The 70643-nt window shown below is 33.1% G+C and overlaps 7 protein-coding genes across 7 annotated transcripts; 2 read left to right on the top strand and 5 right to left on the bottom strand.

Moving 5' to 3' along the window:
• Positions 1-1447: 1447 nt before the first annotated feature.
• On the bottom strand, positions 1448-7870 carry LOC132038290 (cytochrome c-type biogenesis ccda-like chloroplastic protein). The gene is made up of 13 exons (XM_059428977.1): positions 7728-7870; positions 7540-7567; positions 7066-7276; positions 5884-5939; positions 4844-4974; positions 4663-4748; positions 4539-4570; positions 3620-3781; positions 3065-3137; positions 2841-2941; positions 2422-2514; positions 2027-2073; positions 1448-1880 (listed from the first exon to the last, which is right to left on the bottom strand). The coding sequence occupies exons 1-13, from the start codon at positions 7868-7870 to the stop codon at positions 1808-1810; spliced, it is 1236 nt and encodes a 411-aa protein (XP_059284960.1). The 3' UTR covers positions 1448-1807.
• A 2771-nt stretch (positions 7871-10641) lies between these two features.
• On the bottom strand, positions 10642-13473 carry LOC132036749 (uncharacterized). Its single transcript, XM_059427131.1, has 3 exons — positions 13362-13473; positions 13212-13266; positions 10642-10801 (listed from the first exon to the last, which is right to left on the bottom strand). The coding sequence occupies exons 1-3, from the start codon at positions 13444-13446 to the stop codon at positions 10645-10647; spliced, it is 297 nt and encodes a 98-aa protein (XP_059283114.1). The 5' UTR covers positions 13447-13473; the 3' UTR covers positions 10642-10644.
• Positions 13474-21394: 7921 nt separating this feature from the next.
• LOC132037230 (myosin-2) lies at positions 21395-33660 on the top strand. The gene is made up of 24 exons (XM_059427722.1): positions 21395-22427; positions 23216-23317; positions 23404-23547; positions 23639-23789; positions 23906-23933; positions 24068-24236; positions 24376-24439; positions 24566-24579; positions 24680-24764; positions 25521-25624; positions 25739-25877; positions 26473-26591; positions 26769-26921; positions 27013-27102; positions 27542-27619; positions 28061-28216; positions 28836-29012; positions 29144-29349; positions 29428-29563; positions 30024-30153; positions 30445-30558; positions 30632-30732; positions 31448-31651; positions 32012-33660. Exons 1-24 carry the CDS (start codon positions 22059-22061, stop codon positions 32477-32479), a joined length of 3501 nt encoding a protein of 1166 aa, XP_059283705.1. The 5' UTR covers positions 21395-22058; the 3' UTR covers positions 32480-33660.
• LOC132037229 (chlorophyll a-b binding protein 13, chloroplastic-like) lies at positions 33247-34718 on the bottom strand. Its single transcript, XM_059427721.1, has 3 exons — positions 34556-34718; positions 34243-34404; positions 33247-33837 (listed from the first exon to the last, which is right to left on the bottom strand). The coding sequence occupies exons 1-3, from the start codon at positions 34670-34672 to the stop codon at positions 33328-33330; spliced, it is 789 nt and encodes a 262-aa protein (XP_059283704.1). The 5' UTR covers positions 34673-34718; the 3' UTR covers positions 33247-33327.
• A 2131-nt stretch (positions 34719-36849) lies between these two features.
• Positions 36850-38583, bottom strand: LOC132037061 (uncharacterized). Its single transcript, XM_059427492.1, has 2 exons — positions 38233-38583; positions 36850-37262 (listed from the first exon to the last, which is right to left on the bottom strand). The coding sequence occupies exons 1-2, from the start codon at positions 38368-38370 to the stop codon at positions 37059-37061; spliced, it is 342 nt and encodes a 113-aa protein (XP_059283475.1). The 5' UTR covers positions 38371-38583; the 3' UTR covers positions 36850-37058.
• A 7360-nt stretch (positions 38584-45943) lies between these two features.
• Positions 45944-48298, top strand: LOC132037919 (uncharacterized). Its single transcript, XM_059428569.1, has 2 exons — positions 45944-46761; positions 47626-48298. The coding sequence occupies exons 1-2, from the start codon at positions 46306-46308 to the stop codon at positions 47983-47985; spliced, it is 816 nt and encodes a 271-aa protein (XP_059284552.1). The 5' UTR covers positions 45944-46305; the 3' UTR covers positions 47986-48298.
• Positions 48299-48982: 684 nt separating this feature from the next.
• Positions 48983-53020, bottom strand: LOC132037920 (vesicle-associated protein 4-1-like). Its single transcript, XM_059428570.1, has 7 exons — positions 52622-53020; positions 52034-52104; positions 51217-51298; positions 51009-51127; positions 49696-49773; positions 49492-49611; positions 48983-49406 (listed from the first exon to the last, which is right to left on the bottom strand). The coding sequence occupies exons 1-7, from the start codon at positions 52884-52886 to the stop codon at positions 49347-49349; spliced, it is 795 nt and encodes a 264-aa protein (XP_059284553.1). The 5' UTR covers positions 52887-53020; the 3' UTR covers positions 48983-49346.
• Between the last annotated feature and the right edge of the window lie 17623 nt (positions 53021-70643).

The raw sequence follows: 70643 nt of genomic DNA, 5'->3' as shown, positions 1-70643 counted from the left end.
TCTTAAAATGTATTGTAACATGTTGGTATCTTAAAGACAACAAACTGATATCTTGGAGAAAAAGGCATCATTTTGTTTGGCTGATGGAGTCGACAACTTGCCAAAATGACTCACTATATGTTTAATGGGAGAAAAAAAGAAGTTGAAACAGAGAGTTGACTCCAGAAAAACCTCCATTAGTTTTGTCTCTCTTATAGTATACGCTATTTTGTCCTCACTTGATCTAAAAATAAATTGTTTATGAAATTAGCTCAGATTTCCATACCACCCACCCCCTTCAAGTCCATCTTCCAATAATAATATGATTCTTTTTCTCCAAAAATATAACTCATGACCAATTTGATTAAACTTATAAAATCGGCTTATTTTAAAAAATACTTTTTGAAACGATATTTTTGAGTAGTAGTTATCTATGCTTAATTAATTTAAAAAACACGTTTACTAATATAGGACCAGTAATATGGACTTAATCAAGATTCTAAAAGTGCTTCTGAAGAAAGTTACTGTATTTGTTTTTCAAGTTTTGCTATTACTCAAAACCACTTACTTGTTTTTCTAAAAGATTAGCCAAACAGCTCAACTATCTAACATAACATAAGTATTTTTTTACTTCTCAAAACCTTGGCCAAACCGTCTGTGATTGACAAAATTGGACTACCCAAATTTGGGTGTCATTTGAAATATGAAGATTTTTATTAAGAATTTTACAACATTGAATCTATGAATGTCGAATAAATCTGTAGAACTGCTAGTCCAAGAAGTTGTTTGCAGATCCCCCATTCTTCATTTAAAGCATTGCATTCAAAGCCAATCTCCATATGTCTCCATCTCCACCATACGCTGTCAAACCCATACTTGTGATGCAGTCATGAAGCTCCATCCCATCTCTTTCTTAATTATTACTATTTCCTTTCTTCAATCAAATTATTCTTGATGTACTTGTTTTTTTTTTTTTTTTTTTGGCTGCCAAAACTTAGTATTTGCTCATATGTCATCCTAATAAAAATAAGTACCACTGTTTTCCTAATTAAGTATAAAGAATTTTGGCAAAATGTCACCCTTAAATTGGTTTGCTTTACAATAACAAAAAAAAAAAAAAAACTTATGATACTTAAACTAGGACGAAAGAATATTGATTTCTTTATATCTTTAAAGTAGAACAAATTCCCCAAAAATAAGGAAATAAATGTTTTTTGCTGTTGTCATACTCATGCAGAATTCTTAAAGTTGATTATGAAATTGAAGAGATAGCTCTTCAGACCATGGTGTAAGATGAGTTATAGCTTTACTAGGAGTTTTCACTCTTTAAATTAGAAGAATGAAGTAATATTTCTAACTTCAAGAGTCTCAGATACATTGATGTCTAAACGGCAAGAATATTATGAGTGGGCATGGAATCCATCTTATATTAGAAGACAAAACAACATACCCAGTATAATCCCACAAGTGGATTAACACAACGAATTATATTTCATTAAAAGGTTCTACTGGTCATACAGTTTTATCTATTTACACAAATGGTATCATGGATATTACATTCTCACACATACATAATTTCTATTTTTTCTTATTTTCAATTGAAAGATGTATCCAGTATGGCATCAATCAACATGTTCTACCTTTCTACAACCTGTTGCAGGAGTGGAAATTCTGTGAACACGCCGTACCTTTGCTTGCTAACTGGTTTGGAACTTGTGATCTATGTATCTCAATGGAGTTTTGCCTGAGCATAAGCAGCTCAAAAATTGAGAAAAAGCAGGTAAGCTCATCCCCGATCCACTTGTTGCTATGTGAATAGCTGATTAGCCTACATAGCCATTGTCACCGGGAAAAGCTTGTCGAGAAAGGTATAGACACCCCCACCAAGTAGTAGCGCACCACTGCAAAATAAATGATTAAGCAGGCAAATATCTAGCTGAGTACTCAAAGAATGTAGATGAAATGACTGAAGCAGAAGAGATTTAAGCTCTCTCTTACTAATAGTTCTTACTAATAGTGCCATTAATTTTCACAGACAATTAATTACCTGATTGGATTGATCCATGCTGAGAACTTGCGGAATGAAAGTATACTCTGCAAATGACATATGTACAGTTGTTCAGTGCTTGAAAGAATTATAATAACATTTGCAAGCAACAATTCTAGGCAGACAACAGCAAACTTAAGCTATAATATACCCCGACTATCAAACATATTTCTTTTTTCTTGTACATGAGCAGAGCGGGTATCTTTAGGGAACATGATAGAAGACCAGAAAGCAGGATGAGTGGCGTTGAATTGGAGAAAGTACCCTTAAAACAATGTCTTTCTATTAGCCTAAAATGTAAAGCTCCATAATGCGGATGCTGCAACATGAGGTCCATTGACCATCTAAAAGCTGCTGGTCATAATAACAATCATTTGGAACATAGTATGAAATACCTGCAATGCTCCAGCAAAAGAAGCAGCAAGAAGTAAGGGGGTAACATATCCCGTTGTGTATGTCAACAGCAAGCTGCCCCCAATAAATGGATCCTGTTATAGAAGATCATTAACAAGCTATTTATATTCAACCTGTTAAAGCCAAAATAAATAACATGTAAAGATACTGCACAATTCTAATGGTCAAAGCCGGGTGCTGAACTATTTGATTTAAGGCATGCATTATAAGATACTTCTGTTTGAAAGAAATCCTAATGACATAATAACTCCCTAAAAGATTAAGCAAATGACCAGATGATGGTTATATGCTGGTGCTTCTTGTAGGTTCACTTTTTACTTGGAAGACCCCCTTTCCAAAGAATGGAAAGAGAAGAATCATTTCATCATCCTGAGAACCGAAAAGTCAAAATTTGTAGTACCCGAGAAGTAGCAACGTAGCCAAGCAAGGTTGCGAGGACTGGTGTACTGCATGGTGATGCAGCTAATGCAAATGTAAGACCAGCCAAATAAGCTTGAACACCTAGGCAATCAAATGTATAAAATGTCAAATCATTATATCTGGCTCATTGAGACCATTCCCATACCCAAACAAACAGAGATTATGTCCTAACAAGAGTGTAGGGCAATAGTAATAGCCACTTACTTGAAGGAAAGCTAGCAGCAGCTGAGCGAGGATCAAAGTTGTCAAAAAATGAGGGAAGTTGTAACTCTATTACCTGCAGCATTGTCATAGCACGAAGACCACAAGTAATTATGTATTAGCATGGAACCAAAGTAATCCTATCCAGAAGATAAAGCTTAATTGTATTCGACTTTTGTATTTTTGGTGTAAAGAAAAGTACATCGATGACACGGAGACACTAGTTTGATATTTTGTGTAGCTTTTATTAGCCTCCTTGTAACTATGGCCTTCTGGCCCCCTTTGATTATAATACAGCTTGTTACCATCTCAAAAAAAGAGTCCAGGGGAAAAAAGCAAATAGTGCTTCTTGTGTACAATTACATAATTGTAAGTGTTTTCACAAAGGATGATGACAATATCATTCAGTTATCTCTATTAGTTAAAAGTTGAAACATAAGACATGCTAATATATAAAGCTACCCAACTTCTGGTGAATTGACTTTCCCTTTTGAATTATGGACGGAATAATCAAAAGGGTATTACCAGACTGTTGAAGCATTCAACATATCTAGTTACCTCTAACAGGTTTAGCCCCATAGCAATAGCTAAAAAGGAAGCTGCCACTGGCAGTCCTTGTCCTACTTGCCCATATGCCTTTCCAGCAAATGCAGCTGCAACACCCAATAATGCTAGTGTGGTTGCCAATCCCAGTGCAAATGCAATTGAATCTCCAACAACCTGTCCACAAGGATAGCCTAAGTGAGAACAATGAAAATTGAACTAGCACTATCCCTAGTAGGTTTTCAAGTGGAAAATGCAGAATTCCATAGAAACAACAATTTTTGTACTTTCTAGTACTCCTTTCATATTCTCTATGACTCCTTTTAGCTGGACATGGAGTACAAGGTATTAGTTTGACTTCTGTATAAACAGTAGTAGAAATATAGAAGTACCGATTGACAAGTTAGTTTGATGGAGAAAACATCAAATTCAAAGTTCAAATCTAACTATCTTTTTTTATAAGTAAACTGTAACTTTTATTGATGCATGCCAGCAAAAAGCAGACGCTGGGAGAGAGCTACAACCAAAAGTAAAGGGCCATTACAAGTTGTGTAATGAGATGAGGAAGTCAAACATGGCATCAAAGTGGAATTTATACTAGCCATGTTAAACCAAAAACTAAGCAAATAAACATTTTTTAAATACTTAAATTTGATTAGTTAGACGAATTTAAATCTGGAACGGTGCCAAACATTTTTATGTGTCCCAAAATGGAAATTGAGATAGAAGCTTATCATAAAGAAATCATACACATACTCTCCATCAAGATTTATGAAACAAATACCATTCACCCCTTAAAGGATTCACATGTGAACCTGGTAAAATATTTTGGATGATCTGTAATTTAAGTTTCTTCATTGCAAACTATTCACATCAAAAGTGAAAGGACGAAGAACAAACAACAAAAAGTTAAATTTAAGATTAAGGTTTTTACCGCTACACGGCTTTTCCCAGAGCCAAATGCCCCTGATCATTTCCAAAGAACGTAAAATAAGGTCAGAGAAGAGAGACCATATGCTGCATATCTAGAGAGCAAAGATTTAACTTCAAGTCCCTACCAATATAACCAAGGGTCAGAGGCAATACGCTGAGTGTACAAGGTGAAAGACTAGTTACAAGCCCAGCACCAAAAATTGTGGCTAAACTGCAAGGAGGAAAGTCTTAGAATCAGAAGCACAAAAACTTTACGAATGCATTCTATCAGTACCAGATGAAACTTTCATGATATAAGATTCAGACCTAGTAAAACTAAGAACAGTCAACTCGCCCTGAACAGCTTCATTGGCTTGTTGACCCGCAGAGTACAGAAGGCCACCAAAAAGATCTCCGATGCTTCCATCAGCTAAAGTATAGACAGCACTAGAAATATCCTGACACCAATGAAGACAGGTACAGTTCCCTCAGCATATAACCAATTGACACTTTTACCACTGCTTTATGTGACATTCATTCCACTAACAAATGAATACCTGGGTCAAAGAGCAAAAAATCACAAAAATGGGTCCAGCAAAATGCAATTAAACATCAGAAAGATCCAAATCTATTGGGCCCATAGTGCAGAGTATTAGTGGCTTCATCAACATGTTGCTAGCCAGAATAAGACATTTAGCTCGATACCCGGCCGAATTGCCATCCAAAGTGTACATAGTTTCATCAGCTCCCCTCAAATTGTTAAGGTTTGAACAAGGGTCTCATGTCTTATGTAATCAAGCACCAAACTAACGTGTCATCTTTAACACTGGTATATAAAAGACTAAAATTTCCACATATCATTCCAATAAAGCTGTTAAGTACAAATCTCCCTCTAAGCCAGCAATAGACGTACAAACCGCTGCAGAAAGTAGTACTAGAAATGTAGCTTCTCAAGAGAACATCTAGGAGGAAGTTCACTATGAACTCCTCTACTCTAAACTGTTGTTGCTATTTCAGTAAATGTTATCTCATAAAGCAAGTAACCAGAACAGAGTAGTAAGAAAAGAACCATTTCTTCAATTCAGGGGCAACAGGGCAGACAAAAATACACATCCACATAATTAGTAAATGAAACATAAATTTGAGAGTCGTGAGAACAGAAAGAACAGAAGAAAGAAAGGGACGCATAGATCAAACAGATGCTGCATAGTTCATCTCATGTTATCATCTGCCTGATGGTTTTAGAAAAGCCTAATAGCCCATGGATATATGGAACAAATCGACAAAGCACCCTCTTCCCCTGGCTAGAGAGACAACAGGCACCAAACAACAAGTAAGACACTTAAGGTTGACGAAGGAATTCTCACCATCATGTTATCCATAGTCAAAGCATTTGCAGTATGTGTTGCAACCAAATTTGCTGCTAAATGTGAAGACAGATAATTAGTGTTATCTTATGGTAAAGCATAAGGTAATGATTAAAACATGCACAAGCATTTACTAAACAGAAAAGAAGACATACTAATCAAAGCCAAAACAAAATGCTACTAAATGACTCTAACAGATGTCACAACTCAAGTCTACAAGCACTTTCTGAAAAGAAAAATTATGAAACAGCTCATATTATACGTAATCAAGTTAAGAAACAGAAATAGTGATTCCTGCTACAAGTCCACTTAAGCAAGGTACGATAAAAAAGCATCAGTAGTTCTGAGTAGTGTTGTTGTTGTTAGTTCTGAGTGTGGTCGGTACACTCAAGTGAGTCTACCTTCCTTTAATGGCATTCAAGATGGCCAATGTAAGTGAGGAGATTTGATTTTATGAAGACAATCATGCGAACCAAACTACAGTACACAAGTAATTTCATGCTACAATCTTTGACTTGGTCAGTCATTTATTACTCCAGTGCCAAAGCAGTTTCGAACATGTTTGGGATTGAAGGGCTCATGATTAAACTGCAAGGGATTTGCCTTTGTTATGGCTTAGTGAGAGGAGATGTGCGACGAGGGCATTGAGGAATATGGAAAGATTTGCTCCATTGGCACTCGGTCGATTGTCGGGAAGGAAAGGAACTGCAGGGCTTCAAGAGCAGAAGCAGAGCCATGAATGAAGTTTATGAATTCTGAACTTGCCACCGAACTCATAGCTCATTTTAGTTACTGTGTTCGCAATCAAATATTTATACAGATTTAATGGATTCGTCCGAAGCCATAGCTAATATGTAGCTCCGCCCCTATCTGAGAGGATGAAGAAGTCTTGTCAAGACATTATCTAAGCTTCTGCTTTTTACATTTCAGGGGCATATACAGCAGTCCTCTAGCAATAATTTAGTGTAGGATTTTCTATTTGATATGACTTCTATATTCTGTTGCTCTTTATAGTAGTTAAGTCTCAAGTTATGGACGCGTTACTACAACAGAGACAGAGCAAAGAGCAAGACATAAACAGCATACATGATTATCCCTGGCAATTGAACTAGAATGCTCAGTCAATATACCTCTCCCTAGTGGAAAGTTTTCATGATTAACAAGATCATGTGAGGAGAATACCTAAGACAGCACTTGAGAACATGGTGCATCTAATTGGAGCACTAGTGCAAGCCTTTGACAAAGAAAAAACATCTTCACGGAGATCCTTCGATTTTTCTTTGCTGGATGAAATTCTTCTGGTAAGCATTTTACTTGGCTCCACATTGCAATGCACACCTAGAAGAATGAACAGCGAAATGTCGAATTCAGATATAACCAAATGAAGAACACACTTGGTTTATTATGGATCAAAATAGAAAAGGCAGACATTATTGTGTCGAATTGGAGCAAACTACATTCTCCCTCCGTCCCATATCACTTGCCCACTTTCCTTTTCCAAAAGTCAAACTATACAAACTTTGACCAACATTTTGAGATATATATTTTTTCACCATATTAATATGAAAAGAACTGCAACTTGTAGTACTTTTCATATAGTTTCAATATCTAAATTGAATTGATCTAATTCAGTTTAGATCCGAAGATTACTCTAACTTGACTCTCGAAAGGCGAAACAGGACAACTAATATGGGACAGAGGGAAGTATATCAAAACTTCTAACGAAGCATTTGAATTCACCTGAATAATTAAATAACTGAAACTTCCGAGCTATTGACCTCACGAATAATTAAATTAAATAAATTTCTACTTAGGCAAAATTGCTAGTAAAGTTGTGGATTTACTTGCCCTGAATTCTTCGTGGAAGATGCTTGAAGCTTGAAATAGTGTTAGGACGAAGGTGCTCGTAGCAACCAGAACTACCAACAGCTAATTTCATTTGAGGAGAAGTAGTTAGTGTGCTAAAAGGCCTGTGCTGGAACGCCATTAGAGAGAGAGGAGAAGAAGAAGCAGTGAGCTTGGTCTGACGATTGAACGTTGATATTTTCTTTTTTTCATTTTTCTGGGTAGTTTATTTCAGGGAAAATTTCAGAAAAATTATTGCATTGTAAAAATATAGCCCTAAATTTACATTATAAAAAAAGCTCAAATATATATAGACACTCATACCAATATATACAAAGGCATAGAGAGAGAAAAAAGTTTGGGTCATTTTTCGTAACAATTAAAAGAATGTGTCAATTTTGATTGTATTATTGATCCAATTAGCATACAGTGTAATTTTCTCTCTAAAGGGAATTTACATATAGGTTCCTTACAGTTTCAACTTATAGCATACACTTCCCTTATTGTTTCATATACTATACAGATCACCTATCTTTTCACAGTTTGTTAAATCTACGGGACAACACATAGAACCGGCGACTTTTGTAGCACAAAAAAAAAAAATTGAACCAAACTAATACCAAAAAAAAAAAAAAAAAGAACATTAGACGTTTCACGCACTAAATTTGTGCGTGAAAGGACCAAATACAAATTGAAATGTGCAAATTAGTGCCTTTCGCGCCGCACGAATTTAAATGCGTGAAGGTACACGTCCCCAATTCCTTCATTTCTCATTCAATGGTTAGGAATAGCTGCTTATGTACCACATGTTTCATGGATTTTTAATGCAACAGTAAGTAACCTGTTTAAACGGTCAAATAAAAATGACTCAATAAAAAATTAAGTGAACTAAAATACCTAATAAAAAAAGTTACAAAACTATCTTTTAGTGATAAAATACTGCGCTAAAGCGTTCCACGGAGATGGAGCCATTAATCGCTTTAGCGCGATATTTTCTTGCGTCAAAGAATTTTTCTTTTTTTGCATAGCCGATATTTTCTTGCGCTTATATAGCTAGCACTAAAAAAAAAAAAAATTGGTAAACTTTTTTTTTTTTCGCGACACTTAGTGTTTTTAAAATACTTTGACAAAAATTAGTCGTGTGTCAAGATTCCGAAACGTCAATATTTTATATAGAACCTGATATTTTTTTCTGCGTACAATAATGTAGGCTTAATACATCAAGGATACGTAGACGTTCGGATCGTTATTTTAGGGGTTGAAAAGGTGCTCAAAGTAAGTTTTGTTTGAAAAAACTTAGTGTTTTTTTCATATAATAACCTACTATCTGTTTTGACACACGACTAATCGTTGGTCAAAGTATGAAAAAAACACTAAGTGTCGCAAAAAAAAAAAGTTTACCAATTTTTTTTTTTTTAGTGCTAGCTATAGCGCTATGCAAAAAAAGAAAAAAATGCTTTGGCGCAATAAAATACTGCGCTAAAGCAGTTAATGGCTTCGTCTCCGTGAACTGCTTTAGCGCAGTATTTTACTGCGCTAAAGATAATTTTGTAACTTTTTTTTTTATTGGGGTATTTTAGTCCACTTAATTTTTTATTGAGTCATTTTGGTTTGACTCGTTTAAACAGGCTAGGTTACTAACATTGCATTAAAAATCCATGAAACATGTGGTACATAAGCAACTTTTCCTAACCATTGAGAAATGAAGGAATTGGGGACTTTACCTTCACGCACGAAATTCGTGCGTGAAAGGCCCAATTTGCCCTTTTGCAATTTGGTCCTTTCACGCACAAATTTAGTGCGTGAAACGTACCGACGGTCTTTTTTTTTTTTTGTATTAGTTTGGTTCAACTTTTTTTTTTGTGCTACAAAAGTCGCGGGTTCCAACACATAAGTACACCGAACTTGTTTCCTTTTGTCAGTCACACACTTGGGTGCTGTTTTGGACACTCAAATGATGTATTTTTTTTAATTACATAAGGTAGGAGCAAGGAAATGGGGGAAGGAATTGCAACGTTTGACTGCTTTTTTGGTTAATTTATAAACATGAATTTTTTAAGTTTGAAAAATATTTTTCACTCATAAAAATTTAAACTTTTTTCAAGTGAAATACATGTCCAAATGACATTTTTCAATTGAATATGTTAAAAAAAAAAAAAAAAAAAAAGACTTCATTGTTAGTACTTAGTCACATACCTAAATTATTGGACATTTACAAAACCCCTTGAACTATCATGAACTTGTAATAAAATAACCTTTGAAGGAATATAACATGCAACCCCTTAAACTAACATGAATTTATTGTGTCAAGTGAACTCATTTTAAGACTTGTTTTCATTTTCCACGCGCCTCTCAACAAGTTATGCAAACATTTTGCCACATATTCAACCGGAGGCAGAAAATGTTGATATTTTAAGAGAGTTTAACCTATTACCAGTGACGGATCTAACTTGCTAGGTGGGGGTTCAATTTCAACGCGGAACATAAATTTATGTGTAAAAATTTATAAAAATTGTAATAAATAGTAGACATGAACCCATAACTTTTAAAATACGACGGGTTTGCACTAAGAATCTTAAGGTTGAACCCATAGAGTTTAAATCCTGAATCCGCCTCTGCCTATTACTTGATTCAAATTCAACTTCACAAACTCCTTATAAGATATTTCCCGTAATAAGTTAATATACCACTGGATCAAGCACACACCGCATATGTTTGTTTCTCGTGGTGGGGCATTTCATTCAATTCTAGTAGTATTTGCACGCTTTCGTTATTTTTCTGGAAAATGCAAGAACATTGACACGCCCTGGGTAAAGAAGTAGACAATAGTATAATGAAATAAGAGATAACCCTTATATAGACACGCCTTGGTGAGAACAAAATCATCACTCATTCATAGTTAATCACAAAAACAAATCACTCATATAACTTTTTGGCATCTTTAGTTCTCTCTATCTTGGTTCCGGTCTTCGTGATTCTTTCCTCCAATTTCTCATTTTTTGAAATAGCCTTTGCAATGGCCTTCATTTTCCTGACATTTTTCGTCCTTTTCATCTGGACTCCCTTCATCTTTCTGCAATCACAAGCATATGACATGAGCGGAAAGAGAAACTACAACACAAATAAATTGTAACCAACCAGTAACTTCTAATTCATCATGTCCAGACAAACTACGACATGACAGTTAAGTAGAAAACTGATATAGACACTAGAACTTTTTAAGGCCAGTCTTCCACCCTCCCCATTCTTTGTACCTAAGTTACTCGGACTCTTCACTTTCGGTGCCGCACCCGTGTCGACACGACATGGGTATGGGTGTGGGTATGGGATCCATACCCGATCTGGTCAACCACTTTTGGGTACTTTGACCAAAATCAATGGAGAAATTCCGGACAGATCCAATGATTTTTATAATCAAAACAAAAGCTGAGATGGACTTAAAGAAAATGGAATACCTTGTATATTGAAAATTCTATGTCACTCCTTTTCCTTTTATCTCCTTCCGGGACTCTCCTCTTGATCAATATTTTCTCCTCATGTTTTCCGTTTTATAGTTCTATTTTTAGATATTTCAATTATTTTTAGCCGAATCCCCGCACCCGTATCCATATCTGGATCGTATCCCCGAATCTTAGAATTTAAATCATGAAGGATCCGACCTCTAGATCCACACCCGTATAGGACACCCGCACCCGAGTTCGAGTAACTTAGCTGTGTACAGAGTTATCTCAGCTGCCTCTTTGTACCATCTATATCCGCCTCCCATTGAACTGCTCCCTAAATTGGGCCAATCTTAGTCACGACCTAATAACAAAGTGAATCCATTACCAATCGCACATATACACAGCTTCAATAGGGGTATCACTGCTGTAACAACAAATCCCATCACCAAAAGTTGATTACCGCTTTACCCAAAATAAAAAAGAACACCAAAAGGAATGTTTCTCAGTGAGATCACAATCCTTATCCTGATGACAAAGACCAGCATTTATGATCTCCGCAACTTATCTTCCTAGCAAAGTGAGCCCTTCCTGTGCTACCGAAGCTATGTGAAATTGTATCACTTCGACTTGACCTCAACAGACCATTGCCAACAATGACCAAAATGAGGAATGAAATTCAATAAATGTAAATAGCCATACTATAGAAATTTCTTTTTCTTTTTATCCTATTCCATGCTCAAGAGTAAGATAATGTTGTCTCATAGAAAGTCAATAGAGCGCAAGAACAATGGAAGTCCCAATGGATAACAATCACAGAATGACCGATAGTATTGGCATTTGGTACAGCTAGAAAGAGAAACAACCTAAAACTAAAAGTAAAGGAGTGGCAATGACATACATGACTGCATATATTGCTCTCCAAAAAAGATGGTACAACCATATGCATAGCGATGAAGTTAAAAACAATAAATGTATTCAAAGTAAACTAACTTATGTAATGCAATCTTATCATATTAGTAATTCCTATGAAGCACGTCAAACCGCTTGTTATTAAAATAAAAATGATAGTCTTCAAAATTTACTATGATACGGGATACTGCAGTCTGCATATACACTATACTAGGTATTTCAGACTCATGTCTTGTGATCATACAGCATAAGGAACAATGAGTAGCACATACTCTTAAGTAAAATTGCCAGTGAACAAATCTTGTTCCCCAAACATGCTAGTGAACTAACATACTATTGAAATATGTTCGACATATCTACAGTATGCTTCTACATGCATGCTCAATGTTCATAAGGTAGGAATTAGCTCATTGATGCCTTTTTTCCTGTTTGACAGTCAATCTTTATCCACTCTTGACAAATATACTAGTTTACGGCTAATTGATGTGTTACATCACAGGAGGAATACAATCCCTAGGTAAGGAATATAAAGCAGCCAAACTTAGCTAGATAAAAAGTTTTTCCTAAACCGTCTCAAGGATGGTTTAGTATTTCATGAACTTTATTATATGAGTGTGCTACTGGAGCAAGTGCCAGCAAATGAATATTACAAATCAAATAATCCTTAATCATTTGGTAAATAAGATTATCTAGACAGGTACATATAGAGCGAGTATCTATCAAGTTTTCTGATCCTAATTGGCCTCACTGAGAACATAGATTATTTAAATATATCCAAGGAAACAGATGGAAAGAAACTCCTCAAACTAGAGCCCCAAGTTACAACATTCAGTTTCTTGTTCAACATGGAACCATAATATGTTAAACAAAGAGTAATGCTCAAACAATAGCAACCACAAAATAAAATATTTATTGTACTTGCAAAACTAAATATAACACCAATTTGAATACTAACCATCAAAAAAGAAAAGAATTTGGTCACATTACTAGCATTCTAAGTTTCTAACAATCATGCCATTCCAAACACATCCCAAAACTCTGTTTCATAACAATTTTTTCCCTAAACAGCTACAAAGTTCACTAATCATTTTAAGTATTTAAACAACACAATATGAACATTAGAAAACTAACCTATGTGATCCACCTATATGTGGTTTCGGAGCTGCTGATTCTGAAGTATCCATTGCTGAAATTAAGTAATAAACATACAGAAATTAATGAAATTTTTTTTAACAGAATTTTAACGAAGACAGTAAAAAATTAGAGTACTTAATTAATTACCCTGGGGACTTGTAACGGCCTGGTCAGAGGAGACATCCATAGCAGCTTTACCATTTTTCGTTTTCTTGTTTCTGTTCTTCGCCATAGCTACGCGAAGACGGAGATGGAAGGAATTGTTTCTACAGTTGTAAATGGTAACAAGGGGGTTTTGGGGTTCACCAAATCCCTAATTATAGATTGTATTGTCCGAGTGCATGATGGGCCTGGAGCTACTTCACAAGATAATTTAGGGAGCCCAATAAGATCATCACGAGAGCCCAAAATTAACATCAACTTTTTTTGGGCTTTTCCCCCCATCTTTTTTATTCCAGCCTAGAATTAAAGCATATCATTCATAAGATTTACTTGCTTAGGGTTGTTCAAAATCAAACCGTAACCGATAACTCAATCGTAAAATAGGTTTATTGGCTTATTGGTATCGTACTATCGGATTAGGAGTTGGTGAACGGATTGAAATTTGTAATTAACGGCTTAACGGTGCGGGGTATGGATTACTCGATTTACTTATGGGATAAACCTTTAATCCGTTAAGAATGGTTAAATTTACATTTACCCTTTATATATATAAGTACTTTAGAAAGTTAAAAACCCTAAAATGTTTTTTTTTTTCTTGCTTAAGAAAAAAAAAAACCCTAAAATGTTAAAACTCTAAAGAGTGGAAGAGGCTGCAGCCGTAGTTTTCTCCAGGAATCAGGATTTTTTTTTGTTCATTGAGAGGCTATCTCCAGTCTCCACAATCCAGGAAACTGGAGAGTTTGAGTGGTATTTTTTGGGGTTTGGTTCATCATATATTACCACTGCAAATTTTTTCTTTCTTCCAATGAAAGATTCAATGCTTTGATTCATGTTGAATCCCATGCAGGTGCTAAGCATGATGAGTGTGAATTCCTTTATACTACCTCGCTAAGTATCATAATAATTATTGTCGTTATATTATCTGTAGAAATTTCTTCCTGAAGTATGAAATATGAGCGAGAACGATAACATAAGCAGATTCAACGATAAGTCTTTTAGGTTTTGCCTTTTCTTAGTTGACTTTGTTGGTTAAGAGATAAGCCGATCGATAATTGACCGATAACCTTTACAAACCGACCAAAAGCCGAACCGTTAAGCGCAAATATTCAACCGAATCGCCCGATAAGCACCCCTAGCTGATAACATAGGGGTTGTTTGGTAGCTGGTTTGGAGGTGAGTTATGCATGTATTAAATCTCATTAATACCACCATGTTTGGTAGTTGGTTAGGAGGTGAGTTATTCTTGTATAAAATTAATACGGTGATTAGTTTGCAATTCAGAAAATCGCATAACCAATACATGTGTAAATTATGAGGGAATCTATGTATTATTTTAGTTATGTATGATAGAAGGTGGGATAACTATACAAGGATAACTAAACCCTTCATAACTAATCTCTGCATTAAATAATATATAGATTCCCTCATAACTAATCCTTGTATTATTGATACCTTCATAACTCTAACGTGTACCAAATGACCCTTTAGGGTCTTTGTGGAAGGTTGTCTTGTAATTAGATTCGGTGTAATTATATAGTTCGGCATGTTTATCTAAAATTCAATGCGATTGAGGGGAGCAATTTCAGAATTGATTAAATGATCATGTTCAAAATATAACAGATGGCCTCTGTGTTATTTCATAATCGTTCATGTATGCATTGGGTGATATGAGGGTCATATACCTCTATTCATTTTGTAAAGACCCCTTTTAACTAATTTCCTGGCAATTACACTTTTAAATTTTCGTAAAAGCAAAGAATTAATTGTAATTATATATATGGTATAATTAGTACGTGTTAAAATTCTTCTTTTCGAATCCAAGGTGGAGAGATTCTTTATAAGATATGTAGGTAAATTTAAACTAATCGGATCTGTGAATTTCGAAAGGTAATAGTTGGGGGAAAAAATGAATGAGATGATAATTGACACCAAAAGACAAGGAAAGAAGAAGCAAGGAATAAGAGGAAGTTTCACCAGAAAGGAAAAATAAATGGGAAGTTGGAACGCTTTTGTGAAACTTTCTGGACAAGTAGGAGCATTCACATGCAGTCAAAATGAGAAGGTCCACGTTCTTCAGTAATGATGTTCCATGATTAAAGCTAACCGAAGCACATGCCAAGAAAAAAGTGACACGTTAAATATCAAACAAAAAGGACTGATAAAAGGAGATTCCTTACATCCATTTGGTCTGAAATAATGGTTACACTTTTATGTATTCTTCTCCATGCACCACATAATATTCTGGATATGTTAACAGTTTTTCAGTAGCTGCATTATATTTAAACCCAAATCTACGACAAATATAAAGAACAATTAACAAGAAATTAATAGATTAATTATTAATACTCATATGACAGTATAGCATGGTACTAATAATAAAGGAACACGTGGACCTTTTTATTAAGGTACTCTAAAATATAGTTTGAAGAATATGGGAATTGTTTAGGCAATGGCACCATAGTATTCTCTAACACTCAGAACCTCCGGCAGTTAGGTCTTTATCCGCCAAGCTCAGATTAATCACCCTCAGATGTCAAATCATCCAATATAAGAATTCGAACAAGGATTAATTACATCACCAAGTTGAATTCTCATTTCCGCTTGAACTTCATCAACACACACATCCGCCTTATAATGCTAAAACAGAGCTTTAAATTTAAATGATGATATTTGCTGAAATCTTTTATGTTTTTTATGGGGAGTGAAATATCTTATATGTTGGATAGCTTAGCTCACGTGAGGCTCACACATTCTTCCCATTAAATATAATTGACAACGTTAATTGAAAGATGGACAGAAATCAAAAGTGTTAAAATTTGACGAATTTAAGGACTAAAATTACTGAGGGGCATGTTTGATGTGGGGAGATTGGGCCACAGTGTGATGGATATGATAGGCCATGATAACAATCACGTAAAAATGGCATCTGATAATCGGATTAATCTCCAACATAGATGGAGGATTAGGTATGGCCTGTCCCAGTTTTAGATTTGTTAAATCTTCGCACTTTCTTCTAACTCGTCTATTTGTGCATGTCTTTTTTTCCCACAATTAACGTATTAGCTGTCTAAAGTTAACTAATAATGGAAGAAACAGTGTCAAATTTGCTTTGACCAACACTCAATCTTGCAGATGAATTGATACGTGCAAGCTGATTTGAATACAATTATTAATAAAAAGTTGTAAACAAAATTGAAATTCTAATAGTAGCTTGTTTCGATTGTTGTTATACATTATCGTTTTATAACGTATTGTATTGTGTTTTACTGTATTGTTTTGATGAATACAACGTTTAGATAGATTGTATCATTTTTTGTCGTTATATGTCACACACAAACAATCTAAACAATAAACTTATAATATTATAAAGAAAAGTAGGGAATGGTAGAGTTATTGTATGAAAAGGTAGGATAGAAGATAAAATAGGATTATTAAATAATAAACAAAGGAAAAAATGAGAACAAAATAAGATAACGATGCGATCATACCAAATTCGTTACATAAAATGAGACTTTTCGTCATTACATAATGATTAATTTAACGATATCTTTAAGTAATAATCAAGACAAACATTATATTTAAAGTAATAATACGACTCAATATAATAGGTAACAACCATCCAAACAAGGTGTAAGCCAAATGTTGTCAATTTTTTTCATTTAAAGAAGTAATAATAACACGTACATATGTTCATTATCACTTACTGTAAAAAATTTAAATAAAAAATATTACCGTGAATACAAAGAAATAATTACAAACTAATAATTCCAGTTTAATTGTGTCTTCTTTTTTAAAATTTGTCCAAGGAGAGGGATTGGGAAAAGGTTTTTTACCAATAAAAAAACCTGGTACTATTTTTTGTCAACAAAGTCAAATTAAAGGGACGCTCTCTCGGACGACAAACATTTGGACCATCGATCTTTGACTTTGTGACATATAAATAATTAATAAATTTTAATATTTTGCGTTCCATTTTTTAAAACGTATACTATACGTGCTTTAAAAGTTCAAATTTTAAATTTCCTTATTTGGCTCCAATGAACAACAATACAACATAACGTTGCTAAGGATTGTTACGTTTTCGTCTTCTTCTCCTATTCGCCCATTTCAAAAGTAGGAGGAGTAGTAATTTTTTATAGTAATATATTAATGACTGTATGAACATTATTAGTGACCTGTTAATAGCTTAATATTTTTAACGTGTTATTTTTTATCTTGTTAAAGGTTATTCTTTTGTCGAACGGAACTCCATAGGATAGATGATCAAATATACACTTGTAATGATACATCTAAATGTCTTAAGACGTTAGTGGTGGAGTTTGAATTTGAAATTTATGAGTTTAAGATTTAACTTTTAAAACTAGTAAGTTCTTAATTAATAATAATTTGTATATTACAAATAAACTTCTCAACAATTATAGAATTTGGTTCAATCGAACTCGTTACTTAAACACTGGCGTTGCCCTTGCTTATGAGTTCTTATAGCTAGGAGGACTCGTTGCCTTAAGGTTATTTATTTAATTCCCAAGGTTATTATAACTTTCGTTTTATCATTTTTTTGGTAACTAGATTTATAAAAATTAAGCATTGTCTTCCTCTGAAAAAGCAAAATGAACAGAAGAATTGAAGAAGAGGAGGAGTTGAAGCACTGGAAAACACAGCTCAATATACGCTACAAAAGGAGCAAAAAGAAAAGAACTAGCCTCAAAAGCGGAAATTTCCTTTCCAACTTTACAAATTTGAGCAACCCCACTTCAATAAGGTAAAATTATTGAACGTCACACTAATTAAAGAACTTGTTAATTTGACCTGTATAGTATTAAAATAATACTAGATGATACATTAATGTATTTAACAAAAATGTAATGTTAATGTTTAAATCGACCTGTTACATGAAATTTAAATTGTTAAAGCTTGTGAAAATGTGGAGAATGATATCATTATACATAAGTTTCAAAATAACAACAACAATAACATATCCAATGTTATCCCACAAGTCTGAGGAGGGTAGTGCATACGCAGATCTTATTCCTACCTTGTGAAGGTAGATAAATTATTTACGATAAACCATCAGCTCAAGAAAAGCAATTCAAAACAGTTTTAGATAAAGAAAATACAAAAGTTAAGAAGCTTGTCATTAGTATGAAAGCATTATATATCATCTTCAAAGAAAGAAACAGGAGAAACGATTATTTGGCACTTTACAAAAAAAAATTAGTCTCATGACCCTTTTGCAAAAAAAAAAAAAAAAAAAAAAGGTTTTATGACCCATTTGCAAGAGATCTTCATTTTTTTTACACATAAGAAATCTAAAAAACACACATAAGAGACCTGAAAAAGTCATTTTCTTCTATTCAAATTGTAAGAGGCCAAAAGATCTTGTGTAACACCTCGTACCTTTAATGAAAGTTTTGACCACGATCCTAGACTTAGAAAATCAGATAAAGAAGCTTGAGATTTTTCGGTTTAGATATATGAAAGCGTATTATACGCCCATGAACGGTGCCGTCAAAGAAAGAAACCAAGGAGAATTTGACATTTGAGTCATATGGTTAAATACGGACCGTATTTCACTTTACTGAGTATTTCAAAACGTGTTTGGAATGAGAAAACTTCCTTGATTATTTCCAACGGTATCTTACGGTCAAACATCTGTGCAAAGAGTTATGGCCATTTTACCGAAGAGACGCGATGCGGTGTGCCATATCGCAAAATACGACCCGTATAGCAGTTTACGAAAAAATAAGAACAGTGTTGGACGTAAATTGCATTTTCCGGGACAAGATATATATTCGTCCATACTAGTTCAAATCATTAAAATTTAGCCCTGGGGAACACTTCCTACCCTCTTCCTTATGAGTTCCCTAATTATTCCAACTCAAAACACTTAAAACAAAACAAGATATTATCATTCAAAAACTAGGGTTTTCAAGAAAACCCATCCCAAGGTTTAGCATTCAAGATTTTGGAAATCTTTCAAAGCTTCTTTAATTCAAAGTTTTGGAGCACTAAGGTATGTAGAACTTCCATTCACGTGTGGGTCTACGTTCTTTCCGTTTCTTGATATCCATGAAGCTCAAACCCTAGGGCATTAAAACCAACATATTGGTAAGCCCGTATTTATGTATTTATACACATGAACTTTGTATCTATATTTGTCATTGTATTCCTAATCTTCCATTATGGTTATTAAAACTTAATCCTAACATCTAAATTAAATGATTATGTTTATATGAAAACTTATGATTTTATGTAGCAAGGCATGTTTTCAAGTCAATTATTTTATATAATTATGAACTGTTGTTATTATCATGAATCAAGAACATGTTTGCAAGACTATGACAAGATATTTCATGAAACCATGTTACAAGTTATTTCGTGAAAATAATATTTCACGAAAATCATCTTAGCCAACTATATATGTTCATGTTTTCAAACTACCACAAAGCTGATCCTACTATTATTACTTAAATCTCATACATCTCTCCAATACTTCTTAAGATTCCCCACGTTTACAGAAGTTTTATATCTCTCCATTTTTAGAAACTCGTGCTCACAATTCGGCTAATCTCTCACACCACCATTTCGAGGAGTTTTACATACTAGTACTATTCACCATGTACTAACGTGCCCACTCGCGGTGCTTCGATTTGCAAGGGGAAATACGCCCGATCATCTATCCCAACTCCCTCGGGGTTCACATGGAGTCTATATTAGTCGGGTTTATGGTAGTCCGTGGCCATGTCCACCGGACTTTGTTTTAGAGGTTTCATAGACCGAGTTTTATGCTTTCCCTATTACGTTTTCATGAATATTTCATGCTATGAGATAATTTCAAGATTTTATTCCGCAAATTATATTTTCATTATTTATTTAAATTATCATATAGATATATTGTTTTGATCTCCAAGCAATGACCGTGTTACGCATTCGTGATATCTCGAAAGAAACAGTAACAACATCTAAATTAAATGATAACCGAAGTACAAGGAAAACAGATAGTAACGTAAAATCAAAGAACAATGAACTATGCTAATAATACTAATACTTCGCTTCAAACTACCACAAAGCTACCTACTAACCACATCTCTCCAATACTTCTTAAGCCTACCTCTATCTCTCCTGAAACCCACAATTGCACAACACTCACATCCTACTTTTTTTTTTATTTTTTTATTTTTGTTTTTATGACCATGCATTCATATCTCAACATCCTCATTTTTGCAACTTTCATTTTCTGAACATGAGCGGTTTTTCCTGGCCAACACTCACATCCTACTTTTTTTTTTATTTTTTTTTATTTTTTACACAGGGGGTAGGGGATGGGAAGACTCACATCCTACTTCGTACAATTATGGAGGGTGTTTAACTTATCTACTCGTTTAATAAACATTAAAAATATTTATTAAGTCAAGTACTTATAAAATTAAAATCAATTGTAAGTTATAAGTTGGTCATCTAACTTACGATTATGCATCAAATGCACCGTTAGTTTGACCAAATCTATTGCGATTTTATCCCCAATATCTTTTGTAATCTCCAATACACTCTTTAGGATATACCTTTTGATTATCTCTATTCTATTTTTCATTCATCCTTTTAAAAAAATGTAAAAACACTTTAAATTTATATTTTTTGTAAATAGTTTAAAGATGTTTCAATCATTTGAACATAAGAAGTATTAATCATCACCTCTTTTACCATTTTAACAGGAAAAAAAGTTGGATGTAAACGGAAGCATTATCAATTTGAAGTCTACAAGTGTAATTAGAGAGAGTTACAGGACCCAATTAGATTCCCCCATGTCCCATTTTATCCGTTTCCCTTTCAGGTGTCTCTGTCTGCCACTTCAAAATTTCAAGCCTACGCTATTTTAGCATGTAAGTACTTTACCACTAGTATACATCTACTATATATTTTATATAGATAAATCCCAGGCCCCCACATAAAATTCAAATTTATTTATTTATATTAATATTAATCTCCTTTATAAAATCCAACGGTTCCTTCAAATCAAAATCATCCTCTACTACTCCCACTCAGACCAAACATCATAAATTTCAACTTTTCCATATCCATTACTGTATTTTCTATTTTTGGTTCTACCTGAACGGCAGTTTTTGTTTTTCTAAAAATAAAAAACCAACCAACACCCAACACAAAAGTAAACACCCTTTTCCCTTTCCTTTCAATAAACAAGATTTAAAAAAAGAAGAAGCTTTCTTTCTTCGTTAGATATTTTCATTTTCCTCTCTGTTCTTCTTCTCTCTTCCTTAAAAGAGTTTAATTTGTTTGCATTTCATGCAAAAAAATTACATTAGCCTAAAAAGAAGTTATTTTTTTTTTTTGTTTTTCCCTAAGAACTTCGTTTTCCACAATCTTGTTCTGTGTGAAATAAAGAAAAAAAGTTCAACAGCTCAGAGTTTTATTGTCTTTCCCAAATCTGTTTTTTTTTTTTTTTTCTTTTTCTTCAGACATCTTTTAAAAATCTCGAGGTTTATGCATTTTTATGAATCTTCTGTACAAGTTTGATTTTTTTTTTTGTTTGTTTGTTGAAAAATCTGAATTAGGGTTTTAGAATTGTTTCTTTGAGCAATGTTGCTTAAGACATTGTTCAAATTCATATGAAACAATTTTTATACATATAATTCCACTTCAAATAACAAAAACTTTGTTTCAAAAATGTTGTCAGTTTCAACATCTAGTATAGTTCGTAGTTCATTAGAGGAAATGTTAGAATCTCTTAAACAAAGAGATGAAAATGAGAAACCAAAAGATTTACCACCCGCTTTACCGACCCGACCCAAATTAAAATCCAAGACTAGGCCTCCATCACCAAAGAGAATTTTAACGAAAAGTATCGAAAAAGAGGGTGTTGTTAAATTGGAGAATTGTAAGAAGGAAGAAGAGTGTAATGTGTTGAAAAGAAATGGTTTTGGTGGTATGAAGGTTAAAGAAAGGGAAGTTAGTGAATCGCCGTATGTAAAGAAGGAAAGTAGAAAGAGATTGTGGGATGAATGGGATGATCGAATGGATTATTTCGTTAAGAAGGTAAAAAAGAAAGTTATTTTAGTAAGGGTTATTATCTTTAGTTCCATAAGTTATAGTATTCCATTATTACAAATTGTGATGGCTAAATGAGTGTTGGAGCGATCACATCGATTATTTTGTTAAGAAGGTAAAACAAAAAAGTTAATGTAGTAAGTGTATTTTCTTAAGTTCCACAAGTTATAAGTATTCCATTGTTTCAAATGTTCATTTGGCCATCATCAATTTCAAATGATGTAGGCATTTGGATAATATTTAGTTGAAGTTGAAACAAAAGAGTATTTGAAGTTGAAGTAGAAAAAGTGTATTTGGAGTTGAGCTCATATAACCGACGTCAACTATTTTTGATTTATGTGTAATTTCCTTCATATTGCCTTGGTTCAACTGTAGATCAGTGGGAAATCTGTAGTAGTTTTAGAATCCTATGAGTTTGAACAAATTATGACTATCTTTTTTCACGAGGAGTTGCTCGCATCTGGGATTAGGGAAACTTGTAAGGTTCAGATAGAGTAGTTCTCCTGTTTTGTTGTATACCTAAGATAATGAACCGCTGCAATATTTCCAGTTCATAGGTTTCAAGAACTTAGTTTTCCATTGAATCTAGAAAGTTAACATTTTTAACTAAATGATAAGCAAAATTTGTACATGTGCTGGTTTGAGCTCCACTTGTGTTGTCACTGTGTCTGGTTTGTTTACTGTTGGATGATTCTGGGTTGTACTCGGATGATTTTGTTATGTAACCAAAAGCTATGTTTAGTTGACCACACTGAACTTCTAAGCTCTGTTTTCAGAAGCTTTGCATCTGGTGTCGCTTGAGGAATGGACAATGGGTAACAGGACAGATTCAATCAACTTCAGGAGAGAAAGCTATGGTATTACTTTCTGATGGCAGTGTGAGTTCACCTATTCCTGCTATTTCCTGATGATGAATATTTAAAGTTAACAAGAAGCATCAGACTTAGACTTTGTCATACTTTAGGTTGTGACAGTGTCTGTAGGAGAGGTATTACCGGCTAATCCGGATGTTCTTGAGGGTGTGGATGATCTCATGCAGCTTAGTTATCTGAACGAGCCATCAGTTCTTCACAACCTTCAACATAGATATGCGCGGGAAATTATATATGTACGTAAAATACTGAACTGCATTTATGCCTCATATGTAATTCCATGTCTCTCCTCTTTTAATATTTTTTTTTTGTCCCCTATGCCTGCAGAGTAAGGCAGGGCCTGTTTTAATAGCCATCAATCCCTTCAAAGAAGTCCAATTGTATGGGGACGAATTTATTACAGCTTACAGACAGAAGCTCTTGAATGATCCTCATGTTTATTCTACTGCTGACTCTGCCTACGATCGAATGATGGAAGGTTTTCCTTGGAACCATATTTATTTTATTATATGAAAAAGGATCATTGTTAGCTCCTTAAAAACTTTAGATGCAAGGTGATCCTTATTTCTTTTCTTTACCTTTTGAATCTTGCAGATGAAATAAGTCAATCTATCATCATAAGGTTGGTGAAATTGTCTCTTTGTTACCTTTAGTGTATTTCTACTCTGGTTCAGTGGTTGATGTCGTAGATTGTGATTATGAAATCAGGGTGTTTTAAATGATTAGGAGGAACTAATTACTCTTCATATCATACAGTGGGGAAAGTGGATCTGGGAAGACGGAAACAGCAAAGATTGCAATGGAATACTTGGCTAAGCTTGGTGGAGGCAGTAACGGGATAGAGAAGGAGGTGCTGCAAACAAGCTACATATTGGAGGCCTTTGGGAATGCCAAAACTTCCAGGAACAGCAACTCCAGTCGATTTGTCAGTCTCTATGCCTGATTCTCTTTTCCTTTTACTTTCCTTTATTCAAGAAGGGAGTGGTGAACTGGAAGTGAGAAGCTTATTTATGTTATTTCCCCATTTATTATACTTTTCTGACTGTTGTCCCTGATGGATGCAGGGAAAGTTGATTGAAATTCATTTTAGTGCAACAGGAAGGATATGTGGTGCTAAAATACAAACCTGTAAGTGTAATTGTCCTTTGGTTTTCTCAGAGAATGCAATTTATTGTTATTGTCCTTTGATAACTGTTACTGACTTTTATACATTTTTGTGCATGCCCAATGCCTTAATGCTAAAATAATGAGTAGTACTTCTTGAAAAGGTGTGATTTTCTTCTCCTCTCTACTGTGAATTTCTTGTTGAAGTTATATAGTTACTATCACAATCTAAATCTTTTGAAACATAATGTCTTCTTTGGGCAGTCGAGAGTGGTTCAACTGGTCGATGGAGAGAGGTCCTACCATATCTTTTACCAACTATGTGCCGGGGCTCCACCTACTTTGAGAGGTTTGTAATTGATATTGGACCTTTTATTGTATTTTCTTGTTGCTTATTTCATTCGTAGGACTTTACATGGCTTTTGCCTTGCAATATATCTTCACTGTCAAAAAAATTCTGTTTTTAATGCTATATGGTTAACTGGTTACAACACCTAAGATGTTTTTCACATATCTTCAGAACTAGCAATTCTGTGATTGTAAAGGTGAAATCAGGGTTGTGATTTTGAAGTTATAAAAAATCAATATAATAGGATACAAGTGTAAAGTAGCAGTCACAAAACTGTAGTGTTTCCAACAAGATGTTAAACATGGAAGTGGAACTTTCGAGCAGAAAAATATAGAAGTTATGCATACAGTTTATGAATCATTTATAAGTGGAACTTTCGAGCAGAAAAATATAGAAGTGATGCATACATTTTTATGAATCATTTATAAAGTGAGAAATTTTGTTGGCGTTAGAAAACCTGGTTGAAATGAAAATCTTTCAATATTATGTGTATATAACTTTTTGTTTTCTAGCAAGGAGAATATTTAAGAGATTGAACTTCCTTTTTCCTTTCTAGCTAGTGCTCTATAAATTTTCTGTTTTGGTTTTGCGGTATCTAGAAGTGAACGGCTTCTGTACAGCTTTTGATAATTCTTTGTTTCTGTTTATCTTCTTTATGGGAGCTGGGGTGTTAGTTAAAGATTCATTTTTTTATAAGTTAGTTAAAGAAGTTGCAGAATATTTCGTTTTCAGAACTGTTATTTGATTTATTCCCAGATAAACTTAAGTTAAAAGGTGCATCAGAATACAAATATCTCATCCAGAGTGACTGCTTGGAGATCCATGATGTTGATGATGCCGAGGAATTTCGTAAGCTTATGGTGAGCCTTGAGGGATAAGATATGGTCAACTTATGTTTGATTTCTATTCTTTCAGTTCAATGCCGTGCTGGATCTTGTTTATAATTATTTCCTTTGTTTCTCTCACTTTCCCAGGAAGCCCTAAATACTGTTAGGATTTCTGGAAGGGATCAAGAGCATGCTTTTCAGATGATTGCTTCAGTTCTATGGTTGGGAAATATAACATTCCAAGTAATTGACAATGAAAGCCATGTTGAAGTTGTGCAAAGTGAAGGTGCGCTATCTTGTCAATGTAGCAGTTTAGCTAATGTTGATCCTCTAAAATTTTGTTCTTTCTGAAAGTATTAGCAGATATTATTTTCATAATCCTATACGTATATAAGTAATTACTCTTGGTCAATTGTAAGTTAGCTTTCCAACTGTGAATATCTGGACTTGACTTTTGTTCAGCATCTTGTCGGTTTCAGCTTTAACACTTTCTTCCCTTTTGAGTTAAGGGCGGTCTGTCATATTTCGCCTTGTCAGTTGGTTATTTTTCTTTGGAGTAGTTATTTTAACTCCAGAATTACTCTTCTTAACTCCATTTCTCTGCAGTATTGAGGGTCTATCATACGCTTGTCAACTTTTTTAGGCCAAAGCGTTTTACATGTCAAAAGCCTCTGTTGTTCGGGTTCATGCAAATATCTTCTGCATTCTCATGATAATTCTTTCCTGCACCTCTTGTATGGTCTTACTTCGTAACAATAATTGTGAAGTTTCTTGCTTAACTTTGTATGCGAGGTCTTCAACTTTTTTATATTCATTTATATCTGTACTTGTATGGAGGTCTTCTTTATCTGTTTGGTTTGTCACCATCTTTGATATTGCAGCTGTTACAAATGCTGCTAGCTTGATTGGCTGTAGTGTAAATGAGCTCATACTAGCTTTATCCACAAGCCAAATACAAGTCCGCAAAGATAAAGTTGCCAAGAGTTTAACTATGGAGCAGGTTAGTTGAAGTACTTTTAGTTTTATATTCCATCTCTTCCTGATTTTCTCTTTCTGTCAATTCTCATCCTTCTATTTATCAGAATCTGCATTATTCACAATTAATTTTTCTACTATATTGAATTTAGCATTCTCATTTCTTCTCTTGAGAACATGACTCGTTTTGACTCTGGTTCAGGCAACTTATAGAAGAGATGCATTGGCAAAGTTCATTTATGCAAACTTGTTTGACTGGATAGTAGATCAAATGAACAGAAACCTTGCAATGGGTAAAGAACAGACGGGTAGATCCATAAATATTCTAGACATTTATGGTTTTGAATCATTTAAGGTAAATTGATCTGCGGGTGATTTTTTTCACTAGTATACTGCATAGGGAGATTCCTTTTGTCCACCTTGACAGTCCCCATTCCACTTTTCAGAGAAACACCTTCGAACAATTTTTCATAAACTATGCAAATGAGAGGCTCCAGCAGCATGTCAACAGACATCTATTGAAACTCGAGCAAGAGGTAAGCATATCACGATCGTTCCTAGTCATTCTTATTGCTTCATTAGCCTTGTACTTTATGTATTCAAAGGAAGCATTTTACGATTGTGTATTCGGACTTTTGAATAACACAATGCACTCTCTCTTCCTCCTCTATTTACCTTTTGCCTATTTACATTTTGTCATTTCAATTGTATCAATTTATTTCTCGTTTGTACTGCTAGTTCCCTAATTCCTGATCTACCGTAGAGTAATATACTCTCTACGGAAAATTAAGGGCATTTAAGATCAGTGGCTGCTGCAAATTTTTTGATGTTATGCATAAAAAACCAGGATTGTTAGGCTCAGGCTTTTCTCTCTGTAGTTATCCTGTGCATGTTTGGGCTTTATACTCTCCTGAAGATATTCCTTGCAGCATAGTTTTTAGATGTCGATACAAGAACTGATGTTTTACATATCAGGAATATGAATTGGATGGAATTGATTGGGCAAAAGTAGATTTTGAAGACAACCAAGAGTGCCTGGACCTTTTTGAAAAGGTATTCTTTCCTTTTGGTTCCTTTTCCTATTTATTTGGCCTCAGGAGTTTATATAATCTGACAACTTTCTTCTGTCCCGGGTTACACGTTTACATTCGTTCTTAATTGCAGTCACATTGTCTTTGCTCTTTTTGCAAACAAAGGTTTTTACATCTTTTTCTCGTTTAGTCTGATTACTCTTTCCATGTTTAATTGTTAAGTTGGAAGAGAAGGATAAAAATGCCTCTGTTCGTGTTGTCACAAGTTCTATTTGATATAGCTGCCACCACAACTTTTTTTATCGTTGTATTGCTTCTTACGGTTGAAGTCTTAAAATGCAAATCTCGAGTATAAAGTACCAGTGTCAATCATAGAGATCTCGGTATTTTAGCTACACAATCTACAATATGTATTTGAATGGACATAACATTTGATCGATGAACTGTCATTTTCATTTTGCAGAAACATATTGGGCTTATATCTTTGTTGAATGAAGAATCAAATTCACTAAAAGCCACTGATTTGACCTTTGCGAGTAAACTTGAGCAGGAAATCAGAACTAACCCTTGCTTTAAAAGCGAAAGAGAAGGATTTTCTATTCGCCATTATGCTGGAGAGGTCAGTTTCTCTTATAAAACGCATCTTTTCTTGTCTTTTGCAATAGTCCCACGGACATTAAGTAGTATTTTCATGGCTTAAGTGATACTCGTCTAACAATGTTTAGTGAAAAGTTTCTGATTTATTCTAGAGCAATTGTGGTTTTGGGTCTTGACATGTCTGCAGACTGTCACTCTTGACTAACCATCAAGTCATTTGATGGTATAATCCCTTTATTGATGATCTGAGATAATACTTATCTTGCACTTTAATTTAATTTGGTTTTTGGTGTTGTCAAAACCTTTAACCACGCTATATGCTTATATGGAGACCTAACTCTTACTTAATGAGCCTCTTAATAAGAGTTCTCTTTTTTTAATAATTGCAGTGTCTTTGTTTGCCTTTTTGGCAGATCTTCCTTCATTGAAAAAGTGGTTGAGTTAAATAGGGCAAGGTTACGTTGTCTTTTATCCTTAAACTAGATGCTTTATAGAAAAACATTATGTAGACTTTGTTTTGGGAAAAATCAGCAAATTCTCTTTATAGGATATGTTTCTCTGTGGGATTTCTGAGTTAATCACATTGTAGTTGTCTAACTCTGAACTCTGTAATTATATATATATATGTGTGTGTTTTTCAGGTAACTTATGATGCAACTGGCTTCTTAGAAAAGAATAGAGATGCGCTGCATCCTGACATAATTCAGCTACTCTCATCAAGTGAAAGCCACCTACCTGAAGATAAAAAATTCTCAATTCCATCAACCTATACAAGGGTGCCAGATGTTCAGTATCAAAGTGTTGCAACTAAGTTTAAGGTGGTTGTTTACTTAAATTTTCTATAGAACTTGATCATGCTGACAAACTAAACACCTAGAAAATAAAAGTTTGTATCTTGGGGTACTATGATAGTTTCTCAATGTTGTCCTTTATCAAAATCTTCTGGCAGGATAATTTGTTCAAATTGATGCAGCAGTTGGAAAATACCATACCACACTTTATATGTTGCATAAAACCAAATAATAAGCAGCTTCCTGGCATGTCTGACAAAGATCTTGTCATAGAACAGCTCAGATGCTGTGGTGTTCTTGAAGTGGTTAGAATATCAAGATCTGGCTATCCTACTAGGTTTACACATCAAGAATTCACAAGCAGGTGACATACACGATCCTTAGTTTGTTGCTGATTTGTTCTTTTGGTTGTTTGTTGACTTATATGAATGCGGTACTTTAGGTACGGCTTCCTTCTGCCAAAGGATAATGCATGCCTAGATCCTTTAAGTATGTCAGTTGGCATTCTTCAGCAGTTTGGTATTCTTCCGGAACTGTACCAAGTTGGGTATACAAAGTTATATTTCCGAGCAGGACAGGTGAGTTCATCGTTCCTTGTTCTCTTGCGTGGATATGTTTTCTTTTTAAATAATTTATGTCATTTGCCTAATCATTCAAAAGAAGCATCAGAAAGTTTAAACCTTTTCTAATCGTTACTGCTATATAGTTGAAGCAAATAATGATTTAAAAAACATGTGGTGCGGCGATGAGCACACAAGCTGGCCCAGACACCATAGTTATCTTAAGAAAAAGTGTGGAGTCTTACAAACTGGTGGCATCACTTTGAGGACATATCATATTTTTGAAGGCATGTGTCCGTTTAGAGAAGGTTTTTGAGTAGTCCCATGCATATCAGAAAGAACAATAAAAATGACAAAAGTTATGGCTTATGGATATAGCTAAAAATGACAAAAGTTATGGCTTATGGATATAGCATATTTCCTCTAATATGTTATGTTTGCTATTGAAGATTGGATTTCCTTTTTGTGTGACATGTAGATTGCTGCATTGGAGGATGTAAGGAACCAAGTTCTGCAAGGTACTCTAGAGGTGCAGAAGTGCTTTCGTGGCCATCGTGCTCGTCGGCACTTCCATGAGCTGAAAGGAGGAGTAATCATACTTCAATCATGTAAAGCAGATCCCTTTGCAGCTCCTCTTTTTTCTTTCCTTTTTTTTTTTTTTTTTTGAGAATACAATAGAAGATGATATTCATGAAGAATGTTGTGTCTATCAGTTTGTAGGAGTATTTGTCCATTTCAAGACTATATTAGATATCTTCAATATTTTTGGGCACTGGGGATGCCATTGCGGTGATTTTGGAAAAAGAAAAAATATATTACTATGCATCAATATAAATTAATGTTAAGCCTCCAATGTTGAATTGTATCTGATGTTTTGATGTCAACATTCGTTCTTGTAGTTATTCGTGGTGAAATAGCAAGAATGCAGTATAATACTAAAGTGGGGTCTAAAGGGAAGGTTGCCTGCGAAGAAAGCGATGACCAGCTGGTGGCTGTTGTGCAGATACAATCAGGTAAAGTTATTTGCATGGTATCTCTTTTGTTATGAAGCCAAATATATCTAATCACACATCTTCTTTATTGCAGCTATTCGTGGCTGGTTGGCTCGAAGGGATCTTAGTAAACTGCAGAATTCAAAAATGTTAAATGTAGACACACGAAAAACTGGCAGGAAAACGCAGGTCAAGGTACTCTGTGATAAAGATTCACACATATCCTTACTAGGAGTCCTCGTGCCTCAGTTTTTGTTCTCTTAATAGAGCTTATTACAGAATAATTAGTTTTTCTAGAAAAGTTTTTCCATAAATTTTATTTTAACTTTTCTTCTTTCTTCGTTCAGAATTGTAAAATCTGCTTCAGGACTAATATCTTTAAGAATTTGGTGGCCTGTTTCATGAAGCCAATTTTAGGTATTTCTTTTTTTTTCTTTTTTCTTTTTTTTTTGGGGGGGGGGGGGGGGGATAATTCAAACCAATTTTGGGTATGCAACTGCTTGTCTGATTTCAGGATTCAGGGGAATCTTTCTTCATTTTTTTAATCTTTCTTTGGAAGATGAAATGCTCTGGCATCTCGAAAATGCCGAGTGTTGATTATTTAGATTGAAAGAAAAAAATAGTAAGAGAACTGGGTAGTAAGGCTCTTTTTTGGTTTATACGTCCGTCCCCCTCCTAGAAGCTAAAAGGGGAAAGGGAAAGGACAGCTGGTGAAGAGTCACCAATGGATCAATCAGGATAATATTGGCTTCATCTTTCATGCTTTCCTTATTTCTTATTGCACTATGGCTATTCATTCAAAGTGAATTCTGATATTAACTTAAATTGGAAGAGTGGAGGCAGCAATGCAGTCTGTGATACTTAGAACCTGGTTGATGTTGTAGTAAGTTTGAATCTTTTTTCCAAGCAGGAGTTGCCTCGAGAAATTTTACCTTCTGTTGTAGAAGACCTCGAAAGACGGGTTTTAAAGGCTGAGGCAACCCTTGAACAGAAGGAAAAGGAAAATGCTGCCCTGAAGAAACAAGTAAACCAATTCGAGGCCCAATGCTTAGAATATGAGGCCAAGATGAGGTCAATGGAGGAGATGTGGCAAAACAAAATTACATCATTGCAGGTATCCATATTTCTAGAATGCTCTATGAATGCTGCAATATGATCCTAGATGGACATTACAATGATGTGATAGACATTATTCCATATTTTAACTTAACGAACAGAAAAACAAAATAACGAATGCATGTTGTCATTATGTTGCTCTGTTGAATGTACTCATACTTCCTGGCCTGTTGAAAAAGCTTCCGCAAGATAAAGAAAACAAAAACCTTTTTTCATTGGCTGATCACTATGTCCCTTACATCAGTCACATCAGCAAATCTTCTTTTGTTAGTTTTCTACTGGAAGTTGAGTTTATACTCGCGAACTCTATTTCTGGATTTACAAGGTTATTGTAACATCAATTGCTTTGTTAAAGCAGGCTAGTCTAGCTGCAGCCAAGAACAGTCTTGGTGCTGGTGATACTACTGGTCGACCTGGAAAACTCGAAGGTTCCCCATCTCCTCACTATTATGATTCTGATGATGCAACATCTATGGACACTCCTGCGGGGCACACTCCAGTTAGATTTTCTAACAACAGCTTTGGTGTTGGAGCTAATAATAGAGAGGTTAACGGTGGTTTATCCTTAGTCAGCCACCTTAATATGGAATTTGAGCAGCGGAAGCAGAATTTTGATGATGAAGCCATGGCAATTGTTCAATTGAAGCCAGGGCAGTTACATTCTACTAATCCTGCAGATGAGTATCGAAGATTGAAACGCAGGTTTGAGGAATGGAAAAAAGATTACAAGGTCCGGTTAAAGGAGACAAAGACAAAAGTACACAAGCTTGGTTATTCTAAAGCAGGGAAGACTCGTAGGAAATGGTGGGGTAAGAAGAGCAAGTGATTTTAGCTTCTCATTTTCTTCTTTAGGGTGTTAAAATGTATAGGTGAATCGAATTTCCCCAACTATCATTGGTAATGTAGCAGAGTTGGTGGTGATTGGGAAATAGTATGTGTGCTTAGTTGCGGATCCTCTGTGATCCCTCGGCTAGATAGTTAAGAGCTTGTTTGTGAATAGGCTGTTGTAAACAATGCTAGGTTTTGGAAGTACATCAGATAGCTTGCGAAAAAATGGGACTCTTGAGTTTTCCTAGTCCACATGCTTTTGCATTAGCAAATGTTGTAATTAGTTGTTGTTATGAAAGATGGTGATCAATTGCAGAAAAGTTATTACTTGATTGTTCACAACTCCACAATGAGTAGCCAAATGTGATGGTGTTTTGCATATGAGCATTCTTCTTGTTTCTCCCTTCAACTCTTTCACCAATGTTGACCTACTTTTGTTATGTGTAGGCTATTCGTACGACTCTCCTTCACTTTAAAAAGTGTTAAATCTTTGTCATGTCAGTACGTTTACTTCAAGTCCAAGGTTTTTTAGGAGTCTTTTAGTCATGTATGAGACTTTTATGCTAGTAAAATATATAGAATATTTTGCGCTTTTATTTTAATTTTATGTAATATTCAATTGAGATGAGCTTGAATGGAGTGATAGATAGTGAAGGTTCATATGATTGCTTGCGATTGAAGCATATCTGTTGTTGTCGTAATAGTCAAATGAAATGCTAGTGGTTCTGAAACTAGTGGTTCAAGTGTATGTATCGCGCGGTAAAATAGTTTTCATCTGCCAAATATTTGCATTATGAATGATTTAAGTGGTACAAGCCTCTTATGGAGGAAGTCAAAATGTTAAATCTAAGATCCAGGAGCAAACTTAGTAGCAAAAACCCATGCATTGTTAGCAACGGGGTTGTCAAGGTGATCCAAGAGGTTCTCGAGTGGGCCTTTTCCAGTTACAATAGCTTGAACGAAGAATCCGAACATGGAGAACATAGCCAATCTTCCATTCTTGATCTCCTTAACCTTGAGCTCGGCGAAAGTAGTTGGGTCATCTGCTAAGCCCAATGGGTCAAAGTATTGGCCACCTGGGTAGAGATTGTTGCCTTCACCAACTCCAGGTAGCCCATTAATTCTAAAACCTTCTACAAGGCCCATTAGAACTACTTGGAAGCCCAATACTGCTAGAATGCTTTGAGCATGGACAAGGTTTGGGTTGCCCAAATAGTCCAGTCCTCCATCACTGAAGATTTGGGCTCCAGCTTTGAACCATACCGGTTCTTTAAAGTCCACTTTAACCCATTTCTCAAGAACTTCCGGTGTAATGCAGCCAAGTGCCCCAAGCATGGCCCATCTCCCATGGATGACCTAGAATTGTACAATTTTAATGAGCATTAATTGAGTAACTACGCCTTAATCCTAGATTAGTCAGAGACAATTGCATATGAGTTTATGCAACATTTAGAAAATCTAGTATTCCTTCTGTCGCATTTGACGTGATACTTCACTTTTAGTCCGTCTCGAAGGAATGATAACTTTCTTTATCTAGAAACAATTTAATTTTAAACTTTTATTTGATCCTTAATGTGATAATTCATAGACATTTGTAAGTCTATGGATTATTTTATCCCACAAGTTTCAAAAATATTTATTTCGTTTTAAACTTAGATCATAAAATGAAACTGAGGAAATACATTTCTACATGATTGCTCCATAGCCTTGTTCTTTCATCCAGACTTCGAATTTACTTCATGTAAAAGAAATAGAAAGTACCTCAAGAGCTCTGTTCTTGGCAAAGGCCTCAGGATCAGCAGATAAACCAGCAGTATCCCATCCGTAATCACCGGGGAATTCTCCAGTCAAGTATGAAGGAGTTTGAGCAGAAAACGGTCCCAAGTACTTGACACGGTCGGGCCCATACCATAGGTCATTACTCTTAACAACATTAAAAAAGAAAAACAAACAAGACAACACAACTTAGCAAAGACGAATACAATATAGTTCCAACAGGTTCAACTGAATTCAGTATTTTATAATATATTTATGTAACATAAACATATAGGTAAAATATCACTAAAACATTTACCATGGTGAATTTGGCAGAGCCCATGGAAACAACATCTCTAAGAGCGTTGGCATATTTGGTCTGGCCCAAGAATGGAGTTGCTCTAACAACTGTAGCGGAGCTGCCGGTTGCTGCCATTTTCTCTCTTTCTTAATTTCTTTCTTGGACCTGATGACATTTGACTATGTTTCTTGAAAAATATATATATATATATATATATAGCTGCTTGAGATATCTTGGGGGGCCCATCCAACAATACTGGTTCTTGTGTTTAGAAAGTGACCATTATTACGTGGGTGGCTAAGTTTGCAAGGATATGAAATTGTGGTGTGAGATACATTTGAAGTTGTGCATCAACCAATGAGAAGTGTTTAGCAGATTTTTGGGTATCTCCATGTCATATCCGCCTATCCAGAGTTTTATCTTGCTAGAGCAAACTGTTAATAACATAGTACAAAACAGAATTATAGTTGTTGTCTAAGCTATTCGGATTTTTTTTTCTATAATCGTGGTGTTCGGATCAGTGTGCCTGCATCTCAGTGAAGTTAATTTCACTGAGTACGTGTGAGCTCCCATGCACCAGCATAGATACCAGACAACTTTATTTAAAAAAGCTTGGACGGATGGAAATCACCAATTGTTTTTACCGCTATTGAATTTGAACTTGAAACTTCATGATTCTCAACTTACTTTATTATCTATTTGTGACTAGGTCACATCCTTATGTACAACTTTTCACTGATTTTAATAAGTTAAGATTATTGACCAAATTTCTGGAAAAGGATACTTTTGAGTATGAGCAGAAGCTACTTTTTTGACGTGTAAAAATAAACTGAAAATAATAGCTTCTCATGGCTTCCTCATACAAGTACAAAGTATTCAACATGGACTTGGTTAGACAGGTAATGTTTTTTTTACTACTAAAATGGCTAGGTTTTCTAAGTTATTTCCATTTTGATTGGTTATTTTTTTTTTTTTTAAAAGGACGGGATAGTAACATTATACAGTATAGGGTCTCTATGAGCTAGACTGGCTTAACGTTCTTTTTACATATCAGGTGCCTTTTGTTTAATTCAGCAAATGGACAATTAATCTGGTATAATATATATATATATATATATATATGTGGCCATGTGTAGTCCCTGATCTTCACCAAGAGAGAAACTGCAAGTTCTATCTAAACCAAAACAATTGATTTGCATTAGGCGATGTAGTACATATATATCTAATCAAAATGCTTAACCAAACCAGGAGTTGAATCCATAATTTTCAGACCACCGTTACAAGTGCATTGCTCCATATACATATGTGACACAACATTTTTTCTATACATATGTTTTTTAACAAGAAACTAAAGAGAAGCGCATGCGAAATATTATTCACCAAGATATATGGAGATCGAACCTAGAAAGCTCTTGCCATTCAATTGGCTTGGTGTGACAAACTCATTTTCCATTTCACGGAGTGAAAAAGAGAGTATTACCTCGTTACAATGAGGTTTCCCTCTTTTTTCCCCTTCCAATGTTACATGTATAATTCTAGAAGCCTTTAATTTTGTGCTATTATTACTAGTATGTATTACGTCTCTTGAATTGTGAAGAAATATTATTCAGAATAAAAGTCAGAAAAAAAATAAGACACTAAATACCTAGTAAAAATGATTTAAACAAAATGTTACTTGTAAAACAAACATCAAATCATCAGACGTTCCTTGAGTTGCCTAAATGCAACACTACCTCGAGTTATCTTTGTTCGTATTCTTATAATATTTACATGCAGATATGGCAAAGATAATGAAATGTATGGTTTAGAATCAAGCATGTCAATCTAACAGAAAATGATCGGCGCAATATAAAATGATGATAAGAAAAATTTCCAAAAATAGAAAATTTTGGCCTCTACTAATTATAATTAGTAACAACGAATCTCAAATCACTCAGTAAAGAAAGGGAGCTAATTAAATCATAAGCCATGTAACCCAGTACTTTGGACAGCCTATTTTTTTCCTTTATCGATTATCGAGTTATTCTCAAGCAAGAACTTAGGCCTTGCAAAATACGATTAGAAAATTCAGTTCTGAACCACCTTTGGTTGTCGGTAGATTATTACGAAAAAATGGTTGGACATAGCCCTTTACAACTTCAATAAAAGAAATGATCTAGCAAAGATTTCTAATGTATGATTTCAGATTTTTATGTATCAAAAAAGATATAAAACAAAAAATGAACTTCTAAAGAGTTACAAAACCAATTGACTCGTACAATAACAAGTACCACACAATTGATTCTCAACATTCTTCTTGTTCAAACTCCAAATAAGGATGAAAAATATTACTTATCAAAGAATTGTAACATAGAATAGTCAACAAAAATTAAATTGATCGACGACCAGATCGAATTGACATATACATAACTCAAATAAGTTAAGAGACAAATGGAAAATAAATGTGAAATTATGGAACTTCCTAATTGTTTTTTTCATCTTTTCCTAATTAATAGTGTACATGTAAAATGGAGAAGTGAGTTCAGGCGATTTCCTGTAGAGCCGAGAAACGATCAGCGTTAGCCTGAGCTTTGGGATCCTCGACAGCAGCAGAGCCCTTGAAGAGCAATATAGCAAGGCTCCCTATGTAAAAATGGATAAAACAACCATAACAATGTGTTACAAATGAACCAAAATCTGTCCCTACTATGCATTGCCATCCTGGTCCATACATTGTATCAAATTCCTGCATCCAACATAACCAAAATCCAAACTCTTTTATTAATTGTGGTATGTTTAGTAATTAGCATATACATATTCATGACTAGGAGCCCCACATCATCAAATTGAAAAAAAAGGGGTTTGCCCGGGAGGGGGGGGGGGTTGGTATTAAGTGAACGGGTTCATAAATCATCTGAGGCGATGGTTCGAAGGGTGTTTTATTAAATAGTGGTGAAGCCACATACAAGGGAATTCAATTGAATTGTCTTTGTCACGAAGTTACACCGAGATTCAAGTAAAAAAATAATGACAATATATATATACATATATATATATTTGAATTCCTTAACATAAAGAGAAATATAGGTTCAAATCGCAGATATGACATTTTTGAATCCTTATGAATCCGCCAATCGAAATTACTGGCTTCGCCGCGGTAATTAATTCCTTCCACTAAAAAAATTATACTTTGAATATGAGTAAATTATTTTCGTGTGTGTATCCCCTACCCACACAAAAACTTTCTAGTGTAGTAGTAAAGATAACTCAAAAACTGTAGGTTGTAGGTTCGAATTCTAGTTGCGAAATTCTCTATTGTATTTGGATCCCATTATTAGAATTTTTGATCTGCCAGAGTGAATGGCAGATATAGCTAACAGGGTATGGATTCAACTGAACCCAAGTTTTCGACACTGGACTTATACATGTAAATATAAATTATTATTTTTTGGCAATAAAATGTGAATTATTACCGTACCAACAAACATTACACCTAAGGAGCACTCATAATCTCAACCACCTACTATATGTAAATATAAAATTATTAAATTTTTTATTAAGATATACTATATTTTAAATTCACAATAATTAAAATGCAATCAATAAGAACAAAAACATTGAACACATCAAGTCCAAATCCTAAAGTTGCTTCTAGCTACTATAAACCCTAGTCTAAGAAATTACAGAACAAGAAAAAAAAATGATCTATCATTTACCTTCTTAAGGAAGCGGGCAATTTCAGTAGCCTCAGTTACATCGAAGATGTCAAGTGCCTTTGCAGCTAAATCTAAGGCATCTTGTTGCATAGTTGCAAGCATGTCTGTGTCTCCAATTACTGCTTTCCCTTCCAACATCTTGAATATTCAATCAAATATTGCTATCTAGCTATGATCAAAAAGAGAGAACACAGGTTTTTTTTTTTTTAAAAAAAAAAAAAAATTGCTAGTGGATGTGAACTATTATTTCTTTTTCACTTTCTCCCTTTTTGTGTTATCACTTTTTCTCTTTTCTGTTGTATTATATAAGGATAGAGAGAAGATGGTAATTGAGCTGGTACATAGATGAGGATCCTGAATGTGTGGAGGTCAATTAGACTCATAGGGAAAGTTATGCAGTAGCATATAATTCCAAATGACCACTTGCTGACTTGCAGTAAAAAAGACAAATATAGTGGGCTCTTGTTTTGCCAAATACTTCTTCTAATAGTATATGACTACGAAATTGACTAATTATAAACGCAGTTCCCATATTGGTGCACGGCGGATGTGGTTGCAATTTTTCTTTCACTTCATGAGTTATCTTTTACACTTGAGTTTGGCTCAATCAACCTTTTTTTTTTTAATTTTTTTTTTAATCATAGTATTATTAGAATCAGACCCATCCAATTCCTTATTAATTTACCCAATGTTGGACCCTCTATTATGTTATTCACGTTTCAGTTGCCAGATCTGAGCATGCATAAAGGTGTTAGCTACCCACATCGGTGGTGGATTCAATCTGTCTTATTTAGTTTTGGACAATTCTCACTTCATGAACTAGCTTTTGGATTTGAATTAACCGCCAAATCAATTTTCCTGTTTAATAGTGTGATGTACTTTTACGCGATCAGCTTCTTAATTTTAACATGTAGTGAAATAATAAATAACCGGTCTTATTTTCTCTGTTTAATTTTGATCTTCCTTTTTATGAATGTTCATATAGTATTTTTTTTAAGTGATTTGATAAGATAATTTTTTTGCATTATCAATGTATATAGTAAACTATGGCTATGTTTATGCAATACTACAAGCATGCATGTATCTGGGAATAACTAGTGAAGATGGAATATCCATGTATATGCGGTCTCCTTGAATCCCGGATATATACGTGTACATTTTTCTTGAGGATAATCAATCGGATTATTCTATACGTCTTTCACAAATCATGTTTGGCAGTATCTAATTCTCTATCTATTTTCCCTCAAATCATCACAACGCAAAGGACACGTGAGAAAGACGGTGTTGGATTAAAAAAGTGACTTATCCTCCAAAAACACCTCAACAAAAGCTCAAAAAAGAGAGCACCTTTTAAATAAAATTGCAATATTAAGGATATGAAAGCACCTAGCTCTTTCTGGGAAAAAAAGAAGACTCACACGTAATAAGAAATTGCGTGTTTTAATAGTACACCACTCGTTTTTTGTTGTTTTGCACCTTCGTGGTCCAGTCAGGTTGTGTAGGCTATTTATATCTTGTTCTTGTTATTACCCGGCCGACCACTCAATCATAACTAGTTTCTCTTGACTGGAAATTCTCTATATTTTTTACGACCAGAGATCGGCGATTATTGAATCTAAAGCAAATATATTGACATATATAAAAAATTAATTTTGACTTATTCCTTCTGCTTATATAAAATTAAAAAATTAATCCTGACATATATGAATTTTAAAAGATTGTAGGTTTAAGGATGACAATTTCAAAAGATTGTAGGTTTAAAGATGACTTGTTTCCATGTAACATTGTTCTCTTATAACTAAAGTTTTAGGCTTACTGAATACGGACCGGTACAACTAGAAGTTACCAACCGCCTAAGTCCTATCATTTATAAATATCTCTGTGTGTGCTACTACACCTTCTGTCGAGTCTCATTTTTATAATTTTTTTAATTTCTCTCATTTTGGCTCTTTTTGTATCTGAATTTTCTGGCTGTGCCACTTACAGTCACATGGGCTTCCAAATTGTCCTTAGATTGGGCTCAAGTCGCTCAGCTACCTTCTCTGCACGACATTTGCACTTTTACGCCTAAATAGGGCAATTTGCACGATTGTGCTTCAAAGGCGCTGGTCTTTAATTTTTGGTCCCTCAAATTGCTGGTCTTTAATTTTTGCTTTTCGCTTAAAAAGGTGATGGAAAATACGGCGTTAGAGTTCGAATTCCCGCTCAATCAAAAAAAAAATAATTTTGCAAGACATAAGTTCATGTGAAACTATGCCTAATCGCTATGTAGTTACATAGAAACTATGCCGGACACGGCAAAGGTTTCTATGAAACTACATAGAACCTATGCTTATAGGCATAGTTGCGAAATTAAGGCAAAAATTCATTTCCATGAACCTTTGCCGGACAAGGCATGGGTTCTATGTAACTTCGCTCAAATAAGCATAAATTGCCAAATTATTATTATTTTTGACTTCCCTAGGGATCGAACCCAGAATCTCTAGTACGAAAAGGTACTTTAGCCCACAAATTTTCATGAAATGAGAAGTAGGGCCAAAAATTAAAGACCAGCGGATTGAGGGCCAAAATTAAAAACCAGTCCGTCTAAAGGGCAATCCACGCAATTTTTTGTATTTTGTGATGGTCTTTGTCCGAACTAATGCCTAGAAGGACATAAGTTACGTATCAAAATATTCACAAGTTATGTCCGCGCTCTTAAAGAAGTTATGTCCCGCTAGGTATAAGTTCGATTTTGAAGGGCAAAAATTAAAGACCAATCCATTTGAAGGACAAACCGTACACTTATTTCTAACATTTGATCTTATTTCCTCCATTTCTAACTCTATATATAATATAAAGTTAGGCATAGACGAGGTGATGTGACACCTCTTTATGGCCTAGAAACCTAATTTTTTTTTTTTTTTTCCCATTTATGTGTTATGTTAAAATTACTCAAAAGTCACTTATGTTTTATGTAAATGGGTGCTCTAAATAACTTGTAAATGAGTGTTTTAATTTCCTCTATGTAACGTCAATGCACATACTGTATTCCAAATCTCAAAAGTCATTTCTTTTGCAATTACTGAATGTTTAATACCCTCTTCACTGTCTTTACTACCTACTAGTATTATTTACATATTTAATGCTTGCTACAAGTGGTGCTCTACTTTCTGAATATAATATCTATTGGTTAATCTTTCTAATCAATTGTGTTAGGAGATCATGTGCATTCAATCAAAGTCGTAATATACTTTTAATTTTTCTCCTCTTATTTTTTTAATGGCTTTTTTAATAATTTCAATATGGAATTAGAGGAGACCGTAGCTGTTTTGATACCCTTTCCCTTTCCCAATTAATTCTTTTAATATATATTAATGCCATAAATTTCAGGCAAAAGATTGAATTTGACAATGAAACATACATGTAACGTTTATTAGTTGGCTCTTCTATATAGGAGGAGTTACGTTCGATGTTTCCCAATTCTTGAGCTCTCTTTTCAGCTTTTGTAGGGATGGCGCCAAGCTTTTTTTCCTCCCTTTTACGTCTCCAACAATGATACAAGATGAAAAGTTTTTTGGCTTCAATTAATTTGTCACTGCAGTCTATACATGATATATAAAATGTAACAGTACTATTTTCCATTTGTTTTTCTCCTAATTTTGTTCTTAATTAATTATTTCCTTTCTTCCATTCTTGAGATAATTGATATTATTTAATCTTTTTAGGAACGTTCTCGTGTTTGAGAAGATGGACGAACAATTATGGAATACAATGTGAGATCTGAAACAAGAGTGTTATAATTCAAGAAAGAGATAGTGAATAAGATGTTTGTTTCTTCATGAGAAGTACTTTTGAAACTGGTTTAGTTTTATGGATTATTCTGCTGCTTGCACTCGCTTAGACTTCACTAAACTGGATTGACGACTTTTTATAAGTTGGTCATAATCTGCAAAGCTCTGCTATTTTTTAACTTAAACTTTACAAAAATAAAATAACTTAGAAACTTTTGGATGGGCTTATTATTCTGTTGTTTACAAGATACTAAAAAAAAATAAGTTAGTATCTAACTTATTTTTTTTTGGCTTTTTATAAATTTTGTTTTGTTTTTTAATTTCAAGCTTTAGATAATTTAAGTCAAATGGGAAATTATTTTTTTAGTTTATTTTAAGACGAAGAAAGAGAAATGACTTTTAATATTGAAAGTCGAGGGGTAAATATTAAAACACTCAAAAAAAAGACAACGGTCTTCTTTGACTTATAAGCAACTTATAAGAGAAATCCAATTGAGGGCTAAAACTTAAATTAAGTTAAAAAGCTTTTAAAGATAAGCCAAAATCAAGAAGTTGCTCAACCCTTTTTTTTTTTTTTTTTTTTTTTGGCTTAAAAGTCATTTTGGTTTGACCAACAACTTTACCCTTTTATCCCTTATATTTCTATTAACGGAAAAGGGCCAAATATGGCCATGGTGAATTGATTCTATCGATTCCAGAAAAGGGTCATATATATACCCTTCGTTATACTTTGAGTTCAAATATCACTAGAATCTCGGGGTTATATTATTGGTTCAAATATACCTCCTCCATTAAATTTGTCCAAGGTGGACATTCAATCCTACGTGGCACTAACATTTGATGAAGTGGATGCCACGTGGCTTGTCACCTCATCGCCCCTAACCCATTTTACCCCTCTCCTCTATTTACTCTTCCACCACTAAAATTTTCTTCCCCTCCATCACCATTACCGCCGACCGCCACCATGACCACCTCTATTTATTTATCTAACTTGAAAGATGAAACTTTTAAGCCTAGTAACATTTACTTGCTATTGTGAATAGCTTAGCTAAACATTGTGTAATGTATATAAAATCGTTTTTGTGGTAAGTGTTTATCCGATTTAGGTTAAGCACCACGTTCATGAAATTTTATCAAGATACGATGAATGGATAGAAGGAAAACGTGTACGTTTTCTACGCTACCATGAAGGCATGGCAGTACGGGGGAAAGTATGGATCAAAAGAAAAAGGAAACTAGAGGAAATGAAAAAACTAAGTTCCGTGCATTCATGTTTTTTCCTACTCTGTTAACATTCGAAAAAAAAAAATTTCGGAGGATGGATGCAACCTTATTGATTGGATCCAGTTAAATCTAATAATTTTTTAATACAATTAAATTCTAAATTCAAATTTTTAAAAGTATGGATTCAATAGAATCTAAAATTGAACTCGTTAATGTCTTGCAATTATGATTGAGGGGTACGGGTTAAAGCTTGTTCATTGTGGATATTTTAGGTAGCACTAAATTTTCCTTTTTCTTAGTTGTACGAATTCGTTTTTTTTTTTTTTTAAAAGATATAGAGATGGTTATAATGGCGGTAACGGTGGTGGAGAGGAAGAAAATTTTAGTGGTGGAAGAATAAATAGAACGAAGGGGTAAAATGGGTTAGGGGCGATGAGGTGGCATCCACCTCATCAAATGTCATTGCCACATAGGATTGGATGTCCACCTTGGACAAACTTAACGGAGGAAGGATATATTTGAACCAATAGTATAACGGTACGGGTATATTTAGACCCAACGTATAACGAAGGGTATATATGACCCTTTTTTGATAGTACAGGGGTATAGTTGGCCCTTTTCCATTCTATTAATTCCAATATTATCCTTATTTCTAAAACCCTAGCTTTAAGCACTTTTATCCAAACACATAACTGCTTATTTCTAAAATAACTTCCCGCACTTAAAAAGTACGTTAAGCATTTATGCTTAAAAGCCGCTTTTTTCTAGCCAATCCAAACAGGCTCTATATCTTCTATTAAGTTCAAACTGGTCATGAGTTAAGTTTTAAGCTTTAAGATTTGTATCTTATCTTTGTTTCTTCGTTATCAACATGAAGCATAAAGTTTGATATTTTTTAAGGATTTTATTTTAAAAGCATCCAGGTGCACAAAGCATCCTGTGTTAGTAGGATTGAGGATATTCTTTAAGGAGTCGTAGCAATGGGTCAGCTTTAATTAAATTTCAAAGATTAGGAATCAATTTCCGTAATAGTCTCCTAAAACAAATCATACTTTAAAGTAAAAGGAAAAAGAAGGAAAGTGAATTCATTTTTTTTTTTTTTTGTTTCCATCCCCTTTTTACTTTACTTCTAATTTAAGTTTGAGAGAAATGAGAAAATGTCAATTTATGAAATATAAGTGTCAATAATTCAAGTAAGAAACACTATAGTAAAAGAAAAGGATCTTAGAGGAAGAAGATAATATCTTTTCTCATTTTTTTATTTTTATTTTTTAAATTCAAGTTTAATTTGTATATAGTGATTTTTATGGGTTGTTCATATCTCACTTGAAATTTTGTAGGTAAAATATGAAAAGATTTTTTATTAGCATAGATAATCTTCTTTTACATTCTTTTACATTATTTATGACATTAATAATCAATTATATCTTCTTTTTTTCTACGGCGCGCGGGCAAGTACACTAGTTTCTAGAATAAAGGTACGGTCGGACCTCTTTATAACGACACCCGCATATAACAACACCTCTCTATAATAGCCAACTTTTTTCGGAATCAATTTTTTATGTTATATTTTACTTCTCTATAACAGCATTTCATCTATAACAACAACAGTCAACCTTATAACAGTACACTAAAATTTACCCCCATATAACAACTATCTTCTTTTTTGATAATATAATAATTAACCATCTTTAAAAAAAAAAATAGAATACCTATGATTAGCAATAATAAATTTAGAGATTTTGACAAAATATTTGATAATTTAATACACTATTACAACAAAAAAAAATTATATGAATATATATATATTTTCATCATTAAATGATTTTCCTTCGTTATACAAAGTGTGATTAAGCTTAGAATTTGGCAATTAAAAATAAAAATTAGAGTTTATGCATCTTTTTGCTTATATAAATAAATATTATTTAAATATCAATCTTTATTATAGGTGTATAATAACCATTCTCTATGAAAAATTGAAAAATTTCACGATATGTTGTTATAGAGAGGTTTGACTGTACATCATTTTTAACTACCAGATTCATCATCCACGAACAGAAAAAGAATGCAGTAACTGTTCTATCTGGCACTGTAATTTTTTTACATAGTCCCTCTGAATAATCAGGAAAAAACCTCTACTATTTGGTGTCTTTTATTTTTTATTTTCTGTTTTAATATGAGGAAACTAATGGTCAACATTATAAAATTGTACTCCTAATTGTTAATTGAAGAGATTCCTTGTGAAGGCATCGCACTTTGTAAGTGGACAGATGGTGAGACGTCTGAAAAATCCAACTCAACCTACCAAATTCCAAATAGTAACGTGTCACCGACTCCTCCTTCGTGTCGGTAACGACATTCAACCTGCCTTTCCAGCAATGCCACTGCACCTCACATTTTACTTTTCTTTTATTGCCAAAACCATATCATATCGATTTGCTATTTCAAGTTAAATTATTTATATATTTTGTCCTCACCTACGTAAAAAAGATATTGCTATAAAATGACGGTTTGTGGAAATTAATCATTTAAATAGTGGTACAAGATAATTAAGATCTCTCCATCTTTTATTAGTGATTTCAAAGTCGAGTTTTAAATATATATATATATATATATATATATATATATATATATATATATATATATTTTTTTTTTTTTATAAGGAGAGATCTAATACTGATGCTGGACCTGAATTCGGAGAGATCTAATACTGATGCTGGACAGGAAGTAAAAAATAGAAAAGGAAAAGAGCAGGGGAATCTTGTTGTAATAAAGGTATGAATATGAATATATAGCACATTATTGTAACCAACTGCTCCGCCACCTTTTTCTCTCCACCATTTCCTCATATATTTTTACTATTCTACACTTTCCTTTTTCGTTTCTTTCCTATTCTCATATATATTCTTCTTCTCTTCTTCAACACCCTCCTAAAAACCCCATAAAACATCATCTAACCCAAAAAAAAAAAAAAAAAAAAAGAAGCAACCAATAACATCTCTTCCAAGAATTACACTCCATCATAACCCTCTCCATTAAACCTTTAACGTATAGGTTGAGACGACACGTTAAAAAAATGGGGTGCCGTCTCTTCACATGTTTCAGTAAAGGCTCTTCTTCGAAAAATAACAGCTCTAAAAATAACGACAGTGCAACGTCAGACTTAACGTTAGAGGAACAAAAACGATGTGGGCCAGTAGTTGTAGAGTTATTCTCATCACAGGGTTGCGCCACGTCACCTGAAGCTGAGTTATTGTTTTCAAGAATTGGGAGAGGTGATTTTAATCTTGAAATGCCTGTGATATTATTGGCGTATCATGTGGATTATTGGGATTATATGGGATGGAAAGATCCGTTTGGGTCTAGTTTATGGACAGTTAAACAAAAGGCATATGTTGAGGCTTTAAATCTTGATACTATGTTTACACCTCAAGTTGTTGTTCAAGGACGTGCCCAATGTGTTGCCAATGAAAAAGACACTTTGTTCTCTTGTATTAATTCAGCTCCCAGATTTGCTGCTCCATCCTTCCAGGTTTGTTATTGTTAGCATATTGTTGGTTGAAATACTGAAAAATGTAGGAATTAGTTATGAAATTTGTCGCTGATCTGTCGATAAATAGCTCATATCTAACATGATTATTTGATAATTTATGGCTAATCAGCCAAAAAAAATAGGATTAATTACGGAAGTTGACTGTTGCTAATTCTTGTTTTTTTTTTTTTTTAGTGAAAAAAATTGTTTTGAAGAGTTTATGGTTACAAGATCTCTATGTTCAATGATTAAATTGGATCATGAGTACATTCACAATGAATGATTTGTAATTTATGGTTACCAGAAAGACTTTGTACATAATGGTGCAATTTGGTCTTCCCTAGATCTCGATCTTTGTTCATAAGCTTATTATCTTTCAATGCAAATCATGTTTTTATATTTGCCAATTTGTCGTTTGTTATTCCTTCTGATCAAAACAATCAAAAATGGATACAGAGAATTGATATACTAGATTCAAATTAATTTGGGATTGATTTAATATTCATGATTTGATCATTTTGATCCGAAAGTTGTTCATGTTATCCCACTTCATATCATAATCAAGAAAATGTAACTAAAATTTGACCTCAACATAATATCTGATTCTTTACTTCTTGAATTGGTACAATGTAGTTTAACTACTCTCACTAGACCCTTAAGCATTTGTTAGATTAGTGCAATTTACTGGTGTACCAACTCTTATGAAAATATATGCTGAAATTTAAACTTTGACTGATTCAACCTTTAAGATTCTTAAATTGAACTCATGTACTTTTGAAATTATGAGTTAGAAGTTGAACATTAGTTGAAACTATTTTTCTTATATACTATGTTGCTAATGCTGCAAAAAAATAATCTTAACAGGCGACATTCGAGAGGCCAACACCAGAGTCCTTGCAAGTATCTCTAGTAGGATCTCTGAGGAGTAAGGTGGACAACAATGGCGCGAACATCATGATTGCTCTGTATGAATGTGGTTTGGTGACTGATATAACTACTGGAGAGAACAAAGGGAAAATGCTTGCAAATGACTATGTTGTTAGGAAACTAGAGAAGCTCTGTTCTGTAAAGGATGTTACTGCAAAGAAGACAATATCTGGAACTGTCAACTTCTCTCTTTGGGATGGCTTCAATAGCAGCAAATGTGGCGTAGCGCTCTTTGTGGAAACTGGCTCTCATCAAATTTGTGGATCACAGAACTTTAAGTTGCCGGAAAATCTCTGAATTCTTTGATGATATCACGGATTGAAAATTCTTGATGATTATATGGCTGGTTGTAGCTTGGATTGCCTGTAGTGTACGTGCGTTTCGGATAAAAATTCTGCGAGAACATTTCAAATACCAATTTGTACCTGGTTGTGTGAGACTGTCGATATTAGCTTCTTCATCCTTTTTTTTTTTTTTTTTTTTGTGAAAAAAAAAAGAATCCCCTTTTTTTTTTCGATTTGACGTAGTTATTATTTCCTTGTACTACTATGTACTAATTGGATTATTAGAAAATGCGGCTAGAGATATTTTAGTGCAATTGGTTTTCTTAGCTTCTTTTTTCTCTTCGAGGTGCTTGTAAACGTTAATGAGATAAAGCTAATCTGATATACACTTACCCTTACCATGTGTTCACACCAAATCATGTATAATTAGATAAGTTCATATGGTGCGGAAGCATGTTAATTAATCAGACTACATGTCAAGTATCTATTGGCCTAGTGTAATCATTGGGTGCTTTACCAGCCTTACAGCTCATATATGTTTGATAAGAGAGATTCTCTTAAAAGGGTCGTTCTTTAAGTCAATTTCTTTTCATCTTTCATTTTTTTTTTTCCATTCTTAACTGGCACTATTTTGGTTGAACATTGTGCTGCTCTGTGAACAGTTGGAAATAAATAGATCAAAAATCAGAGGCAACAATCCCTCACTTCGTTTCCTCTTCGACGTTTTTGTGGAAGTCTAGCCTTGATTACTTTGCAAAGAAATTGGCCTTCCTACACGTTTCCATGAGAAGTTATATAGTGAAATGGTATTTTGCATTTCCTTTTTGTTATCGATGGACAAAATAGTTACGCCTCTTTTTAAATCGTATAGTTGCAGTTCACCAGAAAATGTGTCCACGAGAGCTAATCTTTTACCATTATGTGTTACTTTAATTTCCTAGTAGCGAAGAAGTGCATGAAATACCTATAGACAACTCCAATTTCCAGCTTTAAGATCTCAACAGTTACCATGAAGTTAAATGTAAACAATCTACCATACTAAGGAACATCTTAGTTCCTGTCTCCCTTTGGAGAACTCATACAAGCAGCATTTGGATACATTGTCGCTACACAAGCAGTATTGCTTTATGTTTGAAGGCACCAAAAGAATATGTTTTAAGCAAAAAGTAATGCAATATCTACAAGAAAACAACCAAGCAATTACATAACAAGCTTTTACTCCATGAAGAAGAAACTAAACCTCCACTGATTATTTTTCTTTACAAGACGCACCGCACCACCCCTTTTCCACCGTCTTCCAAAAGAACCAAAGAAGAAAAGGGGTGGATCTGGTTTAACATTTCAATTTGGCAAAAGAGGCACTTGCAAAGTGCTTTACACTGAATCAACGGCCTCAACTTGCTGCCGAGCCAGATACTTCTCCCTTCGCTCCTTCTATTGAACAAGAAGCAGATAGACACTGTTAGAGGAATAAACTAGGAAAGTAACATGCTTTTATATGCAGAGACAATAGCCTTACCCATTCATCTATTACTAGACCTTCACCCACAACTTTTGGTCCAGTTTCAACTGGAGGTTTCTTGCGAGATTCTAATGCTGCCTCAGCTTCAGCTAACTGGCGTTTTAGTTTTTCCAGTGCCTTAACCAATCAAGTTACTTAGTTGGAGAGTGAACTTGGAGAAAAATGTATAAGATGATAAACAGTAACATGTCTAATTCTTACTGGAGAAGGGCGTTCTGGGTCCAAGAACACCACCCGTAGGACACGTTCAATAGTCACTTGATCCTTTTGTTCTTCAAACTGCATCAACATGAATCAACCGGGTTATAACACGGTTGAATTTATTGACAAAAGATTCAAGTCACGCTATAGACTTATATTCTCTAGTTACAAATCAGATTTCGCACACACTGGTGATTGGGGCACGTGGCTCCACATTTAGGTTTGTGAGCGCATGTGCCCAGTCGCTCTCCAAGGAGAGAACCCAAGTCAAAAGATACCATACGGTTACACCAAGACTGCCCTCCAAGGAGTATAGAAGGATGATGAAAGAAAGAAAATCTTCAGTAATCCCAACTATGGCAAAAATAAGACAGGAAGAAATGCATTATGTCTGACACTATGATGACTCCAAAAAGAGCCGGATCATTTCAAACATGGGAGTTGCAGGCAAAAGCAGCTGTTCATAGCTACGTTGTAAAAAGCACCTACTCTCAACAGCTTCATCTATTCATAGTCTATGCCATTTTTCAGGATGTTGTAACTGATAAAATATACAATAAAGAGAAGCCCCATATCAAGCACCAAATAAATTACACCGGATTTTTCAAAATTTGTTGAAGGCTTTGCATTGAAGGCATCATCAAAATATGTTTTTACTGAAGGTTATGATTTTTAGATAAGAATACAAACACATCTGTAAGATTTTAATAATTCCTTTCTGGGAATATATCAAAAGCATCTTATCTAATGTTTTATGCTACTTTAATAAAAGGAAGGGAATCAGCTTCATTATCCTTTCTTAAACAAGGCCTACTGGAAAGAGCTTATTCTAAGTTCTAACAAATTATTAGCACTTTTAATAAGATAAGACATATACGAGCATGCAAAGAAGATGTCATATGATAGAGCTCCTTATTTACCCGCATCTTATCATAAAATGCTCTATTTGTATAAGCAGTAAATAAATCCCAGCTGATTCTCATAAATATGTTAGATGCATAGGACAGGGTCTATCCTTAACAAGGAAAACTATATTGAACAGATAAACAAATAAAGAACTCATGACTTTCAGCACCAAAAGGACAAAAAAAAAAAAAAGAGATGTCCAGGATCAAGACAAGTCCATCTACACCTTTCCAGTTCAACATGTTTAGTTAAAGTGCATGAAATCATCAGTAAGAAAATTGATGTGTTGCAATGATCAGTATAAAGCTGAAGAAAACATGATAGCCTAACTTACTTTGTGATCAAAAGATGCAGCAAATCCATAAAATCGCCTCTTTTAAAAAGACTTAGGATGTTCAGTTACTTACCAACTCAGGTACGTAATCTACTCCTCCTTTCACCTTCAAGCTCATGATCTTGAACTTTACCTTGCTCTTTTGATCTACCGGCTTTTCATTGTTCTCAGGGTGCTCAACAAACTTGAATACTATCATTCAGACACATAATCCATATCTAAGTTAACCTTTGACATCCAAAAAGAATACTGGAAACAAAGAAACTTAGCAAACCAATTACCAGTAGCAATAATGCTTTCACCGGGTTCCAGAATGCCTCCAGGAGGTCGCATGTAGCAGCTCTTTGGTGCAGTAGTTTGAAACTTAAAATGCAAAATGAAGAATCACAAAGAAAAGGAAAAATCAGAAGCTTACACCACTGCTTATATGGTGAGAAGGCAAACATAAATGAAACTTCCATATTTTTAGATGAAGTAAATAAAAGTTCCATATTACAACAACTACTCCTGCTATGTCTCAACCTCAAACAAGACGAGGTCAGCTATATTATTTATAGAAACCTATGTTGGTTGGACTATCCAAAAAATCCTCCAAAAATGCGCTACTTTTGGAGGATCTGACACGCACCCGTCGACATTTTTTAAGAGTCCGAACGTTATAGATGGAAACACCAGTAAAACAATTTTGACTTGAAGAATCTTGCTAGATTCATCGTGAATTTACGAATTTAAGACAACTTATAACTCAAATAGCTTCACTGCCCAACAAAGAAATGATTTTTTTTTTTTTTGTGTGTGTACAGACAGATATACAGTACAATATTGCACATCTGTTACAATTATATAAAATAAAAGTAATAAGCTAGAGGCCCTTTTCCGACCTCAATGAACTCGCGAATTTTGTAAATGTAAGACTTGCTTTGCTAGATGCCAAACACTTGACAGGGCGCATAAATTAAAAGGAGTAAAAGAGATTTTGGAAAATTACAAGCACCAAATTATTTTTTGAAACTACAAAAAATAAAAAAATAAAAAATTTGGTACTTGTAATTTTCCAAAATCTCTTTTACTCAAGAAAAGGATTTTCAAATAGATTACCTTAAATGCGACATAAGATTTGCTAGTGTTCTTAATCTTTACAGCACTCTTCACCTGCTTCCCCGGTTCATCTGCCAAAAAAAAAAAAAATCATATAAAATTAAATAGATAAAACCAGAACACAATTCCTCCAATTTTTAACACTGAAATTATATGACCTAAAAAACCGGAATTGTCCACGTTTGACTTGTTACACCCTAGACACAATTTTACTATATCACCTCTAATTATTATAAATCATCTAAATAATTAAAATCAATCAAACATAGTTTAAAAAATTGTACACCCACTAATAATTTCTGAAAGTTTCCAACCCAGTAATTAATATAATAAGAATGAAACAGTAAACTATTTCCTGGTTTTCCAAACTGGACATCAACTATTAGTATACTAAACAAATAAAAATTAAAAATGAACGGACGGAGTAATTGAATTCAATCAAAAATACTTTAAAAATTGTGCAGCCATTAACAATAAATCATCTCTAGAGTTTTCAAATTGTACAAGTGAAAGTACACATCTAATAAAAATGAACAGACACAATAAAAGAAAAGTCAATTTAGTAAACAGCAAGGTAGAAAGACTCACAAGGAAAGTAGAGACTATTAGCTGGATCAAGCCGAAGCCTACGCCGAGCCGGAAGAAGTGATCTGGCAACAGAACTAACAGACGTGGAAGCACGAGAACCGTTAGATCCAACACCGTTTTGATGATGACTATGATTCTGAGAGTGAAGATTCTGTGTAGACGAGGTAGATGAAGAAGTAGTATTTCCTGATTGCCACAAAGGACAAAGTTTCCAAAGTTTTTTGTCGGAATTATGTGGTTTGTGGTTGTTGTCGGCGATGGCCATAAGGCGGTGTTTGGCCGGAATCTAATGGAGTTGTAATTTTCAGGTTATGAAATTTCAGGATTGTTGTTCTTTTTTTGTGAGGAATTTAATTCAGGACGTTGACTATTATGTTTTTGAAGGTCAGAGAGAAGTCACGTAATTACTTATATTGAAGTCTTCGGGTTGATTTGTTGCTTTATGTAAGAAGTAAATTGTCGTATTTACTGTTCGAGGAAAGTGTGAGCATTTTTTGTTTTTCCACTCGACGTTTAGTGTTTATATCGAGGCTCGTCTGAATTTGGTTAAACTTATAAGCTTCTTAACAAAAGTAATTTATTATACTCGGAAATGGGATCTGTAATTAAAAATAAATAAATCCTAATTACTTCTTTAGCCTCAAATTATCTGTCCTATTTCTCTCTTTATACGCCCCTTAAAAAATATTAATTAGGAGGGATTTTACCTATTTTGCTCTTATTTATTTCTTACGTCTCAAATTATTTATCATTTTTTTATTTTACACTATCTTTAAGAAATATTAATTAGGAGAGATATTTGATTAATTCTATCTTTATTTATGTCTAAGTTATAATCTTTTTACATTAAATGTTTACTCTATTTATGTGTCATCTCTATTAGTGATAAAATTCTACTAAGAGTAAAATATTAAAAAAGTAATTAATTGTGTCTTGAATTCCTAAAATAATAAATAATTTGACACAACTATTTTTGGTAACCACAATAAATAATTTTGAGACGGAGGGAGTAAGATATAATCTGTCTTCGTCTGATATTTATTATATCTATATGCCATCTCTATGTAACTGAGATATTTATTGTCTACAAGAACAATTACATTAAGAATAAAATAGGGAAAAAATTAGTTTTTAATTTCTAAAATTAACAAATAATTTAGGATAACTACTTTTAAAAAGCACCATAAACAATTTAAGTAAGTATTTCCAAGTTGATCGAAGAGGAAAGTGCACAGAAACAAGCGTGTTTTCGGACTTCAAATCACCGTTTTAAGTGCATTTTTCTTTTTGTTTTCACGTCCACTTCACACTTTCCACTAATTTTTGTACTACTTACTAGAAAAATCTTGCAAAATTAACATTCTCTGCTGACAATTAAAGAGTACGACCCAAACAGCCCTCGTGATCATTGTCGGAGCAGTTGTTTAATTTAATTTTCTTTTGGGTTATTAGTTACATATGATTTCGCACATCATCATGGAGTTGTTAATTTTGAGCTTGACATGAGATGATTTTTAAAATTTGAAAGGAAGTTTATGTATTTTCGTTGCTTCTAATAAATAAAATATTTCTAGTTATGTTTAATATATTTGGATTTATCTGTTGTTGAGTCTCACATCATTCTAGGGATGAGATTTGTTTATATGATCTTGGACATTGTAATTTCAAAAGTTAGTTTTAAAGTTTAATCAGGTTCAATGTTTGTTTCTTTATCATGGTATTGGAATCAAACTCATCTCAACTTTTAATTTACCCAATATTAGATTCTCATATCATATTATTTACGCTCTAATTGCTAGCCAGTGCGTACGAGCTAGGTTATTGAGTCTCCATATTGGCTCTTTAAAAATGAAATTAATTTCTTTATATAATTTTGGACAATTCTCATTCCATGAGTTTGCTTGGGATCGGATAAATTCCAAGATCCACTTCTTAATTAACTGATATCAGGTAATTGTCCATAGTCTACCTATAAATTTCATCTAGAGATTGGGTCAAAATCAATGCATGTGCACGTGTGAAAGATATTTTAGTTTTACACATTCTTCCTCACCTTGTAGCACTAAACAGGTGTAAAAGCTTATAACTTAGGGGAACTATTAATAACTTAGGAGTACTATTTGAGTCGTTTAGTAAAATTATCATATTTCAACATTGTTGACTTCTCTTCTTCATCTCATCTCTTTTAACGATTCTTTTTCACAAGCTATTCATGTTATGGACTTTGTTTCCATTTTTCATAGCCACAACATTCTATTTTAATCCAATATTCTAAAATACCTTGCTGACAATTTAGCTTAGATTGATCTAAACTCACAGAAAAACAATAATTCAGTTGTATTGCTATCAAACAATTATGAATTACGAAATTTTTTTTTTTTCATGAAGCACATATTGTTTTTGTTTCAATAAAAAAAATTAATTTATTCAAATCAATAATGGCATTCAGTGAATATATAAGAGAGTTTATCTTTCTTACAAGAAAAATTATTGAACGCGTGTAGCACTGAAGTTGAAATGCATACATGCAACATCTCTTAATAGAAAAGAAAAAAAAATGTAGCCACACATGCAGTAAAGGACAGTTAGTTAACGCTCTTGATACAAAAATTATATTAAGTGCATAAATAAAAAAATTAAACATTATGAATTTCTTATTTAGTGTCAAGTTAGACAGGATTGGAGGGAAGGACAACAACATGAGTAGACAGCGAATGTGAAATGGCACGACATATGGTTGTTAGTAAGTGACAGAAAACCATAATGACCAGGCACACCTACTCTTTAGGAATGTTATCAATGAGTATGAGGGATACTAGTATTAATATTATTCCCTCTATTCATGGCTAAAAATATAAATGTTTAGTATGAATTCAAATATGAATTATTCGATTCTTGTATTAAAATTACCATGTTCAAAATTTACATGTAAAGTATTGTGAATCACAGCAATTAATAATTCAAATATAATTTCAAAAATAGTTTTAAAAATCATGATGAAATGACTACTCGACTTCATAAATAGTGTATAGCATAAATGTAACCGATAACTTCTTCCACAAAAAAAATGTATGTTCTTCCTTATTCTTTACAGAGGAATCCCGTAAATTCAAATAAAATATTCTCCACGCCATCAAAAGCTTAATTGAGACAAATCGTTTCTTCCTGTTCTCCGGTAACCATTTATTATGAAAATATATGTGGACTTAATATATGTCGTATTCGAAAGTTTATGAATTATAGTAAGTGTAAGTTTGAAATGAGGCTTTGATAGATTTATGAGTGAAGGGATTTTTTGAAAAATAGAAGGGGGAGTAATAATTGATAGTACCAAAATGATAGGTGGATAATTAAAGACGAAGGTGGCTGAGTGGACGTAGCTCCTATACAAACATTTATATTTGTGGGCTATGTTTGTTGGCGTTGGTTTGTTGGATGGTAGGAATTAATTAGGTAATTAACCACACTTTTCAGGTGACTTTGACCTCCACCCTTTTTCATTCCCTCAACAAATTATTACTCCTACTACTTACTCCCAATATAGAAAGATGCTTTTCTTATTCTATTCGATTAACTTAAATTCACAAAAAAAAAAAAAAAAAAAAAAAAAAGGGTTCGTGTAATAAGAAAATTAGAGGAGTGCATTTTCTCGTTTTATAACAAAGCAAAATTAGGAGAAGGTTTGGAAGTTCGAATCAGCTTTCAAGACTATATTATAGTATAATACTTGGATCTAACGCCTATGCTTTATCACCAATGTTGGTTTCCTAGCTATATTTGTTGTAATTTGGGCACATCTGATCTAGTCATCTAGTTGGTGGAAACTGCAAGTATACTGCTGCCCAGTACTCATTATTTATTTATTTATTTATTTTTATTTCTAATATTTCATGCAATAATTGATATTCGTTTTGGGGCCTCAACTGATTCAATTTTGCTTATATAATGTCCATTAAAAAGGAAATCACGATTTACAGAAAATTGTCCCGATCGACTATTCACAGAATATGAGAAGCCGATGATCAACCATTTGTTTATGAAAGAAATTGAAAAACTTACAAGATCCATTTGTTATTTTTTCTCTAATAGATTGGTCAGAACATCATTTGAATTTGAATCCTACTAAGAGGCCACTAGAGATAAGAAATTGTTGAAGAATAACAAGATCTTTCTTTTGTCCACTCGAAACCTCATATTAAAATAAAAGTGAATGAATCTTATTCATATTTAATAGCCTTTTTTAATAGATGTCTAGTACTGGATTGGAAAGGTCTTATGGATATTTTCTAATAAATTAGATAATCATTTAATGTTCGAGACCAAAAATAAATAATCATAATTTTAACGAGAGAATTTTTCTAGTGCTCTACAACTAAAGAACAAAATTTAAAGCAGCAGCATATTTCAGAGTTCATAATTCTCTAGAGATTAGATTATTATTGCACAACAACGATTCTCGACGACATTGAGACTGTTCAAAACCATTTTTTTGGTTTGATAAAAAAAAGAGTATTGCACTAGTTTGGCTAATATGCAAAAGCACTAAAGTTAAAAAATGATCTTATTTTTAAAAAAAAACTTAGGAAAATGAGTTATGAACATCAAACCAGGTCTTCAGTTTTGGTAATTCACCCAAATTTTCAAGGACTAGTGAAACTCTCCCCGTAAGCTAATTAGGTGAATTTTAAAATCAGAAGTTATACTGTAATATCAGTGCAAAAAATGAGAGTCAGGAAACCACTTACGGAAAATAAGACATTCAACTTCTTAAAACATATCTAATTGAAAAAATCAGAATATTTGTACCTTGAAATTATCTCTATGTAGGGACAATGATTACCCAAGAATTTTCGAATCTTGAAGGAATTAAAAAAGGAAAAAGATTTCATTGTCACGACTTTTTTCCTCGGCACCTATTGTTTTTCCATGTGTCTTTAGGAGATCGGGTCACTGTCTATTTAAGAAACAAGCATTAAATAAATCACTTAAATTGTAAAATTTCAGTTCCTTGTTAGAGCCAAGTGTTTTATACATTACTCAAGATTGTTTTACTTTATATGACCCGCTTATATTGTTTTTTAGTTGAAAATATTTTTCTGACAACAATTTTTATATTATAAATTATTCTGTCAAGTCGTAGTTTGAATGTATTATTAATAATTGTACAACTAAAAGTGTAAATAGTATCATTTGTACTTAAAAGTGACCATACAACTTGCATTTATAAATTGTATAATTATAGTTGTATTTAAGTTGTTGATCAATTATTGGACAAATTGTATGTTATATTTTTTACCATGAAAATAAAAAATCATTTTTTTAAAAATGGGTTTGTTATTTTATTAGGGTAAAACATTATTTGAGGAAAAAAATGAAAAGAAAAGAAATAAACATTTTCGTCTAAATATTTGCCTTTCTTTCTATTATCAATTCTAGTTATTTAGATAGTTTTGACCCAGTAGTATACCTTTGTTTTATAACATTTTATAATTGACCCCATAGTATAACGGTAAGGGTACACCATTTATGTACTCAAGCGAAAGTAAAAGCCTATCAACACTGTTACCTCAGATCAAATAATTAAACCCTAATATTAATAATTATACTTAGAGCTCATATTACTTTACCATGATTAACTAAGAGTTCATATTACTTTACTATGATTGAGTGATAATTGTGTGTATAAAAGACATATCTTGTGTTTGATGTGTTAATATAAATAATGAGTGCAAATACAATAAAAATGCTGAGTACAAATGAACTATTAAAATCAAATCTTCATTCAATTGGTTAAATTGCATAGCATTATGTTTTATTCACTAATAGATCAATACTAACATCGAACAAGATTACTATCAATCGGCATTCGATAATGATTTTAATTGATAAAGAAATGGACGTTGATTCTAACTTAATCCCAAAAACTAGCTCATGAGAGGAAAAATAGTCAAAACCATGTTAGGACACCAAGTCCCCATCCCTTAGCCAATATGAGACCCATATCGGCTAAGGGATGGGGATTTGGTCCCCTAATATGATCTTAGGTAATCATCCTCTCATAATTTTGGGGTTGAGTTAGGCTTAGTGTTCATTTCTTTATTACAGTAATTTAGAGATGTGTACAAAAATAAGAACTAAGAAAGTAAATATAACACTAAAATCTAACAGTACTAAGACCGCAACAACTCAGATCTACAACTTTGTTGAACTTCTCTTAAGTTTTCCCAAACTTCACGCCGGAGCCGCCGTGAATCGACGAGCCTATGTATTAATCGGAGAAATTAAATTCGTTTTTTGTATAGTGATGAAGGGACCTTAAAGTTTAATTTCATCTAGAAAACCCTTGATCTTTTAATGTCTCTACTGCTTCAATATTTGATGCTACTATCCATGCTGATCCTTTTGCTGCTACGGTTGCTACACTCATTTTTTTTCTCTTTTTTTTTCAGGTGGAAAGTTAGAACTCTGTTTTTGTTGGTGGATTTGAGGATGCAATTAGATGTTAATTGTGTGTGTATATATATAGGGGAGAGGTAAATAAAATGAAGGAAGAATGTGTACGCAGAGTGAAAGAAAATGGAAATATAAAACTACAGGCGGATTTGCCTATGATTTAAGAAACGCCCAAGGTTTTAGATTTACTGGCATAATAAAGTAAGGAATTACTAATTAGTAGTGACTACACTTTAAAACGGGTTTAAAAAATACAACAATTGTGCACGCGGTTTTTTTGGGTCATTTGCGATTTTGTTCCTATTTTGTGCTGGTCTTTAATTTTTGCCTCTCCTAACAAACAACTTTTTTGCCGGAATTAAAAAAGGAAAAAATTTCATTGTTTGTTATGATATTTTTCCTAGCTACTTATTGTTTTTCCATGTGTTTTTAGGAGATCAGGTCACTGACTATTTAAGGAACAAACATTGAATAAATCGCTTAAATTGTAATTCAGCTCCTTGTTAGAGCCAATGTTTTATACATTACTCAAAATTGTTTTACTTTATATGACCCCCTTATATTGTTTTTTAGTTGAAAATATTTTTCTGACTACAATTTTATAAATTATTTTGTCAAGTCGTAGTTTGAATGTATTATTAATAATACAACTTGCACTTACAAATTGTATCTTAGTTGTATTCAAGTTGTTGATCAACTTGGACAAATTATATGTTGTATGTTGTGAAGCAAAAGAAATTCATTATTAAAATCTTTGCCTTCTCATTTCGGACACACCAAAAAAAATGAAAAGAAAGAAATAAACATTTTCATCTAAATATTTGCCTTTCTTTCTATTATCAATTCTAGTTATTTAGATAGTTATTTAGATAGTTTTTGTCAATATTACCTTTGTTTTATAACATTTTATAAAATTCTCTATAGCACTACACCATTTATGTACTTGAGCGAAAGTAAAAGCCTATCAACACTTTTACCCCAGATCAAATAATTAAACCCTAATATTAATAATTAAACTTAGAGTTCATACTACTTTACTATGATTAACTGAGAGTTCATATCACTTTACTATGATTGAGCGATAATTTTGTGTATAAAAGACATATCTTAGACTCGATGTGTTAATATAAATACCGAGTGCAAATACAATAAAAATATTGAGTGCAAATAAACTATTAAATCAAATCTTCATTCAAATTGGTTAAATTGCATAACATTTAGATCAATACTAACATCGAACAAGATTATTACCAGTCGATATTCGATAATGATTTTAATTGATAAAGAAATGGACGTTGATCCTAACTCAATCCAAAAAACTAGCTCATGAGAGGAAAAATAGTCAAAACCATGTTAGGACACCAAGTCCCCATCCCTTAGCCAATATGAGTCCCACATCGGCTAAGAGATGGGGATTTGGACCCCTAATATGATCTTAGGTAATTATCCTCTCATAATCTAACTTTTGGGGTTGAGTTAGGCTTAGTGTTCATTTCTTTATTACAGTAATTTAGATATGTGTACAAAAATAAGAACTGAGAAAGTAAATGTAACACAAAAATCTAACAGTACTGAGACCCCAGCAACTTAGATCTACAATTTTGTTGAAATTCTCTTAAGTTTTCCCAAACTTGTTGCCGGAGATCACTGCCGTGAATCGACGAGCCTATGTATTAATCGGAGAAATTAAATTCGTTTTTGCATAGTGATGAAGGGACCTTAAAGTTTAATTTCATCTAGCAAATTCTTGATCTTTTAATGTCTCTACTGCTCCAATATTTGATGTTACTATTCATGTTGATCCTTTTGCTGCTACTGTTGCTACACTCGTCTTTTTTCTCTGTTTTTTCAGACGGAAAGTTAGAACTCTGTTTTTGTTGGTGGGTTTGAGGATGCAATTAGATGTTAATTGTGTGTGTATATATAGGGGGAAGGTAAATAAAATGAAGGAAGAACCTGGACACAGAGTGAAAGAAAATGGAAATATAAAACTACAGGCGGATTTGCCTATGGTTTAAGAAACGCCCAAGGTTTTAGATTTACTGGCATAATAAAGTAAGGAATTACTAATTAGTAATGACTACACTTTAAAACGGGTTTAAAAATTACGACAGTTGTGCACGCGATTTTTTTTTTTTGGGTCATTTGCAATTTTGTTCCTATTTTGTGCTGGTCTTTAATTTTTGCCTCTCCTAACACACAACTTTTTTTCGGGAATTAAAAAAGGAAAAAAGATTTCATTGTTTGTTACGATATTTTCCTCGCCACTTATTATTTTTTCCATGTGTCTTTAGGAGATCCGGTCACTGACTATTTAAGGAACAAACATTGAATAAATTGCTTAAATTTTTAAATTTCAGTTCCTTGTTAGAGCCAAGTGTTTTGAATGTATTATTAATAATTGTAAAACTAAATGAGTAAATTATACCATTTTCACTTTAAGTGACAATACAACCTGCACTTGCAAATTGTATCTTAGTTGAATCAAAATTGTTTGTCACACCCCGACAAGGGGCATAACGGGCACTCGGCCCTAGCGACCGAGAACCACCTGGCGTATTCTGATATAATCTCAATACAACTATTTTGGCTTGAAATGTGAGCTCTCTATAACATAGAAAACACCTGCACGCGTGTAAAAGGCCCAATACATATGCATGACCATATATCTATATATAGCCGACAAGGCTGCTACAAGTGTCCTCATAATGACATGTAGTCGACAAGGCTGCACATGATATCTACATACATCATACTGTCTATGAGCCTCTAGGAGTGCATATACATAACATAGGAATGGAGTGAATTGTTATGTAACGCTCGTATTCATATTCTAGTTGGATTCGTGCCAAAGAAAGAGGGAAACAAACGCCTTACATACCTTAGTTGTCAAGCCGCCACTCGAAAGAATCCCTATTCTAATGCTCGTCCTTCACCCAAACCTATATTGAAAAATATATCCTTAATCATATTCCATCATGTTCATTCATCAACTTAGATAAGTTGTATATCGAAGGATGATTTGGGTTACGAATTCAAAGATTTTCCCTATATCATCTACTTTCTCCAAATTTCAAAACAACTCCCAAACATCATTAACAACATCAACAATAACATAATCAAGATACTACATGACAAACATATACAAATCCGTTCGAAACTTCCTTCGAAAATTAGTCCAAAAGACAACAACATCGACATATTAGACTATGACCTTTATACTATGTTTTCCTCTACTTTAAACCATTAAAATCCTCCAAAAAAAAAAAACTCAATATGAACAACATCAAATTCAATTAAGCCACTAATTCATCCAATTATATAGGATTATTTCGTCCTTTGCTCAATTCAACTGAGTATGTTATAATTTAGGGAATATAATCTCAAATCAATGTAATTCCATGGATATAAAGAGAGGACCTTACCGTATTAACTTCCAATTGATCCTTGATGGTTTCAAACCCAAGATCCCTCCATCTTTCACCTTGCTTTGCAATAATCACTATAATACGATGTTGCCACGAGCTTCCCGAGCCTAGATTACATAAACTCCTTATGATTTCTTGGTTTTAATGATAAAGAATGTTGGGAGAGGTGTGCTAGATGTTTCTAGAACTCTAAGGATGTAAGAATGAGGTTTAAATGGGTGGGAGTTGGTATTTATAGGGTAGAAGGTCGGTTTCCACCGACTTACCATTTGCCCTTCATGTTCGCGAGGCCTTGGCTTGCGTTCGCGGAGAAGCCTCTGACAGCCTATCTTGGAACGCCCATAACTTTCTACTCCGATGTCATATCGACGAACGGTTTGTTGCATTGGAAACTAGACTTAATGAACTTCAATTTAAATAGGTTATGAATTCCATAAATCCTCATATTGTAGGAGGTACACCTCCCTCAAGTTGGACCAAAAATTCTGTCCAGAATTCTGCCAAGTTTTTCCAAAATTTCAACAAACTTAATTCCTTCATTTCGCTTGATCCCGGAACCCTTAGATACTCTCTTAACACTTTTTAAAGGTCTGGCTTAACCTTATAAGAGTTCCATGACCTTTCCGGCTTACGTTACTTTACTTACGACGTGAACATTTTTCGAGGTGTAATATTGTTGATCAACTCGGATAAATTGTATGTTGTATGTTCTGGGGCAAAAAAAATAATCATAAATAAAAAAATTTGCCTTCTCATTTGGGACGCACAAAAAAAAAAAAAACGAAAAGAAAGAAATAAACATTTTCTTCTAAATATTTATCTTTCTTTCTATTATCAATTCTAGTTAATTAGATAGTTTTTGCCATATTACCTTTGTTTTATAACATTTTATAAAATTCTGAACATTGTGATTTATAGCACTACACCATTTATGTACTAGAGAGCGAAAGTAAAAGCTTATGAGCACTTCTACCCCAAAGTAACTAATTAAACCCTAATATTAATAATCGATCTTAGAATCCATATTACTTTACTATGATTAATCGAGAGAGTTCATATTACGTTACTATGATTGAGTGATAGACGTTAGTGACATTTGGCCCGGGCTGAAGCAACATTAAAATTTATATTTGCAACTCTTTTTTTATTTCTTTTTATGATTTTTCCTGTTGTTGCTTTTTGTGTTGTTTTTGTATCATCATATTAGTTGTAAAGGTAGTTGACAATTTTTCAATATTTCTTAGATATTTAATTATATAAAAGTTTTTGTAAGTTAAAAAACAACATTTTTAGAGTAGTATATTTAGATTTTCTTTTTCATTTCAAACAAATTAATGCATGCGTTAAAGCTTTTCTCCTTTTTATTTTACTAAATTTTTTGAGATTAAATCTTTAATGATCCAAATTGAGTTTTACCTTAAGTTAGATTTTAACTTAATTTTTTTCATTAAACTTATATTGGTCAACTATTTTTTGGAAGAACAAAATAATTACGATATTCAAGTAATGTACAAATTGTTGTATGATGACATTAATGAAGTTAACTTATAAATAAAAATAGCATTTAAAATTAAATAATTAAAAGTCTTGATACAGCGAAATACTTTAGATGTTTTTTCAAATTAAACAAGACAAACATAAACTGGAAAGTTAATGAGATTATTTATTTTTCTTACTTTAATCTTTTCTTTTCTTTAAAAATATTAGGTTGTTTTTCTTAATGAACTATTGTAATTTCTTAAACGTGTATGTAGTATTAGTATTTCATGTTTATCCAACCATTTGTCCTTAATTATATAAAACGTTGATTATCTCATCTTTTGTAAACCATTTCAATATTCAAAAATGTGAAAAATGATCACTCTCATTTTCAATTATTTATTATTATTATTATTATTATTATTATTATTTGGAGGGCTAGCAATAATTTTTTAATTACTTTTTCAAACAATTTTAGCTATATATGAAAAATAATTTTTAATTGATAATTAAGCATGAAGGTAGATAACTTTTTTACTTGTATACAATAAATTTAATAGAAAAAAAAAACTATTTGAAACAAGTTTAATAATCATTTTCACATAAAAGAAAGAGAATAAACTTTGGGATCAATATTAAATTTGATTGAATTAATAAATATTTTATGGTGTCACTATAACCTTTCCACATCACCACTCTTTCTAGCATCTAATTAGCCCATATGATTATTCACATTTATCAAAAATGGTGAGAGCTTACAAGGTAAATAAACCTTCAATTATGGGTAAAATGACAAAAAAAATCATGTGAGAACTATAAAATTTTAAGATCCTATCCAGTAATATCTTGCAATCGATGTTAATATAAATACTGAGTGCAAATACAATATAAATACTGAGTGTGAATAAATTCTTAAAATCAGGTCTTCATTCAAAATTGGTTAAATTGCATAACATTATATTCTATTCACTAATAGATCAATACTAACATGGAACAAGACCACGATCAATCCATATTCGATAATGATTTTAATTGATAAAGAAATGGACGTTCATCGTAACTCAACCCCAAAACTAGTTCATGAGTAGAGAATTACCCAAAACCATGTAAAGAAACCAAGTCCACATCGCCTAAGGATGGAAATTTGGTCCCCTTACCTGATTTCAGATAATCCTCCTCACATGAGTTAAAATTTGAAATTGAGTTAGACTTATGATTCATTTCTTTACGAGAGTAATATAGAGATGTGTACAAAAATAAGAATGAGAAAATAAATATAACACTAAAATCTAATAGTACTGGGACCCCAGGAACTCAAATGTACAACTTTGTTGAACTTCTCTTCAGTTTTCTTGAACTTATCGCTGGAGATTACTGCCGCAGAAGCCGTTGAGAATCTGTGAGGCGATGTATTATTGGGAGCAATTAAATTAGTCTTAGCATAGTGATGAAGTGACCTTAAGGTATAATTCCATCTAGCAAATCCTTGATCTTTTAATGCCTCTACTGCTCCAATACTTGCTGCTACTATCCATGCTGATCCCTTTGCTGCTGCTGCATTCATCTTTTTTTTTTTTTTTTTTCAGGAGGAAATTAATGAGTACTTCGATTTGGTTGGTGAATTTGAGGATGCAATTAGTTGTAAATTGTGTATGTGTATATATAGGGGAGAGGTAAATGAAGTGAAGCAAATGGAAATATAAAACTACTGGCGGATTTGCCTATAGTTTAGGAAAACACCCACTGTTTTTTGACTTAATTAGTAATGACTCATTAAAAAGCGTTTAAAAACTACGGCAACTGTGCACGCGGAAATCTTTTTTTTTATTTTTTATTTTGAAGTCAGTTTCCTGGTTAGGTTGGCCCACGGATTTTGGACTTAAAAGAGTTGTTTGTTTCAAATCTCCATTGTATGTATGTGGACCCCGGTAACGGGACAACAAAGAGGTGGAATTAAAAAAATTAATTTATACATTTTGGGTTATAATTATTTTTATTTATTGGGTTTTTTAGATAAATATAAAGTTTGAGTAAAAATAATTGGAGTCTGCTTAACCAATAACTACTCCCTTCGTCTCAAATATCTGTAGTAGTTACTAAAAAAAGTTGTCTCCAATTATTTGTCGTTTTCAAAAGCTCAAATCACAATTAATTATTTTCTCCCCTTTTATCCTTGGTAGAATTTTGTCATTAGTGGAGGTAACACACGAATAAAGTAAACATTTAATGATGAGAGATTATAACTTAGACATAAATAAAGGTAAAGTTAATCAAATACCCCTCCTAATTAATATTTCTTCGGGGGTGTGTAAAACGAAAAAATGAAAAAGAATTTGAGACGGAAGGAGTATAACAGTAGTTTCACCCTCAATAAAAGGGTGATTTACAAGAATGATTTGGAGGTAGTTGGTCTTAATTTTTTAGCTTTCTTGTTTCGTAGGCAAAATTTTAAGTTTTAAAACTTTTGACTTTTGATCTTGAAGGTATGTTCATAGGGCAAGCGGGGTTAAAGTTTAAGACCACCCATTTCAAGGTGATTAGGTGTAGTTTCCACCTTAATGCGTGGAAGAAATAATAGCACATAAAGATATTCCTTTCTTTTCAATTTCTTGGCATACTGTTATTTTTAATTTGTCAAAAAAAAAGTCATACTTTCTTATTTAGAAAAACTTTAACTTTAAACTTTCACTTTACCCTTAATGAAATATTTATAACCATAATAAAATATGTAGAAGGCTTGTTTTAAACCACCACTTTTCAAAAATCTCTCTTTCTTTTCTCAAATTTTATGTCCAATCAAATAAGTTCACATCAATTGGGATGAAGGGAATATTAATAAATGAATCATTAAAGGGAGAGGTAATGAACATGGCTAGAGGGATTAGAATCCCCTAAACTAGTATTAGGAGTAATGAAACAGGGTGTGATGGTTTGAAATGGGGAGAGTTCACAGGATTAGCTGTTGGATTGAATACTAAAGTCTTATTTCTCAAAAGTTATATTGAAATCCTTTTTAACCTTAGTTGAGATAGTATTGACTTTTAGTTAGTTGAAGATATAGGAACATTAATTAGTATACATAGCATTTAATTAAGCACAATCAATTTATAGTTTTTGCTCAGATTTGTTGCTAAATATATTATATTTTCTTTGTTGAGCACTTCTTCTATTATTTTAACAAACAATCGGCAATTAAATTTAACAATTGTATTTAAAGTAGATTTATATTTCTCAAATATATGGAATAATATTGCACGCAGGTATAATGTAGTTATTAATATAACTAGACAATATATAAATCATATCATATAAGAATATTCTACAAAGCTGATAATGATTACAACATCCAATAACAAACCGACCGAGAACAATATCGATTTTAGAAATCGTATATTTAATTATACTTCATTTTACTTAATAAATTTTCTTTAATGATCTATATGGAATTTGTTCACAGAATGATATACCTAACAATTTAAAATAGTAAATAAAACATACATAATCAAGGAATTGCAGTTATGAAGATGTATAAATTGTACTTTTCTCTTTGCTTTTATATTATATAATAAAATAATGCGTGTACCGAAAGATTAGTGGAAATGTTGGTGCTGATTCTCATTTTGGGGGAAGAAATTCTCAATTATGGGTTGTTAACTTGGACCTAACTCTCAACTTTTGTTTCCTTTGGCATCTAATTTTCCTGTCTTGTTTATTGAAGAATGTTGTGACAATAATAAGTTGCTTCACCTAAAATAAATTTAGAACCACCAACAATGATACACAAAGTTTTCGTTATATCAAGGAGATTTAATAATATATATATATATAAAATAATATTTTCAAACTATTTGCATAGTATAGTTACACAAGAACTCAATTGAACCCCTTACAACCTTGCCCCTGCTTACTATATATGACAAAAGCACTTGCATATTGTTAAAGTAATAAGAGATATACTTCATGAAAAGTTGTTAAATGTTGGAAATCATGTATGTCATATGTGATATTTGGAGTTGCTAATTGTGTATACAATAAGATGAAATGAAGTTAGTAGCATTGTTTAATCTTATTCTATGGCATTATATACGCAAAAATTACATGTTTACACTCACATGTGATATTTGGAATGTTAAAAGATAATTGTGGTATATCGCATCAATTTTGCATTGTAGATGGACGATTCATTTTATATTCTTTCAATAGTATGGGAATGGAATAGTTATAAACGAGTTGCTTGCAACACATGCAAAATTGTTTAATCGTTATTCTACAAATCAAGCATTATATACGCAAACCACATTTATCTTGTATACGCACATTTATCATTTAAGTGATATTACACACTTTATTTATATTGACTCAAATTAAATTATTTGATTTGATGTAAATCTAAGAGCTAATGGAAGTATATGAGAAGAAGTAGAGATGGGTATCAGTTGAAAGATGAGATTAAAAAAAAGATACATTATGGAATATCAATTTGCAAAAAATTTTCTAGCTGCACTCAATCATGTTTCTAAGAGATAACCATTGCTTTCTCCTTTTTTTTTTGATATTTCCACCCTTTCTACTTTCTTTTATCTTGGTCCAATCTATTAATTTAATAATGAGAGTTTTGTAGTAGTACATTTGAATATGAATATGTGGTACTTCCAACTTTTAGCCATCTCCGATTCATTTTATTCACATTCTACTTTGCTACTGGAAACCACTCCCTGCCTTTTTTAATTTTGCGTACATTGGGAGTATATTCAAGGAATTGCAGTTATGAAGATGTATAAATTGTACTTTTCTCTTTGAATGCGAAAGATTAGTGGAAACTGACATTTTGGGGGAAGAAAAATTATGGGTTGTTAACTTGGACCTAACTCTCAACTTTTGTTTCCTTTGGCATCTAATTTTCCTGTCTTGTTTATTGAAGAATGTTGTGACAATAATAAGTTGCTTCACCTAAAATAAATTTAGAACCACCAACAACAATGCACAAGGTTTTAGTTATATCAAGGAGATATAATAATTTATATATATATAAAATATTATTTTCAAACTATTTGCACAGTATAGTTACACAAGAACTCAATTGAACCCCTTACAACCTTGCCCCTGCTTACTATATATGACAAAAGCACTTGCATATTGTTAAAGTAATAAGAGATATACTTCATGAAAAGTTGTTAAATGTTGGAAATCGCAAATCTGAAAGTGTACAATAAGATGAAATGGTTAAGCATTTCTCCCTCGATAATTCGTAATAAAATCATTTAAGATATTTGGATATTGTGGTATATCGCATATTCACTATTTATTTATTACTGGAATTGTTTAATCTTATTCTATGGCATTATATACGCAAACCACATTGAGCTGATTCCTTGTTTATACTCAATATTGATTAAGCCTAGTCTAAGAGCTAATTGACAGCTTGACAGTTGAGCATATAGGTATATCTTAAAAAAGATATAAAAAAAAAAAAAAACATTAGGAATATCAATTTGGTTTTCTAGCTGTGAGAGTAACCAATTTTGCATTGACTTAATGAGATGGACGCTGATTCATTTTATTCAATTCTTTCACTCATAGCGTACATCTCTAACATGGGAATGGAATAGTTATAAACGAGTTGCTTGCAACACATGAAAAAGAGATAGGGCCACACAAATCAAGATTTCGGTCTCGAAACTTATCCGCAGTTTTTTACACATCAAGAATGAAGGCGTGTCTTGTATACGCACATTTATCATTTAAGTGATATGCATATTCACTTTATTTATTACTATTTACTAACTACTCAGATTAAATTATTTGATTTGGTGCAAATATGCAGTGCGTAGTAAGTACACCCATAAAAGTAGAGATGGGGTATCAAACTGCGGGATCTCTTAATCTATGGTAATCGAAAATTAAAAACAAGATTGAGTGCAGCGTAGATGAAAATGAATTGGAAAATGAGGAAATCCCAAATGCCAAATTAAGGACTTAGAAGAAATTTTCAGATTTGTCATCAACGCTGCACTCAATCATGTTTCTAAGCTCTACAATATTCTGCTCCTCCAATTGCTTTCTCCTTTTTTTTTTTTTTTTCATTTTTTTTTTTTTTCAAATTATTTTGCATCCACCCTCTCTACTTCCTTTTATCTTAGTCCAATCTATTAATTTAATAGTAGGATAGTTGTAGTACATTACAAGTTGGGAGTTTTTGTAGTAGTACATTTGAATATGAATATATGGTACTTCCGATTTTTAGCCATCTTCAGATAGTACTTGACTCTACTATCCATTTGCAGCTATGCTTTAAGTTGTACTAGACACTTGTACTTCTGCAACTGAAACCTACTCCCTGCCTTTTTTAATTTTGTTTATTCAATCTGTGTGTTTTAGGCTCTGCTACACTTATTAGTAGGTAATAACTTTAAGTACTTTTACGTTTTTGGGATATATTCAAGTAATTAAATTTTTCCACTTTTAAATATTTTAATTATTAAATTTATTAGTTTTCAAATATTTAAATTTTATTTTGAAAAATTTTTCCAACAAAATCATGCTCCGAAAAATAAAAGGTAAACAAATAATTTAGGGTCTGTACATTACAAGTTGGGAGTACAGTAATTAAATGTTACAATTAGAAAACTAAATTTATTGTTATAATCTGAAACTTTCAAAAA

The sequence above is a fragment of the Lycium ferocissimum genome, chromosome 11 (assembly GCF_029784015.1).
Source record: "Lycium ferocissimum isolate CSIRO_LF1 chromosome 11, AGI_CSIRO_Lferr_CH_V1, whole genome shotgun sequence".
Lineage (NCBI taxonomy): Eukaryota > Viridiplantae > Streptophyta > Magnoliopsida > Solanales > Solanaceae > Lycium > Lycium ferocissimum.
The sequence above is the reverse complement of the archived record's forward strand: the minus strand, read 5'-3'. Positions and strand labels throughout refer to the sequence as shown.

What these genes read in the sequence shown, in the direction of transcription:
- LOC132038290 (XM_059428977.1), bottom strand. Translation starts at nt 7,870, where the DNA reads ATGGCGTTCCAGCACAGGCCTTTTAGCACACTAACTACTTCTCCTCAA. An exon ending in ACTGTTCTTAGTTTTACTAG is followed by an intron (nt 4,749 to 4,843) that starts GTCTGAATCTTA and finishes TCCTCCTTGCAG; the next exon opens with TTTAGCCACAATTTTTGGTG. An exon ending in TCTGACCCTTGGTTATATTG is followed by an intron (nt 4,571 to 4,662) that starts GTAGGGACTTGA and finishes GGAAATGATCAG; the next exon opens with GGGCATTTGGCTCTGGGAAA.
- LOC132036749 (XM_059427131.1), bottom strand. Translation starts at nt 13,446, where the DNA reads ATGGCGAAGAACAGAAACAAGAAAACGAAAAATGGTAAAGCTGCTATG. An exon ending in GGCCGTTACAAGTCCCCAGG is followed by an intron (nt 13,267 to 13,361) that starts GTAATTAATTAA and finishes ACTTAATTTCAG; the next exon opens with CAATGGATACTTCAGAATCA. An exon ending in CATATAGGTGGATCACATAG is followed by an intron (nt 10,802 to 13,211) that starts GTTAGTTTTCTA and finishes TTGTGATTGCAG; the next exon opens with AAAGATGAAGGGAGTCCAGA.
- LOC132037230 (XM_059427722.1), top strand. Translation starts at nt 22,059, where the DNA reads ATGTTGTCAGTTTCAACATCTAGTATAGTTCGTAGTTCATTAGAGGAA. An exon ending in ATGCGCGGGAAATTATATAT is followed by an intron (nt 23,548 to 23,638) that starts GTACGTAAAATA and finishes CTATGCCTGCAG; the next exon opens with AGTAAGGCAGGGCCTGTTTT. An exon ending in TATATTTCCGAGCAGGACAG is followed by an intron (nt 29,564 to 30,023) that starts GTGAGTTCATCG and finishes TGTGACATGTAG; the next exon opens with ATTGCTGCATTGGAGGATGT.
- LOC132037229 (XM_059427721.1), bottom strand. Translation starts at nt 34,672, where the DNA reads ATGGCAGCAACCGGCAGCTCCGCTACAGTTGTTAGAGCAACTCCATTC. An exon ending in GCTCTGCCAAATTCACCATG is followed by an intron (nt 34,405 to 34,555) that starts GTAAATGTTTTA and finishes AATGTTGTTAAG; the next exon opens with AGTAATGACCTATGGTATGG. An exon ending in CCAAGAACAGAGCTCTTGAG is followed by an intron (nt 33,838 to 34,242) that starts GTACTTTCTATT and finishes GTACAATTCTAG; the next exon opens with GTCATCCATGGGAGATGGGC.
- LOC132037061 (XM_059427492.1), bottom strand. Translation starts at nt 38,370, where the DNA reads ATGTTGGAAGGGAAAGCAGTAATTGGAGACACAGACATGCTTGCAACT. An exon ending in TTGCCCGCTTCCTTAAGAAG is followed by an intron (nt 37,263 to 38,232) that starts GTAAATGATAGA and finishes TGTTGGATGCAG; the next exon opens with GAATTTGATACAATGTATGG.
- LOC132037919 (XM_059428569.1), top strand. Translation starts at nt 46,306, where the DNA reads ATGGGGTGCCGTCTCTTCACATGTTTCAGTAAAGGCTCTTCTTCGAAA. An exon ending in TTGCTGCTCCATCCTTCCAG is followed by an intron (nt 46,762 to 47,625) that starts GTTTGTTATTGT and finishes TAATCTTAACAG; the next exon opens with GCGACATTCGAGAGGCCAAC.
- LOC132037920 (XM_059428570.1), bottom strand. Translation starts at nt 52,886, where the DNA reads ATGGCCATCGCCGACAACAACCACAAACCACATAATTCCGACAAAAAA. An exon ending in AATCTTATGTCGCATTTAAG is followed by an intron (nt 51,299 to 52,033) that starts GTAATCTATTTG and finishes TTGCATTTTAAG; the next exon opens with TTTCAAACTACTGCACCAAA. An exon ending in GTCTAGTAATAGATGAATGG is followed by an intron (nt 49,407 to 49,491) that starts GTAAGGCTATTG and finishes CTTGTTCAATAG; the next exon opens with AAGGAGCGAAGGGAGAAGTA.